Source organism: Trichosurus vulpecula, chromosome 7, assembly GCF_011100635.1.
Source record: "Trichosurus vulpecula isolate mTriVul1 chromosome 7, mTriVul1.pri, whole genome shotgun sequence".
In the NCBI taxonomy this organism is placed as follows: domain Eukaryota; kingdom Metazoa; phylum Chordata; class Mammalia; order Diprotodontia; family Phalangeridae; genus Trichosurus; species Trichosurus vulpecula.
The window spans coordinates 134,685,058-134,757,146 of NC_050579.1; the positions used below are offsets into that span (position 1 = coordinate 134,685,058).

At 36.6% G+C, this 72,089-nt stretch overlaps 1 protein-coding gene and 1 pseudogene across 1 annotated transcript; one reads left to right on the forward strand and one right to left on the reverse strand.

The window, feature by feature from the left end:
• Positions 1-10,376: 10,376 nt before the first annotated feature.
• On the forward strand, positions 10,377-28,367 carry LOC118857178 (protein LEG1 homolog). The gene is made up of 6 exons (XM_036767825.1): positions 10,377-10,695; positions 12,617-12,700; positions 21,220-21,404; positions 22,884-23,020; positions 25,834-26,072; positions 28,079-28,367. The coding sequence occupies exons 1-6, from the start codon at positions 10,383-10,385 to the stop codon at positions 28,198-28,200; spliced, it is 1,080 nt and encodes a 359-aa protein (XP_036623720.1). The 5' UTR covers positions 10,377-10,382; the 3' UTR covers positions 28,201-28,367.
• Positions 28,368-66,169: 37,802 nt separating this feature from the next.
• Positions 66,170-72,089, reverse strand: part of LOC118857656 — a 7,594-nt pseudogene continuing 1,674 nt past the window's right edge.

The following is a 72,089-nucleotide window of genomic DNA, read 5'->3' on the forward strand; positions in this document are numbered from 1 at the left end:
ATTTATGTGTATGTATATGTGTATATGAGTGTGTGTGTGTGTGTATATATATATATATATATACATATATATATCCACACAGGTACATATACACACATATATGTATGTGTCAGTATATATGTGTGTGTGTGTGTATGTGTGTGTATATATTATGAGTTATGTTTAATCAAATGAAACATAATCAGTAGACTCTAAGTTGTGCCCATTTCTCTCTTATGTCACCTTTGCACCTCAGTTAGGGGATAGTCTGCTACTGGTTTTGCATCTCCCATGAAAGACTGCCTTCCATGCATTTAGGTTATAACAATCTAAAGAAAGACTGGGGTCTTTCTGTGATCAAAGGGGAGGATGAGAAAATTGATTCCTTGAGTACTCCTACTCGAAATCTAATCTATATTAGTCAGTTCATTATGATTTCATAAGAGATAATGATTGTTAGAAATTATTTTAATATACTCATTCTTAATCCATGCTTTGTGTAAGTTACATAGGAACATAGATTCTAATAGGAAGGCCCTATAATAGGCCTCACAGTTTAATATAATGGTTATTACTTGTTTACCAGCTATGGAGCTTACCTGCATAATAGTAAGAATGATGACATTGAAAACTCCTTCTTTTTTCAAATTCCATGGCCCAACCAAGTGTGGATAGGGGCATGGTCCTCTCAAAATGTTCTTGGAGCATATGTATATCCTATACCATCTCTTCTTGCCCAACCTTAGGAGTAAGTCATCCATCTTGTGACCATCTAGTCAATGGAGATATTTCTTGCTTTGCCTGACCTGTGACCTTGCTGATATATTTTTTTGCTTATTTTGCCTATGTATCATATGACAACCAGTTGGACTATTCTTTGTTTGGTATAGCTGTTCTTGAATGTCTAGATATCTAGTCCTACAAAAATAAGGCCCTGGAAGGAGGAGGCATCCCAGATCATGAGGAAAATCTAAGGTCTACTTCATTAGAGGGACCCATGGACGCTTTAATAAAGTTCCATGGCTCAGATCTATGCCTCAATCTCTTTTGTTGTAAGATGGAAAATTTTGATCACCAAATTTTGTAACATCTCTGGTATACAACCCCTTCTCTCCTCTGTCACTGCCACCATCCAAGTTCAGGCCTTCATCACATCACGCCCGGACTATTGTAATAACCTTCTGGCTGGTCTCTCTGTCTCAAGTATCATCCTACTCCAGCCTACACTCGACCCAGTTGTAAAATTGATTTTCCCAAAGTGCAAGTCTGATCACATTCCTCCCCCTCAGGTGTCATTCTACCAACTTCAATGGCTCTCTATCACACCTAGAATAAAATATAAAATCCTCTGTTTGGTATTGAAAGTTCCCCACAATCTATCCCACTCCTATCTTCTTTCCAATCTGCTTACACTATTCTTTCTAGTGACACTGGTCTTCTTACTATTCATGCAGAGGAACACTTCACACAAAACATTCAATGTCCTAACTCACAGAATTTTTACTGGCTGTTTCTCATGCCTGGTATTCTTTTCCTCCTCCTCACCATCTACTTTCCATGACTTCCTTCAACTCATGGTTAAAATCCCACCATCTACAAGAAGCCTTTTCTGATCCTCTCCAACATAAATGCCTTACCTCCATTGATTATCTCTAATTTCTCCCATATATATCCCAAATATGTGCCTGCTGTCTCCTCTGCCTGCCCTCATTGGATTGTAAGCTCTTTAAGAGCAGAATTTCTATTTTACCTTTCCTTGTATCCCTAGAACTTAGCATAGTCAGTGACTGGCACACAGAAGGTGGTTGATGAGTGATTGTTGACTGACTGGCTAGTATTCTCATTTGTAAAAATAATAAATAAACATTCATAAAATAACTTCCTTACAATAAACCTACAAGATAATTAATGATCATAGTGTTTTACAGATGAAGCAAATGAAACTCAGTTAAAGTGGCTTGCCTAAAGATACTCAGCTAGGAAGTCGCAAGGTCTAGGGTCAAACACCAATATTTGAATCCAAACTCCTGGATCTTTTAAGAACATTGGGTCTAGCCATGATTATGCTGACATTGACTAAAATACTTTCCTGCTCTGACCTTTAGTATCCTCATCTTCAAAAAGAACATCTTGTGACTGTGATTTCACAATTTTCTCTAGGGACAACCTTGTTTACCAGGGTACATCAGTATGCCTTGAGATAGATTTTAATATCTTTAGCACTTAGACAAACATAAACGGCTATTACTTCTTTAACTTCCAAGCATGATTACATTTTCTTTCTGCCCCTGCCTTTTTGTCCAAGGTAGGGATAAGGAATGAATTTGTGGTTTCGTTGTATAAGAATTCTCAGGTGGAGAAACGCCTTCTACCAATGCAACTCACCACCTTCTCTGCAGTTTATAATCAGAGAGAGTTGTATAAAGCAGTGGGACGTTAAGTGACTGACCTTGGGTCACACAGTCAGTATGTTTGAAAGGTAAATATTGAACCCTGGTTTTCTTGGCTTTGAGTTTGGCTCTTTGTCTAGTATGTCATGCCATCTCTCCAAGGTAAAAGAAACAAAACCAAGCAAAATAATTTTTGATAACATGTTTTGTCAAAAATTATGAGGAAAATATTCAAAGTGACTTGAGCTGTACAATAGACTCCAACCTGTTCCAGAGTAGCCCAGAACACAGCAAATATAGGATAGGCATACAGAAAAAATGCTTTGGTCAGGAGGATAAAAAAGATGGATAATCTCAGGTATTGCTATGGTGTGGTGGAAAGAACACTATTCTTGGAGACAAATGATTTGAGTTCAAAACCTAATTAACTACATACTATACTCATGAGGGGTACCAGCTGTCATTTCATTTCTCTGTTCCCCAATTTCCTCATTTATAAAATAGCCATGACAGTTTTTTAATGTCTAACATGGAGTAGTTATAAGGAAAGCACTTTGCAAACTTTAAAGGTCTGTGGGTTTAGGTGCTGAATTATTCCCAAAAGAACAATGAAGTCATAGCAGTAAGACTACATATTACCTACTATGTGAAGCTTCTTTTTATAATGTTTTTTTATTTCTAAACCCTTCTCCCTCAAAATGACTCAACAGGCAAAAAAAAAACCAAAAATGTTCTTGCAGAAAATAATCACATTTAAGCAAAACAAATCCCAATATTTATAATATCCCCACAAAAGAATGTCTCATTCTGCATTTCTGGTCCTGTAACATTTTGTCAATAGATGAGCAAACATAATTCACCACCAGTACTCTGGAGTTGATCATTGTATAGATTAGAGTTCTTAAGTCTTTTAAAGTTTTTTTTTTTATAGTGGTCTTTTTACTGTATAAAGTGTTCTGATCATACTTACTGTGTTCTTCAGTAGTTCTGATGCATCACTTCAGATTTCTCTCAATGAATCCCTCTTATGATTTTTATAGACTACTAATATTCCATTTCATTCCTATACCATAATTTGTTTAGTAGTTCCCCAATTTAAAAAAACTCTCTTTGGTTAGGGTTTTTTTTTTTTTTTTTTTGCTACAACAAAAAGAGTTTCTATAAATGTTTTTATACACATTGTTTTTTCTTCTTTCTTTTCTCTCTTTGGGGGACAGGTCTTGTAATGGTATTTTTGAATCAAAGTTAAGTGGGTCTTTGGCTATAATTCCCAATTGCTTTCCAAAATGTCTGGACCAGTTCACAGCACAACCAACTATCCACCAATATATCTATATTTCTGCAGCACTTCCAAGAAGTCTCAATTTCCTCTTTTTGTCATTTTTACAATTCTCATAGCTCAGAGGTAGAATCTAAGAATTGTTTTAATTTAGATTTATGCAATTATTGTTTATTTGAAGCATTTTTTACGTATAATTATTTATAGGTTGATTTCCTTCCTTGAAAACCACAAGAATTCAGGATTTTATGAGCAACAAGATGGAAGACTAGTCATTTTTTTCTAATCTCCATGACTTCTCAAACCTCTCCAAAACAGAAATTATGAGCCAAAGGTAAAGCAACTTCCACTCTCTCCATGCGCTAGGACACCCAGAATTTTTTTTTTAAAAAGGCCAAAAAATAAAATTATAAATCCATGCCCTGATGCCAACCTTGAGATCATTCACCACCTGCTCCTTCCCCTCCCATGCTTCTGGCAGTGAGGCCATGCTAGCTGACCTAAGTACCAACATATGGGATTGTAACAAAAACAACCCTACATTCTTGTTCTTCCTCCCTCTTTCTAGTGCTGTGGAGACCCCAGATCTAGACTAAAGACATTTATTTGGGCTGCAACAGACAGCTAGCGGCAGCCAGTCAGGAGCAGAAACCTGCTGAGGGCTGCAAAAACCAGAAAGTGCTATGGCAGTCTGTAGCACCAGCACTGGAAAGCTCTTACTGGTGTTGGGCCAGAGGACTGAGGAACAGAGGAAATGGGACAGGTCACCAGAGAGGGAACCGTATGTATCTGTATGTGGAGGCGGTATGTGTGTTGTTATGCACTACATTAAGCCTGAAGAAAAAAACTCAGCATCTAGATGGGTCCAGTTCTGGGGATCCAAAAGTCACTTGGGGCAGAGGCCTGGGCTTTTGTTCTATGAATTACCCAGTGAGGGAGGAGGCTAAGACTTTGTAAACCAGCCCTGAAGGAATCCTCCAATAGATGTGAGTCAGAAAGTAAGCAATAGGGAACAATAAGGACAACAAAATACTGAAATTACCAAGGATCCCAGGGAGGAAAAAAGCTCAAAGACTTTGCACATAACCAGATCAGTGACAGAGAGAAATATGAACTCCAGGTCACACAAATGAGTTCAAGCGTCTATGAAAAAGTACTATAAAACACTTCTTCAGTGATAGGAGAGGGTTCTACTGATGGATGTTCCTATGGTCTGTGAAGGGTGTTTGGGACTGGGTATGATATGGGGTATTGGGTGATTTAAAAAGTCCACTCCTAGATGAGCATTGACCCAGGGAAGAGATTTTGAGACAAATGTTGGGGGAAAGGTAAGTGGGAGGGAATAGATCAGTGGCAAGTTGCATAATCATGGATGTGATGGGGAAGGGCTTCTACCACAGGGCAAAGTCCTCTCTGATAACTACAATAATTAGTACTGTTCTGTGAATGAGGCATAATGGAAATGGAGAATCTAAGGATCGAGCTCTAAAAGCCAGAGGCAGAAGCAGCCTAGAGGGGACAACCTAAAACGAGTATCTTGGGAGTTTTTGATGCATGAAGAATATATAGAATGCATAAACACTAGATAATTATAGGGATCATGAATCAGAGAGTGAGAGTCTAGAGTAGACAGAGAGGATGGATAATGAGGAGAGTGAGAGAAACTATTTTTGGAAAGGGGTACAAATGAAATTTATAAAAATAATGGACAGGATTAATTGAAGGGGAGGAATGGGAAGAGGAATGTATTTGACTAACTGAGAAGAAGAAAAAAGAGGGGGTAAAGCATTATATAATCAGCTAAAAGCAGGAGAGAAGGAATTAATAAGCAAAACTCCAAAAAGAAAGAGGTGACAAATAAGAGGAGTAGATCAGGGGTGATGGAAAGAGAGCCAGTGGAAGAAGGCCACATTAAAAAAAATTAAAGCAAAGTAACTGAAGGAATATCAAACTGTGATTATAGAAGAAGGGAGGAAGCATAACATGAAAAAAGTCAACATTAAAGACACAAAATATATGTTCTTTTTTTTCGGCTATGGTTTAGAACATTGGCATTGAACTCAAATAGAAACAATCCCTGTGGGTGTATATTGACTTGGAAAATCACAAATTAATATTATTTATGCTGTACTGCATTTTCATTTATTTTGTTAAATATTTCCCAATTAAATTTTAATCTGTTTTGAGTCATAATAGGGAATTTTGCTGGCATGTAGCAGGCATAGCATAAGGGCTGTGAGTCTGAGATCTCTGGTTTAGAGGGAAACCTGTGCTTCTTAAAAGAGCTCACATCCTGTTATCTGGAGGAGTTGTTTTTTGATAGTAAATACAATTGTTTCTCATTATTCATGAATTCCATATTTGCAAATTTGTCTACTAGCTAAAATTCATTTGTAACTTCCAAATGCATATTCACAGTAGTTCTTGAATATCTGCAAAGTGGTGAAACAATATATGAGTTGCCCTGGCTCCTGTTTTCCCAGCTGTAGTCAAAGTTATGCTCTGCCTTCTAGTCTCAGCTCTCATACTATAAACATGTATCATTTTTACAATCTAATTAGTACCTCCTTTTTAGCATTTTTATGTTTCTTGTTGGTGATTTCGCTGTTTAAAGTGGCCCCCAAGCATAGTGCTGAAGTGCTGTCTAGTGTTCTTAAGCACAAGAAGACTATGGTGTGCCTTATGAAGAAAATACATGTGTTAGATAAACTTTGTTTCAGGAATGAGTTGTAGTGCTGTTAGTTGTGAGTTCAATGTTAATAAATCAACAATATGGTAGCTCCAGAAAAAAGAAGAGGAAATTTGCCAATCTTTATGTGAGGCCAGTGCTCTCATCAGGATGCCAATATGAAAGTCTACCTCCACATGAGGAGCCCTTCAAACAAAGGACCACGTATTATAATTTCGTCATCTTAATTTACGGAACTCTTTGAATTGACCAATAGTTCCCTTGATCTCTCCTCCCCAGTGCCATATACACAAATGTAATTTTAAAGTGTCTTTTATATAAATAAGGGAATTTTGCTGACCAAAACATACTACATATGTAATGGAATATATGTCAATCTCCTCTCCATCCGGTGAAACATAAACCTATAATGCCAGAGGTGGCTCGCTGTGTGACCTTGGGCAAGTCACTTAAGCTCCTTTTGCCTCAATTTCCTCATCTATAAAATGGAGATAATAAAAGCAACTATCTCTCAGAGTTATTGTGAGAATTGAAAGAAATAATGTTTATGAAGTGTCTTTCATATAGTAGATATAATAAAAATGTTATTAACGATATTATGGCTGCTATTATTGTTACCAATAATTTCCTGAATGAAACTCCAAAATTAAATATCTAAAGACATCATACTAAAATCTAGAACTTGCAGATCAAAGAAAAAATACAGCAAGTGTCCAGAAAGAAAAAATTCAAATACCAGGTAGTCACAGTCAGGATCACATGTTTAATCAGTAACTAATATTATAAAGGATGGGAGATAGTGAAATGTGATGTTCCCAAAGGCAAAAATTAGAGGCTTACAACTCAGTGCTTTTTTTATGTTTTGATTATTTTAAAAGAAGAAAGAAAAGGAAGAAAGAAAGGAATATATTAAGACTATATTAAGGAATAAGGAGGTGGAATTCACTATCTCATGTAATTAGGGTACGCAAGAAGACAAACATGGAAGGAGGGATGGGGAAGTAAGCTGCATTTGTACCTGACTTGCATCTGAACTAGAAGAAAGGTACATACGCATAAAGAGTTTGGTGCATAACTCTATTCAAGTCAACAGAGAAATAGGAGAGAACTGGGAGTGGAGGAAATATGAATGGGGTAGATCTAGAGAAGAATTAGTCATAATATCATAACCAAAAATCTTTTTTCATGTTTTTAATTGTTTTAAATGATCAAGCATTTATTTTTCTCTTACCTACCTCTGTCCCTTCACTGAATAATAAAAGAAAAACAATACTTATAACAAACATACATAATTGAACAAAATAAATTCCCTTATTTGCCATGTTCAAAAAACATGTCTGTCATTCTGCTATTTGTTCCATTACCTTTCCATGGTCTTCTGGCATGATGGTTTATCATGTTTTGACCAAAGACTTTCAATTTTTTTAATGCACCAACAAGCATTTATTAAGCAAAACAAATGCCAACTTTATGAGATCGATTGTAAAGTGTGAATTATTAAAAGAAAATAAAAAGGATAAGAACCACTGATTAGGGCCCATGTAAGGGAGGAAGAAGGCAAGCAAAGGAGTAGAAGATGATTGATTCAAATCAGATCACTATTGTTAATCATACTTCTCTCTCACAACCCTCCTCTTCTTAGAAAGGAGGAAGGAAGTAAAGAGAGGGGGAAAGTATAATAGAAGGAGGAAAATGAACAATTAACATTTATAATGATGAATTATTATCATAGGAAGTCACTCATAAAACATAAGAGTACAGGAGACTAGATAAGAAAGCAGATCCAACAATAAATTGTTTGCAAGAAACACGCTTGAAGAGTAAAGATTTGCACAGTTAAATTAAAGGGATAAAACAAGATATATTATGCTTCAGGTGAACTTAAAAAAGTCACAGGTAGTAATCGTGATCTCAGACAAGACAAAAGTAAAAGCAGACATCAACAAATATGGATAATGAGGTCCCCAATTCCCATACATGTTCTAAATATACTAAATGCATATCAGCTATGAGACAGCCTCCCTACTCTAGAAAATTCGTAATATAGTAAAGGATCCCATGAACAAATACAAAATTCAGAAACATACAGCAAATACCCAATCAATTCCTCCCCAAAGGATACTGAACTTGAGGTTACCATGTAACCTTTTGTCAATTAAATGGGTCCTTTATCAGAAAATTCAATAGTCTTCCCAAGACTCATAGTACCACACTGTCATTCAGACTTGCTCATGGAGGAAAAAATACTTGGAGGAGGGAGGTCAATGATTTCTTTTTAGAAAAACCACCTTTTTGGTCCTATCCTGTCTGAATGATTGAGTGCCTCTGTTCTCCAAATCAAATGCTGTATCAGGAAAAATATGAACTCTACTTTTCTTTCTGCAAGAAGCATTAGGGAATTACCTTCTCTCTAGACATTCTAGTACTTGAACTTTTGAATTCAGGAAATGAATAGGAAAAAAGAATGAAAAGAAAAAAGTTGGGAAAAGGTAGGGCTGACGTAGCCGATAAAAGGACTAAGGCTACAGTGGAAATCTGTTCCAGCAAGAACTGTTTTAGAACTTTCCTTAGTGCTATGATTGTCTCTATTAGAGTCTCCCTAACCCATCTCTAATTTGTTTTAGTCAGAGAAAAACACAGTCTTAGAACTGGAAAGAGCCTATGAGATCATCTTGTCCAAGTCTTACTCTTTAAGATGAGAAAACTAGCTTCTCAAGCACTGTAATCAACACAGCCCCGCTCTGCTAATACAACTAGTGCTGACCTGAATGTCTGTAACTATCTCCCTGAGCCTGGACTCTGCCACAACCCATGCAAATTTGCTTCTACTCATGCTAAGAACAGGGACCAAGGCTACCTATTGCCTACCCTTGTATTCCTACTCCAAACCTCTCTGGCTGTAGCATAGTGAATTTCAATTCTGATAAAGTGTTTTTTCATCAGTTATACCTATAAATCAGCCCCATTCCAGTAAGGGCTTGTATGACACCCTGGTAGAGACATAATCTAATCGGACATGATCTACGTCCATTTTTCTCATCTGAAAAGCTTAAGATGATATAGCACTGCAAACTAGATAGGGTTGTCTTGTATAACTTCAGCTAAGGGTCTATTTTATTTCTTGGGCCACATAGATTAAAGATCTTTATAAGAGCTATCAAAAACCCAAGCTAAGCAGAGGGACTACACTCTTGAGGTAGAGATTGTGTTACCTTTTCATGTCATGGGAAGTATCAGAGCACTGGAATAGAATTCAAGAAACCTGAGTTCTAGTCTTATTCTTGTGACTAACTAGCTGTGTGACCTCAGGAACATCACTTCATCTCTCTCACTTTTAGTTTCTTCATGCATGGTTAAAGGATAAATTGTAATTCCAGTAGGGTTCTTAATCAGTGGCCCATAAACTTGTTTTTTTAAAATATTTTTTTATAATTATGTGCCAATATAATTGATTTCCTTTATGATGCTATGCGGTTTATTTTAGGCTTCAAAACTTTACTCTGTGATGGGGTTCATGAGTTTCATCAGATTGCCAAATGAATCCATGGCAAAAAAAAATGAGGAATAAGAACTCATAGAGTATCTCTAAAACTAAAAGTACTAAAATTCTGTGTATAATTTTTCTGCCTTCAAATAGAAAAGTTGACAATCTAAATGCAGAGCATATGCAACCATTTGTATATCAAACTCCATATGGCACACCAAAATTTATTATTGACATTATAAAAGATCCCTAAATCAAGAGAGTTTCCATAAACACAGTATTTTGTAATACCTAGTTTGTTGTTGTGCTTGACTCTACTGAATAAATGTTTCTCTTTGCCTCTCCTCTCTTTAAACCTCCTGTGATCATTTAATCTAAGCCTGCCAAGGTAAATATTCTTCTTTCCCTATTGTGATTGTGTAACTTCCTCCTTGGTTCAGAAACTCTGTTCCCAGATTTATCATCAACCAACTGACGAATAGGGATACGTATCAACAAAAGTGTTTCCTTTAGATCCTATAAAAACTCTCTGGTCTTGTGCAAAAATTAAAGAAAAGAAAAATGGGCAATCATAGTGTCTGGTCTTCTCTGATCATTTTACTTTCAGTATTTTTATGTTTCTTTTCTACCAGGTCAGCCACAGTGGAGAATTATGACTACCCCTACCTTTGGGACCAGGTACCTGGAAGCATAGAAGATCTCCCGGTCAAGGATGACCAAATCATCATGGATCCTTGGGACTATAGAGACAGATTAAGCATGTATAAATTGATGATAAACCATTCAGCAAAATATTTCACTCAATTTGGAATAAATAACACTGGGAATGTATTCTGGGCACTCGCCACATTTTATGGAAAACTTTATGTAACAGGTATGAACATTTTAACTATTTCAAAAAGTTCTCCCTCTTTTGTAGAAGTCATAGTAGTCATGACAGCACAATTATAGGAAATGCTCTTTGAGTGCTATGGTCTGAATGCCCTAGGATTATTCTGGGAGAATCTACCAACATTCACAGTGCAGTGAGTCTTTTTACAAATCAGTATTTTTTTTTAAAGGAAAAACAAATATAACATGGAATTTCTAAAAAATTATAACAACAAGAATAATGAGGATAAAATCACAGATGTTTGAGAATTGAAAAGGCTCTCAGTGGCAATTCAGGCCAATGCATATGTGTGTGTGTGTATGTGTGTGTGTGTGTGTGTATGGAAGCCAAGATTTTATATCTCTACACTACAATCAGATGTTCCTAATTTTCCTAATGTTTCCTAATGTTCCTAATTTTCCAGCATATTAATCATTCTTTTAAGCTAGCTATTCCTTCTTTACAAACAGCTCTGTGTATGTGTGTGTGTGTGTGTGTGTGTGTGTGTGTGTGTGTGTGTGTGTTGGTATGTGTACATGTCTGTATGAAGCTAGAAAGAGTACATTCCTCTGTACAGGTGGTCATGAGCTAATAAGCAGTTTTCTGGCAAAACTAAGTCAAAGTTGAAAAAATTTGGTTACCATCTCATTTTTTAGTTAAATCAATTCTCCAGTGTCTAAAACATAGTAGGTTCAGCAAATGAGTTAATATTCAAGAACTTCTTTTTTGAGTACTTCATATATTGTATCTATGTGATGGGCTAGCAGGTAATTACTAGAAGTTAAAAATTACCCACTGACACTTCAGCTTTAATCAGAAATAGATGGACTGGTGAACATTTTAGGATGATGCAATCTCATCTAAATGCTTGAGTTTTGTCCCTGGACTTTCTCTTTTCATTTTATCTATGAGTGGCTGCTGATTTACCACAAAATCATTTATTCAAAGAGGCATTTGCTACTCAATATAGGGTATACAAAGGAGAAGAGAATGATTAATTTTCTTTTTCATTTACAATTTTTAAAAATCCCATCTATTTCTATTAAGTGCCATTTATGTGCAAACCACCATGCTAGCTGCTGGGGATACAAAGACAAAGATGAAATAATCCCTGCCCTCAAGAAACTTATGCTCTACTTTTCTAATAAGATAGGTGTGTATATGATAACTTAAAGGAAGAGCAATATTAATGACTCAAATGATCAGAAATGGCTTCCCAGAAGAGATGATAAATGAGCTGAGTCATTAAAGAAGGTAGATGTTGTAAAAGGTGTAAGTGAGGAGGGAGTCTATTCCAGAGATGGGGAACATCCTATTCAAAGTTGCAGAGGTGGGATATGGAATGTAGTATGTGAAAAACAGCAAGTGGGTCAATCTGGTTAGAACATTAGAGTGAATAATGGGGAATCACATGAAATTAGCCTTGAAAGACAATTTGGAAGCAGACTGTTATGGGTATTAAATGCCAAATACTTTTTGTTTGGCTTTTTTTTTTATCCTAGGAATCATTGAATGTTCTTATACAGATGAGTGATATAGTCAGACATACTTTAGGAAACATCAATTTGGGTGTTGCACAGAGAATGGTTTGGAGAGAGGAGAGACTGGAGCCAGTTCTGAATTCTCTCCTAACCTTACTACTCCTTGCTTTGTGATTTTGAGAAAATCACTAGCCACTTCTAGATCTCCTCAATTTCCTTAGTCTTCCAAACTAAGGGTTAGATTAAGATATCTTAAGACCCCTGCTTCAGTAAAAATGTATGATAGGAAAGGAAACTTAAAAAAAGATAACCTCATTACCAACTGGACTATAAATCTCTGTTTCCTTCCACATTAGTTTTCTAACATAGTAGCCAATTTCTGTTGCCAACTTCTAAGCATTTGAAATCCTAAAGATCATTTTCCATCTCTTTATCCCTTGTAGGAAGATGTGACAATCCTTCAAACGATTTAGTTAATAACAGTCCAGAAAAAGAGAACTTCGTTTTAACCAAAAGTGGATGGAGTGGTGAGTATTTTACAATGACATGATCTCTGCTCCTGAACTGTCCTGTTCCTGTGAAGAGAGGTCCACAATGGACTATCTGCCCCTAAGAAATTTCAAGTCTTATTGTGGCTCTTTAGTTTCAGAGGATTGGAGAGTTTATGTGGGAAAAACAAATGACCCCTTTTTGCAAATATATGTTGATAAACATTGAATATATATTATATATGTACATGCATATGTTTAGTCAAAATGATTAAGGGAAACTATATCTTCAATAATTTCCAAATACTGCCCTTTAAACAAATCACTCAATCCTGCCAGTTCTCTTTTTGTCACCTCCAGCTGTTCAACAATCACATGAAGGTCTTAGCACTTCAAAGGGTCGGGAATTCTGCAGGACTCAGTCCTGCTGAATCCCCCTCTGTCACCTCCACCTGCTCAGCAGTCATCAGAAGGCCAAAGTCACCTTAGGATGTAATCATTTAGCCAAGCCAATTTGATTAACTCTCTTTTCAGAGATAGGGGTCAATTAGCAACTTTTCAACTGACCACACCTAGATTTAGCACTTAGCATATTTCCTGGCACATAGTTAAAAATACTTAATAAATGTTGGTCGATTTATTGATTGAATAAATCCATCCAGTCATACCAAAGGACAAATCAGCTGTCAAAAGGAAAGGATGGGTTGCATAACTACAAATTTTCCTTTGTGAAATAAATATATAAGAAAGTGGAGAGACTTAACTTTGAATCCCAATAATGCTGGGTAATTACCCAGTGAATTTTCCCTATATAAGTAGCCAATTGCGATAGTTCTAGATATATTTACTGAACAAAATGACCTATATTAAGATCAATAATAGTAGTAAAAATTAAGGTATCTTTTAGAATCGTAAGAACAAAAACTGGAATAAGATTTAGAAGTCATACAGTACAGTTCTTTCATTTTACAAATGAGGAATTTGAGACTCAAAGAAATTAAATGATTGGCCCAAGGTCAAGAGATAGCAAGTAGGGAAACAAGGATTCGTACCAAGGCCCACTGTCTCCAAATTCCATAGTTAGGATATCAACAACCACTAGTTCTTAATTCTTTTATTTAAAAAAAATTATATATTTTCTTTTTGTTTCACCTTCATTTCCCCAAACATTTCTCTCACACTCTTTGAGAGACACCCATTACAATAAAGATTTTTTTAAATAGAGATAAAATAGTTCATCAAAATTAACCAATGCAACAATTTAATTCATCATCATATGCTATTTTTCATACACATAGTTCCTCACCTCTGCAAAGAAAGGAGGGAAGTATGTTCTCATATCTCTTTGGGGGACTAATTTTGGCCATTATAATTATTCAGTATTCAGTTTTTATTTTTTTGTTTTTGTTTTTGTTTTTTCCAATTTGCATTGCCTGAGTCATTGTGTATATTGTTTTCCCAGTTCTGCATACTTCTTTTCTTCGGTTTTCATATATTTTCCCATAGACAGTGTAGTACAGTGGAAAGAGTCCTGGATTTGAACATTAGTTCAAATCATGTCTCAATTTATTTCTTACATGACTTTGGACAAAGTATCTAAATCCTCTGGGCCTCAGTTTGTACATAAGATAATAAAGAGTCAGACTGGACAGCTTCTAAAGTCTCTCTCAACTCTAAAAGCTGTAATTTATGATCCATATTTCTCTGCATTTTTAAATTTGTCATTTCTTACAACATGGTAATGTTCCATTATAAGCAATAACTAATAGCTATAATTAATATAATGCTTTATTAAAAATATTATCTCATTTTAGCCTCAAAACAACCCTGAGAGGCAGGTGCTGTTATTAACCTCATTTTACAGCTGAGAAAACTAAGATAATTAGAGGTTAAATGACATGCCTAGGGTCACACAGCTAGGAAGTGGCTGAAGCAGGATTTGAACTCAGGTCTTGCTGGCTCCAAGTCCAGCACCATAATTATTGTGTTACCTAGTTGCCTCCTAATATTTTTATCAGTTTCCCAATTCATGAGTTCCTTCTTAGCCTCCAGTCCTTTCTGCTAAAAAAAAAAGAGCATTGCTATAAATATGTTTTAGTGCATATGGAACCTTCCTTTTTTTCAACTTCCTGTGGATAATGCCTAACAGTGAGATCACTCAGTCAAAGAATATGTACAATTTATTTACTTTGATCCTATATTTACAAATTGTTTTTCAGAATGGTTGGAGTAATTCACAATTCTACTAACACTATTGCAGTATGTCTTTTTTCCCTACAACGTCCAACTTTGAGTATTCTAATATTTTTGTCATTTTTGACTATTTCATGGATATGATGTGAAACTTCACATTTGTTTTAAAATATATTTCTCTTGTTAACATTGATGGAGCAATTTTCATGTAGTTGTTAAGTTTCCATTATTATTTTGGATTTTGGTATTCAATAGTTGTTTAAATTTTCTGTGTATCTTGAGTCTCAGTCCCTCATCAGAGATATTTAATACAAAAGTTTTCCCTCACTGATCAACAGCTTCCCTTCTTATTCTAGTTACATTGATTTTGTTCATATAAAAGCTTTTCTATTCCAGGCAACTGACATTACCTATCTTATCTTCTGTGACAACCTTTATCCTTTTCTGGAGAAGAGTTTTCACTCCTTAGCTATGGCTTTAAAAGACCCCTCTTTATTTCATTATACTTTTATATGTTATAACTTTTATTAATCAGGTCTTGTTTCTATTTTAGTTCATTGTGTAATGTATTGTAAGATTTTCATATGATATAAATCTAATTTCTATTATCTTGCTTTATGGTTTTCTCAGCAGTTCTTAACAAATAAGGAGCTTTCCCAAAACAATTTCTGGTCTCAAGGTTATTGAACACTGTATTTTTAGTTACATAGTTACTGATTGTACCATATGCAGCCAGTTCCATTGAGCAACTTTTTCATTTTTTAGCCAATACTAAATGGTTTTGATGATTACTTTATATTACTATTTGAGCTCTGGAAGCATTATTCCCTCTTCATTTCTACTTTTTTCATTACTTACCTTGATATTCTAAACCCATTTCCCCCCAAATGAATGCTTCTTAAAAAGTTTGTTTTTCATAGTTTGAATGGCATAGCACTAAATGTTTAAATTAATTTAAGTAGCATTATGTTGTTATACTGCCACATCTCAGTAATGAGTATTGAACAATCTTCTGATTATTTAGGTGATTATTTCTTTCAAGAGTTTTTTATAATTGTATCTACATAAATCTTGAGTTTGCCTTGGTAGATTTGACACAAAGCTATTTCATGTATTCTGTCGTTGTTTTTAAATGTTTTCCTTTTGGATTTTGTTATTACTCTTCAAAACTTACAATGTGGTTGTTTTCTTGTTTTATTTTGTATCTTCTTGCTTTCCTCAAGTTATTCATTTTCTCAAATAATTTCTTTGATTCTACTAAAGAATTTCCTAAGAAAAACATATCAGCAAGTATGGATATTTCCATCTCTGTCCCTCTGTCTCTCTCTATCCATGTATGTGTATGTGTCTGTCTGTCTGTCTCTGTGTCTCTGTCTCTGGGTCTCTCTGGGTCTCTGTCTCTTTCTCTTTCTCTCTGTCTCTTTGTCTCTGTCTCTGTCTCTCTCTGTCTCTCTGTCTCTCTCTCTCTCTCTCTCTCTCTCTCTCTCTCTCTCTCTCTCTCTCATTCTCTCTCTCCCTCTCTCCCTCTCACTCTCTCTCTCCCACTCTCTCCTTCTCACTCTCTCTCCCTCTCTCCCTCCCTCCCTCTCCCAATGCCCATTATCTTTATTTATTTCTCTTCTCTTACCGTGATCACTATAATTTCTAGGATTATGTTAAATAATAGTAGTGGAAGAAATATCCTTAATATACTCTGTAATTAAGGCCAATCACATTGCTAGCTTTGTGAAGAATGGATTAGAAAAGAGAAATTCTTGAGGCAGGGAGATCAATGAGCAGACCTTTGTAATATTCTAGGTGATAGGTAGTAAGGACCTGAATTATTGTGGCAACTGTGTGAGTATTGAAAAGACCAGTTGTGAAAGATGTGGAGGAAAGAACAACAAGATTTGGAAGGTTCTTGGATATGTGGGTGAAGGACAGTATAATGCCAAAGTAATGAACCTGGAAGATGAGAAGAATTGTAGTTCTCTTGAACAAAATAGGAACATTTGGTGACAGAGTGTGTTTGGGGCAAAAGGTCTCTTTGGACATGTGGGTTTGAGATGTTTACAGAAAATTTAGTCTAAAATGTTACTAAGGCATTTGGTAGTTCATAACTGAAGCTAAGGAGAATGACTGAGGTTGGATATGTTGCTGTTGGAGTTATATGCAGAAAGATAATAATCCTGTTGGAGGTGATGAGATCAAATAGAGAATATACATATAGACAATAGGTCCAGGTAAAATTCTGAAACATACCTGCAGTTAAGGAGCAAGATGTTGAACCTGAAAAGTAGTCAGGCACATAGAAGAAACAAAAGACAGTAATGTCATGAAAATCCAGAGAAGAAGAAAGAAATCATCCAATAGAAGTTATCAACAATGTCAAATACAGCACAAATCTCAAGAAGGATAAGGAGTAAGAGAAAGTCATCATTTGGTAACTAAAATATGATGGAGAGAGCAGTTTCAGTTGAGTAATTAGATCAGAAGCAAGATTGCAAAGAGCTTAAAAGTGAATGAGAGAAGGGAAAATGTAGGCAGTAAATGAAGACATTTTTTTTCCAGGAGTTTGGCTGAGAAAAAGAGTAAGATATAAGCTGAGAGTTTAATGGAAGTTAAGACTAGTGAAAGTATTCTAAGGATGGAGAAAATGGGCAGGTTTGAAGGCAGTAAGGAAGTAACCAATAGATAGGAAGAGATGGAAGATTGACCAGCAAAATGATTGAGGGGACAATTTGCCGAAGAAAGCTTCATTATGACAAGGTGAATGACTGCCTCATTATCGGAGACTTAAGTAAAGGAGTAGAGAGTGGAGGGTGATTTTAGAGGGTTTTGAAAAGGAATAAAAATGGAAGATGATATGGAGTGCTTTACTGCATTAGAAGTGGGATGGAAGTATTTAGGCAGTCACTATAGCAAAGGTTCCCATTCTCATGTTAGGCTCAGACAAACACGTTTAAGTTTGCTTGGGTGGGTGTCTGGAGTTTGGTATGGAAAAAGCACTGAGTTAGATTTTTAGGTTTTAAAGTTCTCCAATTAATTCATGAATTTTTAAAGTTTTTTTTATTTTATTTTACCAAAACACAAATACAAAATAGAGAAAAGAAACAAAAACACATCATAAATTTAAATATTGAAACTTATATATAAAGAAAGAAAAAACAGCATGTCATGTGCAAGGCAAAACATAGGAGAGGATTCAAAATATGTAACAATAAATTTTCAAGAAAGCCTGTATGGTAAATAATATACCTTATGTTGAGAATTGTCCATCTTTTTTTTGTTTCCTTGTGTTTTCTTTTGTTCTCTGCTGTGCACTTTTTAACTTTGTTCTTTCCCCCACCCCCAGAAGGCTACAATATACTTTAGATATTTCTTGATATATACATATACATACAAATATATACATACACTTATATATATATAATGCATATATAGACATATACTTTCCCAACATAATCTATTCCTGATCTATGTTTTTTTTATGTTTGTACACATCTTTTGTTTCCTATCCTTCCTGCTTCCTCAACTTTACTTCTACCTGCTACAGCACCTTCCTATTACTTGCCTACCCCTCCCCCTCCACCAACCACCCTGCACTCCTATTGCTTGCCTTCCCCCCTCCAAGGATCCCTCCTCAATCCTCCCATCCCCATTAATCTAAATACCCTTTACCTATTCTCTCATCCTCCCCTCTAAAATCCTTCTTTGTCCTAATCCCTCACTTGTCCTCTCCCCCCTCACTATATTCCTATCACTTTATTTCTTCTAAATTTTGAAAACTTTTATACTCTTCTAAATGTATATGTATTGTTCCCTCTTAAACCCATTCCCAATGAAAGTGGGTTACCAGAACTACCAGCCCTCCACCCCATCTAAATCCTCTGTATCCTTTCTTCTTCTTGCAGCTCTTTTGTATAAAATAGTTACTGTTTTTTGTTGTTTCTAAATGGTTTTACTTTTTAAATTCATATCATAGTCAGGTTTATCCCCCTCTTTCTTATGAGCTCGACAATTATTAATAGAATGTTAGACATACATTTTACATTTTATCGTATATAAAAGGTAAGCAGTCTGTTCTTATGAATCCCTTAGAGTCAGTCTTTGGTGTGTACCTTATGTTTCTCTTGGTTCTTGTATGTTGAATGTTCTATTAAGTTGAGGATTTTTTTAAACAAAGTCTTGAAAGTCTGAGGGTTCGTCAAATGTCCATTTTTTCCATTCAAGATAATACTGAAATTTGAAAGGTATGATATTATTGGCTGGAGCCCCAGGTCTTTTGCTCTTTGATATACTGTGTTCCAAGACCTGTGGTCCTTTAATGTTTCTGCAGCTACGTCTTGTGTAATTCTAATTGTGGCACCAACATATTTAAATTGTTTTAATCTTGATGCTTTTAATATTTTATCCTTCAGGTGGGGATTCCAAAATTTGACTGTTATTCCTATGAGTTTTCCTCATAGGATTTCTTTTAAGTGGTGTTCAGTGGATTTTCTCTATTTCTACTTCCCTGCCTTGTTCTAATGCTTCAGGACAATTTTCTTTAATTATTTCTTGTATTATTGTATCAAGATTCTTTTTTTGATCATGACTTGCAGTTACTCTAATTATTTTTATATTTTCTCTTCTTGATCTATTCTCCAAATCTGTTGTTTTTCTTATAAGATGTTTCAGAATTTATAGAAGATCTTAAAAAAGACTTTAAAAATCAAATGACAGAGATGGACGAAAAACTAAAAAAAAAATAATCCAAGAAAAACAAGAAGGTTATGAAAGGAAAATCAACCAATTAGAATAAGAGATCCAGAATCTCAAGGAGGAAAATAACACCTTGAAAATTAGAATTGGGCAAATTGAAGCCAGTGAAATTATAAGAGATCAAGAAATAATTAAACAAAACATGAATAATGAAAATAGAAAAGAAAGTAAAACATGAATTTTTATCTTATTATTTTTTTCTTCATTCTCCTGTGGCTTTATTTGTAATCACTTTGTATCTGGACCATAATTTGCCTCTCCAAGAGCACCAATAAATTAATTCTTAATTGCCAAATCCATTAGCTTATTCACAGACCTTTTTATTTCTATAACATGTGATATTTTGCCATCTTCTCCTTAATATTCTTCACTCCCTTACCTGTTATGGTGCTTTGTCCCTAGTTCTTTTACTTACATAATTATGCTTTTCTTGGCCTCTCTTACTGGTTAATCTGCATCTTTCTATAACCAAAGGATGGTTTTCCCCCAAGACTATGCCATTGGCCATTTTTCTCTTGTTTTTCTATACAGTCTCCCTTGGTGATCTTATCCATTCCTATGGCTTTGATTATCATCTCTGAGAATGGTTCCAAAATCTCTGCATTGATATCTATATCCCAATCTATCCTCGAGCCTCTAGTCTCATCCTTCCTACTGTTTACAGGACATATTTGCCTACAAATCCTAGTAAAACATCAAACTCAATATGTCTCAAAATGAAAACAGTCAGCACTTGGCACAGTGACCAGCATAGAGTGGGTGCTTAATAAATGCTGCTTCATCTTGCCTTGTATATTTTCTTCTTCTCCCTCTACGCTAAAATTACCTTCCCTCTAATCTCTCCTTATGTCTATTGAGCCCACCACCATCCATCCTGCCAATCATCTTTAACTCTTCCTTCTCCTTTCCTCCTCATTTCCAATCAGTTGCCATGTCTACTACCACAAGATCTCTTAAAATCTCTCACCTTTCTAACAAAACCAGCACTATAATTGAATCATCTACTATTTGATAACTTCACTATTGTAGGAGTCTCATAAGCTTTCTGTGTTTGACTACAGAGCTCTGCACAATCTAGAACTACTTAATGCTTAGGTTTCTAACTTTTCTTGGCTGCCTTTCCCTGTCTTTTCACTTCTTGGTTCCTAGAAATATGCCTATATCAGATTGCTTGCCATGTTGGAGAGGGAGAAGGGGAGGATGGGAAAAAAAAATTTGGAACTCGAAATCTTATAAAAATGAATGTGGAAAACTATCTTTACATGTAATTTAAAAACAAAATATTATTAAGTGGAAAAAATAAAAATATTAAATATAAAAAAATGAAAGCATATCCTGATGCTGACCTACTATTCATTCAAGTATCTAGACCTTTCACCATTTGCCTGGTTTTTGAATCACCACACCTATTCTAGACACATTGGGCATATTCCCTACTTGGCTTGGTTAATCTCCATTCTACCCATGGTCCTAGAACCAACACATGGGATTGAAAGACTGAGGAACTAATTTGCCTCAATTAGCTATGTGGACACAGTCTTCCTCGTTTTGATTTTTCTTTCTCATTTGTACACGGATTTGTCCAAATGATTCACTGTCATGCTTTTTATTTTGCTTCACAGGTATTAGTTACTATGTGGCCATCCCATTTTTCCTTTCTGCCTTGAAATTGAACTTCTTTGGGCCTTTGCCATATCAGATTGAGTTATTACCACAAGAAGAACGCAGATCTGATTTCTGTTATTCCTTTGATGAATGCAATGCATCCTACCCACAGATGATGGCAATCGACTTAAAGATTTTTGAGGTACTACAAACATTCTTATACTAAACTTTCCCTCCAAAATCTCTTCTAATGCATTCAAAGGTTTTGTCTTCAAAATCATCTCTGCAGGTCCTTGAAGGATGAAAAGTTTCAATTTGGACTAAAAGGTACTACGTATCAGTCCATGGCTTCTGGTAACACATTGAAACATTGGCTGTAGAAAAAAAAATATTAACTTTGAAACACCACCTCTAAAAGATCTGATTGAGAAAAGTCATGGGAAACTAAAAGCTGCGGAGTTAGTGTGTTTCTATGATGGTGTACCATGATGGTGAATGGGTAGTACATAGATGTTGAAGTACCATTCTTTGGGAAGATACCACTTTATTTTCCTGGAGTTGGAGAATAGCACCAAACTATGTCTCTATGTCTATCCCATCAACTGGAAGGCCAAGAGTATCAAGATGATAAGTTATGAAAGTTAGTTAGGCTGATCCAGTCATTTGGGAGAGCAATTTGACACTATGCCAAAAGGGCTATAAGAATGTGCATACACTTTGACCCAGCAATACCACTTCTAGGGCTGTATCCCAAAGAGATCACACTAGTGGGAAATGGACCTACACGTACAAAAATATTTATAGCAGCTCTTTTTGTAGTGGCAAAGAATTGGAGATCAAAGGTATTCCCATCAATTGGGGAATGGCTAAACAAGTTGTGGTATATGAATGTAATGGAATGCTATTATTGGGCTATAAGAAATGAGGAGCAGACAGAGTTCATGGTAACTGGAAAGACTTACATGATCTGATGCTGAGTGAAGGGAGCAGAACCAGAAGAACATTATACATGATTACAAACACACAGTATCTCTGATGACTAATTTTGATAGACTTGGCTCTTCTCAGCAATACAAGGTTCAAAGACAGCTCCAAAAGACTCATGATGGAAAAAACTATCCACATCCAGAGAAAGAATTACAGATTCTGCATGCAGTTTGAGGCAAACTATTTGCTGTTCTTTTCCTTCTTTTTTGGTTTTGTTTCTTCTTTGTCATGATTCATTCCATTGATTATAATTCTTCTTTACAACTTGACTATTGTATAAATAAGTTTAATGTGAAGGTATATGTAGAACCTATATTGGATTACATACTGTCTTGGGGGGAGGGGAGAAGAGAGGGAGAAGGAGAAAATTTGGAACTCAAAAACTTGTGGAACTGTGTGTTTTAAACTAAAACTAAAAAATAAATTTAAAAAAGAGAGTAAATTAGGATAGTAAATTAGTAAGATAGTAAGTTAGGCCAGTAAGGTAAGATAGTAAGCTACTACACAAAGACCACTTCCAAATTCATCCTTACAGTGTGAAGTATTGCTTTTTTTGGAAAGAAAATAATCCCATATGCTTCTAAAATGTAATGTAATCTCAATTATCTAAATAAAAGAGATGATTCTTGATTAGAAATTTTAAGGCAGAAATATCTTGATTTTTAATTCAAAATTAGCTATTTTTATGCTTTAGTATTTACAGTCCCGGGAGAAAACATCAAACAATGCAGAAAACCCTACCTACAACACAGATATGGAGACAATAATTCATTATACGTGGTCTGGACATCAGGCTGGAGTAGATGTTGGAAAGCCACTATTCTACGACAAGTAAGCTATTCGCTATATTTTCTTCTTTTCTATGATTTTAACAATGCAGCAAATAAGGACCCATTTTCCATTTGCTCACTGACTGTTTTCCAGAGATTTTCACAATTAGTAAAAAATGTCTGATCAATGATTAACAAACGATTTATTAAAAGTGGATATTTTAAAAACTCCAGGACCACATTTCATGTCAGTGTAATTGTTAGGAAAGAAATTCATTTTTCTGAAGAATGATAATTATGGACTTACCTACACATAGGTATACAAAGATATACACAAAGTGTTTTCTGATGAATGACCCTGGGAAGTAGGGGGTACAAATAAGATTATCATTCTTCTGCTGATGAGGAAGTAAGATCCAGGGAGGTGAGTGAAGTGTCCTGTGCAAGGTTATAGGATTGTTAAATGCTGGAGTAATTACTACAATCTAAGTCTTTGTGACTCTGAAAACAATGCTCTCTCACAAAAAAAAGAATGTCCCTCAAGCATATTATCTACCAACTCCTGCTATCAGCTTCCCTAGCTAAGGAGCTTTTGCTCTAACTTTTTTTAACTTCATTTCCCTTCTCAGACATTTTGTCCCATTTGTGTAATTTATGAACTTAAAAAAGTAATGGTTTTTAATAAATCTCTCTGTTTAGCTTACAAACAATTGTCCTAATTTGCCCACACCTAATGCTGTGCTAAGAAATGTTTTAACAAGTAGAGCTCAGGCAAGATATACTTTAAAGTTTAATCTGAATTACTAACATTTTCCCCTTCTACTAAGTATAGACAATCAACAAAACAATAAACTGAACCCTGATTTTCAGCATTTGCTGATTTCTGAAGTGTCAGTACTTATGATCAAAATTAAACAATTAACCCTCTAGAGCCTTCCAAATTGGTTTCCTGCCTGGATCTCTTCTCACTTTTGTCTCCATCCCCTTTCTTTCTGTTTATATTTTTCTCTGCATCTCTTAGCATAGATAGGGAGCACCATGAGGCTCAAAAGGACTTGCAAGTATCTGACACAGCCTCTTGCTCTATGTCAGTAAATGAATAAACTCCCTGAGACAAAGAGTTGTGTTGTTTTCTATAACCTTGCCAGGGATATGAATTCCACATTATCTTTTGCTAATATTTGGTCACCTTTATAACCAAGAAGCTCTTCTTTGTGGCTACCCAATCTCCCTCTCACCACAATTCAATTCATTTTCTTTTACTTTTTCCTTTCCTGTTTATATAGAGCTGTTGAATCATTGAGGAATGGACTCTTCCTCACTTCCTTAACTGAGACCACGCCTTCCCAGCATCATTACTAGATCTACTTAGGGAATTCTAGTGATAAATTTTGGTAGGAGATTTGGATTGAAGAACCAAAATAAAAGTGATATGGTTGAAAAAATATTATAATTAATGAATTACATGTTATTGTGTACCATATTCCTTGAGACAAAAAGCGATCTTATTACATAGTAAGGGAAATAATAATCAGAAAATCTTTTCAAACAGGAGAGACAGTGAAATCTGCTGTTTGAATGTTTAAAAGAAAACCAAAAAACCAATTTCCCCATTTTCCTAAGATTTCATTCTTCATGCATTGGCTTATGGCATGGCCACTATAGCACTGACTGTGAAGGTATATGCTTAAAGAAGCAATTTATGGTTTATAATCTACAGGATGCAAATTAGGTAAAAGTCCATGGAGCATGCTCTCAGAGTTCACTCATCTAGGCACACATACCAGTTTTGGGCAGTGAGTGAAGACAGGTTTTAAAAATTGACTTAGAAAACTGGAGGTGAACTGTGACCACTGGGCTTGCTCCAAGCCATCCTTTTCTCTATTTATTCATCCCCTTCAATTAAAAGTAGGCTAAGAATACAGCCAGCGGTGAAGCAACAATTGAAATAATTTTCAGGGAAAGATATCTAAGAGCTTATGTGAGCAAAGCCTACTTTGATAGTCCCAATGACTTTGTCTCACTTCATTGAACCCTATAAAGAGCTTAGTGCTGTTTCATTATGTCCTATTACAAAAAGGAACTTGCAGAAGCTAGCCAAAGGAAAAGTATTAGAGGAGAGAGAAAGATAAATGAAGATGAAAATATTCAAAGATTCTAAGGGAGCAGGTGAATCAGAAGAAGTGGTCCAGAATGAAGCTGACTCTGAAGTTACTGAAGAAATGATGTAGGGATCTGTCTAGGAGACTGAGAGATTTCAACCTATGCCACCCTAAAATTGTGATTATTACTGTCTGGTATGTTCTACATGTTAGACTCTAAGCATGGGTTCATGGGCTCATAGGATCATAAATCCAGTACTGGGAGGGAGTTCAAAAGTCAAGCTCTTTACTTTATAGATGAGGATATTGTAATTATTGTTCAGTTGTTTTCTGTTGTGTTCAACTCTTCATGACCCCATTGGGGGTTTTCTTGGCATCTAAAAGATACTGGGGTAGTTTGCCATTATTTTCTCCAGCTTGTTTTACAGATGAGGAAACCGAGACAAACAGGGTTAAATGACTTATTCAGGGTCACATAGCTAGTAAGTTGTCTAAGGCCATATTTGAATTCAGGAAGAGAAGTCTTTCTGCCTCTAGGCCTGACACTCAATCTACTGTGCCACCTAGCCATTGTAGATGAGGACACTGAGGACGATAATAGACCTACCTAAGATAACAGAGGTGGTAAGCCTCAAACAGAATTTGAACCATATATGAGGCTTTGCACATAAAATACTTCCCGCAAAATTACATTTCCGGGAAGGTTGGGAAGGGATAGGGAAAGTTTTGTCTAAGTCCTGTGAACTTACTAATTCCAAGTCTTTCTTTTTAGAAGCCAATTTTATTCTGCAGGTGAAAAAGATTTTGCTGAATCCTTTCTAACCACTATTGAGTTCCTTGAAGCAGCAAATTACCCCTCTGACTTTAAGAATGCATCAGACATCTTGCTGGGATTCCCTCACAGACGACTCACCACTGGAGACTGGCTCATTCCTGGCTGGGACTTTGATAAATATGAAAAAGTGTTATTGACTGCAGTAAAATTAATTTCTGGAATAAATAGTATTTCAGGTATAAACCTTAAACATATGAAAATCACCTAAGCTGGATAAACAAAATGAGAAAATGATAATATTGAGCATAACTGGATAAATAAGGTTAATTGTGCATTTGGAACCCTTTGTTCTTTGAAAAGGTTAGCAATATCATTTAATATGATATAACCAAAGGGCTACTAATAGAAAGGATCTTAAGACATCATCTGGTACAACTCCCTCATTTTACAGTGAAAAAATTGACACCCAAACAGGTCAAGTGTCTAGCCCAAGGTCACACAGGGAGTTAAGTAGACCAATGAGATTCAAATTCTAGGTTTTTAGTCTCTAAATTTATGGCTATTCATACCAATTAGTTGTTGAAGTATTTCTTAATCATTCTTAATCCTATATCAGGTATTGTACTAAGTATTGAGGATGCAAAAAAGAGCAAAAATGGCTTTAAAAAAACCAGTGCTGGCCGTTAAGGACCTTATATTTGAATAATGTAAACAGTATATATATTACACAAGTAAACACAAAATACACACAGACTAGATGGAAGGTAAACAGGGGAAATCTAGCAACTTGAGAGTGGGAGAGGTAGAAAGGAGGCAGGCAGAAAAGATCTTCTGTAGAAAGTGGTGCTTGAGCTGAATCTTGATGAAAATCTGGAATTCTTAGAGGCAAAGTGATCTCAAACACAGGGTACAACCAGTACAAAGGCCTGAAAGAAAGGGGTGGAACAAAAGGTGTGAGGAATAGCAAGTAGACCAACGTGGCTGGACTGTGGGGATAAGAGTTGGGTGACAAATACATGCGTAAGCCTAGTCCTTGTCCTCAGGGATTCTTTGCTATGACTCCCCAAAATTATAAACCCATGTGACCTCACCATGATGTAATCAATATTCTCCAGCCTTCAATATAGCTTCAGATAAAGCACATGTACTGACCTTTAGGAACTGAATCTTAGCCTGACCTCCTTCCTTGTCTCTGATTCAGGTGCCACTGGCATGTCACATCCTGGGGCTTGTGAGGATCACAAGCCCAGCCTTGGCTTCTGTTTCTGGCTCTTGTCTTCCAAACCTAGTGGCCACATACAGCATTTCACCTTGCTGTAAGGGGACTAGTTAGCACCTACACCAGGGTCAACCTTGCTAAAGTATTGATCATGCATTGGTATTGCATTGATAATGTAAAATTTTAGTTTATTTAAATAAGCTAGTCAATGAACTTTTTTTTAGGCATTGCAAAAAATGTGCAAATATACAGAATGAGGGCCATTTTTGGATGTTGCCCGGGTGGGAGTTGGTTTTCCTTGATTATGCACATGAGATATGAGATTCTTTCCTTCTTTCCTTTCTTTCTTTCTTCCCTCCTTTCTTCCTTTCTTCCTTCCTCTCTCTCTCTCTCTCTCTCTCTCTCTCTCTCTCTCTCTCTCTCTCTTTCTTTCTCTCTCTCTCTCTCCCTCTTCCTTCCTTCCTCCCTCCCTCCCTCTCTTTCTTTTCTTGTCTTTTCTTTTTTCTTTCTTTTCTTTTTTCTTCCTTTTCTTTTTTCTTTCTTTTCTTTCTTTCTTTCTTTCTTTCTTTCTTTCTTTCTTTCTTTCTTTCTTTCTTTCTTTCTTTCTTTCTTTGTTCCCTTCTTTCTTTCTTTCTTTCCCAGCTTGAGGACTGTTAAAGAAAAAAGTATTTAAAAGCAAACTTCATTCAGAGCTGGCCAATTGGCCACTAATGTTGAATTAAATGAGTATGTTTTCCCCATAGTTTTTCAAAGATCTTATTGATCTTAGATTTAGAATTCGAAGGGGTCTTGAAGTTTATCTTGTCTAAATCCTTCATTTTACATGAAAACTGAAGTCTGAAGAATGGAGATTATTTATGCAAGGTCACAAAGGTAGCAGGACTGAAATTTAGTTCTAGGTCCTCTGAGTTCACAACTGTTTCTCCTTCACTGCACTGGCAGGTTTTGGTTAGGGTCAATCTTTATATGAAAGTTCCTATTTTTCCATTTTTAGAAATTAACATATTTCTTGTTCTTTGACAGGAGGTGCATTTTTGAATATTTGGAAGACGATCATGATGTCTGAGACTGCAAGAAAAGATGCCCCAGTTCTCATTAAGATTATGTTTGATTTCCCAGAATTTATCCCTCTAGATATAAACTAATATGATCTCCTATTCATCATTGAATTTTAGTGAACAACTATTTCAATTGTCTTTACCTCCTTAATCAGAAGAAACATTATTAAAGGTACATCTATTGATCTAGCATAGTAGACTCTCAGTAAATATGTGTGATTATCAAACTAAATAAAACAGCACATCTTCCTGCAGCAGGGCTATCTATAATTTGATTTTTTTCTTCATTTTGGGGTTATTTTTCTAAATATTCTGATGCATGGGTTAAAAATAGATGGAGAGGCAGATTAAAAAAATTCATTATCACCAATTTAGTGTTTTCCCAGGGATGCAGGATGGTTCATCATTAGGAAAATAGCACAATTAATCATATAACAATAAAAACCATGTGAAAAAATGGACAATTTGACAAAATAGAGAACTCTTACAAAATTAAAGTCTGAAAATCACAAGCATGAAATACCAGTCTCTAATAGGATTAAAAGTATATACCTCAAACCTAACAAAAGCATTATTTGTCAGAGAAGAAAGGAAAGGGGGATGGGAGGGGAGTGGGGTGACAGTTGGGAGGGCTGACTGGGGAATGGGGCAACAAGAATATAGGCCATCTTGGAGTGGGGAAAGGGTAGAAATGGGGAAAAAATTTGTAATTCAAACTTTTGTGAAAATCAATGCTGAAAACTAGATATATTAAATAATTTTTTTAAAAAAAGCATTGTTTGTCATACAAAAACACTAGAAGCTTTCCAAAAATAAGAGGGGTAATGCAAGTATTTAGACGCTCTCCACTATTATTTAATATAGTCCTAGAAATGTTAGCTGCACCAATAAGACAAGAAGTTAAAGGTATAAACATTGGCCAAAATGCAACAAAATTACTCTATTTGAAGATCATAACATAATATATTTGGAAATATTAAGAAATGAATTATGAAATAAATAAAAAAGGATTAATTAGGGGCAGCTGGGTGGCACAGTGAGTAGAGCACTGGCCCTGAAGTCAGGAGGACCTGAGTTCAAATTTGGCCTCAGACACTTCACACACTTACTAGCTCTGTGACTTTGGGAAAGTTACTTTACCCCAATTGCCCTGGCTTCCCCCCTGCAAAAAAAGGATCAATTACTTTAGTGAAGTAACAGATAAAATAAATCCACAAAATAATAAGAATTTCTATACAGTAATAAAAAAGAGTGAAATAGAAAAATTCCATTCAAAATATCTTCAAAAGTGAACAAAATATTTGTATATTGACCCAAGGACACATAGGAACCATATAAACAGAACTACTAAATACTCTTTACAAACAAGGAAAATGAATAATTGGAGGAATGTTCATTGTTCATGAGAAGAGTATAACAATATGATTAAAATTATGATGATCAATAAATGTGGAAATTTAATATCATACCAATCAAGCTTCTAAAGGACTGCTACTTTACAGAATTAGAGACAATAATAACAATTAATTTGGAGGAACAAAAAGTTTTGACTCAATGAAAATAATGAAAAAAGTAGGAATGAAGAAAGAATAGAACTCTAAGATCTAAAATCATGTAATAAAATAGTATTCAACAAAATATTTGGTAATAGTTAAAAAAATAGGAAAGTAGGTCAGTAGTTCCAAATAGATAAGAAAGAATCAGAAACTCATAAACCCAGTGTTTATTGAATCCCAGAACATAAGGAAGAACTGCTTATTTGACAAGAATGCTGGAAAACTGACATTTGGTTAGGAAGAAATTAAGCTTAGGTCAAATCTGACCAACCCTATGACACAATAAGCTCAAAATGTACATTAAAGGCAACACTATAAAATGTATATTAAAGATCTCACCATATAAATAATAATTGAGGAGAACCAGAGCAGCTACCTGTCACAACTTTGGCTGGTGGGAGATCACCGAACAAGGCCTAGAGATGATCACAAAAGATAAAATAGATCAATGCCTGCCACGTATGTGAACCCAAAAGTGTTGGGGGAAATAGTCACTAAAAACCATTTAGAGCCACCCAGGTCAACAGCATAAATTTAGACTAAGGGACTATATTTGTACTGGTTACCCTAGAAAAATCATACTAAAAATCCAGAAGGATCTTAGGGTTTCTTTAGTTCAACCCACTCATTTGACAAATAATAAAACTGAGCTTCAGACTAATTAAGTGAATTGCTCAAGGTCGTTTAGGTAAAAAATAAAAGAACTGATATTTGAGTCCAAGTCGTCTGGCTTGAAATCCAGCCCTCTTTCCCTTACACTATACTAGTAAGTATGCATACCTTTTTCTCAGGGTAGCAGAAACAAACCTAGGAAACTATCTGTGTCATTTCTGTTAAGGAGTTTTAAGAATTCAGATGCCTCAAAGCTTCTGACAGCTCAGAATCTTCACTTTCTTGTTTAAATCTGTGGGTCTTAGGCCTCAAAGCTGTGGAAGTGGGAACTAGTATGCAATGAGACTGTCCAGAGCTTCAGAAGCTTCATGGGAAGTTCCCCATGGCTCCCTCTAATCATAAGACTTGTACTTTTCCCCACTCTACTAGTTATCTCTCATATCAAGTCCCCATGGTCACACTGACCACAAGTACAAAGGCAAGAGAAATATTATAAAGTATCCAGTCCTGGGCCTTTGTCCTCAGCTTCCTGGGGCATGAGCTGCTTTCCATGGAACCTTCTGCCAATAATAATAAGACTGTTTACCTTTCATTACTTTCTAAATATTCTGGTTACTGATTGAACCTCATGTCAAGGAACTGAGTTTTGATTTAAAATTAGAAGGGGCCATGAAGCTTATCTAATACAAACCTCTTATTTTAGAGATGGGAAAACAGAAACCAGAGGAGGGAATTGACTTAGCCAAAGTCACAAAGACAATTAAGACTATCTTGTATGGAAAATACATGCTTTTGTTCACATCATTCTCAAAATCAAAGTTCAGATGACCAATTTTTATAAATATTGACAGGATGTACCTTCTTTTAGTTTTGGGACAAAACTTTGTTGTCTGAGACTGGAATGGGAGCATGTCAATTTCTCATTAAGGCTAAACTTCTCCCAAGAGAAGATATTCCACCAGATATACAAATGAAAATAATCTTTTCATCATTAAATTTTAGTCATCAACTGTTTCAATATAGTCTTTAATTGCTTTTCTGATTAGAAAAAACACCTTTTCATGAGTAAGCACAGTCAAGAAAAACAAATCCATACCCTGACAATGTATGTCAAAACTGTATGTCTCTTTTAGGACCCTGACTCTATCTCCTATCTCTCTGTAAGGAGGTGGGTTCATCATAGATCTTTTGGGGACATGGTTGGTCTTTGCTTTTATTAAAGTTCTTATTTTTTTAGAGTTTTTCTTCACACTGTTTTTGCCATTGTATATCTTACTCTTCAGGCTCTGCTTACTTCACTCTATATCAGTTCATATTTCTTAGATTTCCTGAAATCAGTTCTGTCATAATTTTTTACTGCTCACCAATGTTACATTATATTATTATGCCACAATTTTTTGAGTCATTCTCAAATTGATAGGCATTCTTTTAGATTCCAGTTTTTGTTCTATTTTTTTAATTAATTTTAGTCTTCTTTTCAGGATCTTAATTATTTTTTCTGCTTGAGTTTACTCCTTCCCTAGTATTATTGTTCCTTTCTCTTCTCCCTGTACTCACTTGTTTCCCTGTTAATTTTTCTAAGTAAATTATTTTGATATTAAATATCTTGCATTTTCTTCTTTTCAATTAAAAATTTTGTTCTAATATTTCTTTTCTATCTCATACAATCATTAATTCCTCCTTGGTCTATTCTAATTTTCAAGGAGCCTGCTGTTTGAGCAACAGTTACTATTTTTCTAAGGTATTTATTCTCCTTTCTATTAAGCATTTACAAAAACATTGGAACAAAAGAAAGAGAAATTTCCACTTAAAATAGTTATAAAATACTGTAATGTATTGACCTTCAAAGACCCACAAGAATTTTACAAATACAACTATAACAGTTTTTTCTCCAGTTAACCAAACATTTGCTAAATGCCTACTATGTGCCAGATGCTATGCTAGGTACTAAGGGAGGAAAAACATAGTTCTTGTTCTTGAGGAGCTCACATCTTATGGGGGAGACAAAATGAAAACAACTATACAGAAACAAGTTATACACAGGTTAAATTATTAGTTATCCAAAAAGCATTAATGAAAAACCTACTATGTGCCAGTCACTATGCTAAGCCCTGGGGATACAAAAAAGGTAATAGACAGCCATGAGAGACCAAGAGATAGATAGATACATACCTAGAATCAGAAAGAAATGAAGGAGACATTGAGATGCAGACCAAGACTGAGATGGTATATTGTGAGGAAATACACAGGGGTATTATAAAACCTTCTTAAGAAATAATGGTAGGGCAGAGCCAAGATGGCCACATGAAAACAGCATTTTACCAGAGCTCTCTCACAAGTTCTGTCAGATTCCTACAAAAAAGTGAATTTGAGCAGATCTGAGAGAGTTAGAAACCATGAGGAGAAGTCTGAGTGGGGCAAATTTACCAGCCAGGAGAGTCTGAAAGGTTGAAGGAACGAATCTGTGGGCTAGGAGAGGGCTCGGCATTTGGAGCTGCTCCAGACGGGACCAAAGCAGAAGCGGCTGGCTGGGAAACCCACATGGGAGACAGGCTGGGAGAAAGCCAGGCACCCAAAACCAGTGGAGATCCCCAGGCCTCCCAACACAGGACGGCACTCTGTGGAAGTGATGAGAGGCAGCACAATGCCACCGACCATGAGATACCAACTCCTGAGGCTTGCAGCCCAAAGGTTTGAAGTGCTTCTTGAACTTCCAGGAGACATAATGGCCAGATAAAAGGCTCTAATCCCTCCCCTGCCCACCCAGAGAATTCCTTGGGGGAAAAGAAAAACAAAAATGGTGGAATAGAGGAGACAGAAGTGGGGCTTCAGTGGCCGAGTAGTGGGTCAACACCAGGAGCCGAGACGTCCTCTTGCTCCCCCAGGGGAAGTGCCAGACACCCAGCTTGAACAACAAAGAGCTGAGACCATTGCTGAAGAGCAACAGTGCTGGAGAACAACCCCAGGGGAAGAGGAGATTTTGGGCAGCCAGACCCCTCCCCCACACCTCAGGAAACTGAAGGCTATAATTCACAAAGCCAACAATGAGAATCACAATCCCCAGAATAAGAAAGCTGGGACAGAGAGCCCTGAGCCCCAAAAGTAGAAATTTATTGTAAAGCCAGGAAAAGGCTAACCAACATGAAGAACACAAAAAAACCGAGGACCATTGATTCTTTTTATGGAGACAGGCATGATCAAAATACCAATTTGGAAGAGGATAACAATGACACTATATCCACATCTGATACCTCAAAAGGTAATGTGAACTGGTCTCCAGCCCAAAAAGCATTACTGGAAGAGCTAAAGGAGGATTTTAAAAAGCAAATTAGGGAGGTAAAAGAAAAAATGGAAAAAATGGAAAAAAATCCACTGACAAAATCAAGTCCCTAAAGAATAAGGTTGGCAAAATAGCTACGGAGATTCAGAATCTAAATGGAGAAAATGACACCCTGAGAGGTAAAATCAACCAATTGGAAAAGGAGACTCAAAAGCAAAATGAAGACAGTAACTCATTAAAAATCAGAGTTGAGCAAGTGGAAGCTAATGACTCTATGAGGCATCAAGAAGTAGTAAAACAAAATGTAAAGAATGAAAAAACAGAAAAAAATGTGAAATATCTGATTGGGAAAACAACTGACCTGGAAAATAGATCCAGGAGAGACAATTTAAGAGTTATTGGCCTACTGGAAATCCACGATGAAAAAAAGAGCCTTGATAGTATCTTCGAAGAAATTAACAAAGACAACTGCCCAGAGGTCCTAGAACCAGAGGGCAAAATAGTCATTGAAAGAATTCACCGATCACCCCCTGAAAGAGATCCCAAAGTGAAAACTCCAAGAAATATTATAGCCAAATTTCAGAATTACAAAATTAAGGAGAAAATACTGCAAGCAGCCTAAAAGAAACAATTCAAATATCATGGAACTACAGTCTCGATCACACAGGATCTTTCAGCTTCCACTTTAAAAGACAGGAGAAACTGGAATATGATATTCTGAAAGGCAAAGGAGCTGGGACTACAACCAAGGATCAACTACCCTGCAAAATTAAGCATAATTTTTCAGGGAAGGAGATCGACATTCAACAAAATAAGGGAATTCCAGACCTTCCTGATGAAAAGGCCAGAACTCAATGGAAAATTTGATTTCCAAATACAAAACTCAAGAGAGACATAAAAAGGTAAACAGGGGGGAAATCCCCCACAAACCTTATTAATCAATAAGGGCAAATTATTTGCATCTTTATATAGAATTATGTCATCTTATGTATGTTTTATATGTATACATATATATGTCAATCTTGAGAATAGTACAGCTATTATGACAATTGAAGGGGATACACATAGACTGTGAATGTCTGTGTAAAATAGCTGATATAAGGATAAAAAACATAATTAAGAGATGTAAAGGGAGGGCTTCAAGAGAGGAGGTAAGGAAGTAGTAGAAAAGGGTAAATTACACCAAATGAAAAGGCACAAAAACACATTTTAGTAGAGGGAAAGAAGGGAGGGAGAAGAGCAGTATTTGATCTTTACTGTCATCTGATCTGGTTCAAGAAGGGAATAACATACCCTGATAAGTACAGAAATTTAACTTGTCCTAAAGGAAGTAGGAGGGGAAAGGGGGAAAAAAAGGGAGGCGGGTGGTAAGAAGGGAGGGGAGAAGTAACAAGTGGGAAACAGTAAGATAAGGGAGGGGAATAAAGAGGGAGGGTAAACTGAGGAAGGCCGTGGTCAAAAGCAAAACTTTGTTGAGGAGGGGAAGGGGAAAGGGAGAAATAAAAGCATAAACAGGGGGAATTAGGATGGAGAAAAAGACACAGATAGAAATCATAACCCTGAACGTGCAGGGGATGAACATTCTCACAAAACAGAAGCAGATAGAAGAATGGATTAAAAACCACAATCCTACAATATGTTGTTTACAAGAAACACATTTGAAACAGGGGGATACACACAGGGTAAAGGTAAAAGGCTGGAATAAAATATATTGCGCCTCAGCTAAAGTAAAAAAAGTAGGTGTAGCAATTCTAATCTCACACAAAGCAAAAGTAAAGATAGATTTAATTAAAAGAGATAAGGAAGGACACTACTTCCTGCTAAAAGACACCATAAACAATGAAGCAATATCAGTTTAACGTTTATGCACCAAGTGGTATGGTGTGCAAATTCTTGGAGGAGAGGTTAAGAGAGTTACAGGAAGAAATAGACAGCAAAACTATAATGTTGGGAGACCTCAACCTCCCCCTTTCTGAACTTGATAAATCTAACCTCAAAATAAATAAGAAAGAAGTTAAGAAAGTGAACAGAATTTTAGAAAAGGCAGATATGATAGACCTCTGGAGAAAACTAAATGAGGATAAAAAGGAATATACTTTCTTCTCAGTGGTACATGGCACATACTCAAAAATTGACCATATAGTAGGGCATAAAAACCTCACAATCCAGTGCAGAAAGACAGAAGTAGTCAAACCATACTTTTCAGATCGCGATGCAATAAGAATTATTTGTAACAAAGAACCATGGAAAAATAACCTAAAAATTAATTGGAAACTAAATAACCTAATTCTAAAGAATGAGTGGGCCAAAGAACAAATCAGAGAAACAATTAATAACTTCATTCAAGAGAATGACAATAACGAGACAACATACGAAAACTTATGGGATGCAGCAAAAGCAGTTCTTAGGCGAAGTTTTATATCTCTAAATGCTTACATGAATAAAATAGGGAAAAAGGAGATCAATGATTTGGGCATACAACTGAAAAAGCTAGAAAAAGAACAAATTGAAAATCCCCAATTAAATACCAAATTAGAAATACTGAAAATCAAAGGAAAGATTAATAAAATTGAAATCAAGAAAATGAGCTGGCTTTATGAAAAACCAATACAATTGATAAACCTTTGGTCAATTTGATTTAAAAAAAGAAAGAAGAAAATCAATTACCAGTATCAAAAATGAAAAGGGTGAGTTCACCTCTGATGAAGAGGAAATCAAAACAATAATTTGGAATTATTTTGCCCAATTGTATGCACATAAATTTGACAACCTTAGAGATATGGATGAATATCTACAAAAACATAAATTGCCCAGGTTAACAGAAAAGGAAGTAAAATTTCTAAATAACCCCATCTCAGAAAAAGAAATTGAGCAAGCCATCAATGAACTCCCTAGGAAAAAATCTCCAGGGCCAGATGGTTTTACATGTGAATTCTATCAAACATTTACAGAACAATTAATTCCTATACTTTGTAGACTATTTGGGAAAATAGGTGAAGAAGGAGTCCTACCAAATTCTTTTTGTGACACAAATATGGTACTAATACCCAAACCAGGTAGAGTCAAAACAGAGGAAGAAAATTATAGACCAATTTCCCTAATGAATATTGATGCAAAAATTTTAAATAAAATATTAGCAAAAAGATTGCAGCAACTTATCACCAGAATAATACACTATGACCAGGTAGGATTTATTCCAGGAATGCAAGGCTGGTTCAATATTAGGAAAACTATTAGCATAATTGACCATATCAACAACAAAACTAGCAGAAACCATATGATCATCTCAATAGATGCAGAAAAAGCCTTTGACAAAATACAACACCCATTTCTATTAAAAACACTACAAAGCATAGAAATAAATGGAGCCTTCCTTAAAATTGTAAACAGCTTCTACCTAAAACCATCAACAAGCATTATTTGTAATGGGGATAAGCTAGATGCATTCCCAATAAGATCAGGGGTGAAACAATGATGTCCATTATCACCCCTACTATTCAATTTGGTACTAGAAATGTTAGCTGTAGCAATAAGAGAAGAAAAAGAAATTGAAGGAATTAGAATAGGCAAAGAAGAAGCTAAATTATCACTTTTTGCAGATGATATGATGATTTACTTAGAAAATCCTACAGAATCAAGTAAAAAACTACTTGAAATAATAAACAACTTTAGCAAAGTTGCAGGATATAAAATAAACCCACATAAATCCTCAGCATTCCTATACATTACTAACAAAGCCCAACAGCAAGAGATAGAAAGAGAAATTCCATTCAAAGTTACTGTAGACACTATAAAATATTTGGGAGTTTATCTGCCAAGACAAACCCAGGGCCTATATGAACATAATTATGAAACACTCTCCACACGAATAAAGTCAGATCTAAATAAATGGAAAAAATATCAGTTGCTCATGGTTAGGCCAAGCTAATATAATAAAAATGACAATTTTACCTAAATTAATCTATCTATTCAGTGCCATGCCAATTGAGCTACCAAAAAATTATTGTACATAGCTAGATAAAATAATAACAAAATTCATCTGGAAGAGCAAGAGGTCTAGAATATCTAGGGTATTAATGAAAAATGCTAGAGAAGGTGGCCTAGTCATACCAGATATTAAACTGTACTATAGAGCAGCAATCATCAAAACTACCTGGTACTGGCTAAGGAACAGAGTTGTGGATCAGTGGAATAGGATAGGTACACAAGATGGAGAAGTCAACAACTATAGCAATCTACTCTTTTATAAACCCAAAGAATCTAGCTTCTGGGCTAAGAATTCACTATTTCACAAAAACTGCTGGGAAAATTGGAAAATGGTAGGGCAGAAACTGGGCATAGACCAATATCTTACACCATATACCAAAATAAAGTCAAAATGGATTCATGATTTAGGAATAAAGTCTGAAACTATACGCAATTTGGGAGAGCAAGGAATAGTTTACTTATCAGATTTATGGAAAAGAAAAGAATTCATGACACAACAAGACATAGAGAGCATTATAAAATGTAAAATGGATAATTTTGATTATGTTAAATTGAAATACTTTTGTACAAAAAAAGCCAATGCAAGAAAGATTAGGAGGGAGACAGAAAATTGGGAGAAAATCTTTACAACTAGTGTCACTGATAAAGCCCTCATTTCCAAAATATACAGGGAACTGAACCAAATATATAGGAATACAAGTCATTCCCCAATTGAGAAGTGGTCAAAGGATATGAACAGACAGTTTTCAGAGGAAGAAATTAGATATCTATAGACATATGACAAAATGCTCGAAATCACTACTGATTAGAGAAATGCAAATCAAAACAACTCTTAGATACCATCTCTCTCCTGTCAAAGTGGCTAAAATAACAAAACAGGAAAACGATAAATGCTGGAGAGGATGTTGGAAAATTGGAACCTTGTCACATTGCTGGTGGAGTTGTGAACTGATCCAGCCATTTTGGAGAGCAGTTTGGAACTATGCCCAAAGGGCTATAAAAATGTTCATACCCTTTGACCCAGCAATACCACTTTTAGGGTTGTATCCCAAAGAAATCACACAAGTGGGAAAAGGACCCATATGTACAAAAATATTTATAGCAGCTCTTTTGGTAGTAGCTAAGAATTGGAAATCAAAGGGATGCCCATCAATTGGGGAATGGCTGAACAAGCTGTGGTATATGAAGGTGATGGAATACTATTGTGCTATAAGAAATGGAGATGATACGGACTTCATAACAACCTGGAAGAACCTACACGACATAATGCTGAGTGAGTGGAGCAGAACCAGGAGAACATTATACACAACCACAGATATAAGGATTCTGTGATGACTAACCCTGACAGACTTTGCTCTTCTCAGCAGCACAATAAGCAGAGACAGCTCCAAAGGACTCACAATGGAGAGTGCTATCTACATCCAGAGAAAGAACTATGAAGTGTGAATGCAGATTGAGGCACACTTCATGCTCGCCTTTTTCTCCCCCCCCCCCCTTTTTTTTCCTCTCTTTTGTATTTGTTATTGGGTTGTGGTTTTTTTTTTTTGGTTCTGTTTCTTCTTTCTCATAATTCATTCCATTAGTCGTGCTTCTTCTCCACAACTTGACTGGTGCATAAATTAATTCAATGCCAAGTTATATGTGGATTTTATATGGGATTCCATGCCATCTTGGGGAGGGAGGGGGGGAAAGGAGGGGGGAAGGGAGGGAAGAAAATCTGGAACTCAAAATTATGTAGAACCCTGTGCTGCAAACTAAAAATAAAAAAAAGTTTTTAAAAAAAGAAATAATGGTAGACAAGTAATTATAGTGATATTAATTCCTGATGCTGTTGATATGACATTAAAAATAACAATGTTTTTTGGGGGGGACAGCAAGGAATAGTTTACTTATCAGATTTATGGAAAAGAAAAGAATTCATGACACAACAAGAGATAGAGAGCATTACAAAATGCAAAATGGATAATTTTGATTATGTCAAATTGAAATGTTTTTGTACAAAAAAAAAGCCAATGCAACAAAAATTAGGAGGGAAGCAGAAAATTGGGAGAAAATCTTTGCAACTAGTGTCTCTGATAAAGGCCTAATTTCTAAAATATACAGGGAACTGAGCCAAACATATAGGAATACAAGCCATTCCCCAATTGAGAAATGGTCAAAGGATATGAACAGGCAGTTTTCAGAGGATGAAATTAAGGCTATCTATAGGCATATGAAAAAATGCTCTGGATCACTACTGATTAGAGAAATGCAAATCAAAACAACTCTTAGATACCACACCTCTCCTGTCAGACTGGCTAAAATAACAAAACAGGAAAATGATAAATGCTGGAAAGGCTGTGGGGAAATTGGAACATTGTTGCATTGCTGGTGGAGTTGTGAGCTGATCCAGCCATTTTGGAGAGCAGTTTGGAACTATGCCCAAAGGGCTATAGAAATGTTCATACCCTTTGACCCAGCAATACCACTTTTAGGGTTGTATCCCAAAGAAATCACACAAGTGGGAAAAGGACCCATATGTACAAGGATATTTATAGTGGCTCTTTTTGTGGTAGCCAAGAATTGGAAAGCAAAGGGATGCCCATCAATTGGGGAATGGCTGAACAAGCTGTGGTATATGAAGGTGATAGAATACTATTGTGCCATAAGAAATGGAGATGATACGGACTTCATAACAACCTGGAAGAACCTACACGACATAATGCTGAGTGAGCGGAGCAGAGCCAGGAGAACGTTGTGCACAGCCACAGATATATGGATTCTGTGAGGACCAACCCTGACATACTTTGCTCTTTTCAGCAGCCTAAGGTGCAAGGACAACTCCAGGGGACTCACGATGGAGAATGCTATCTTCATCCAAAGAAAGAATTGTGAAGTTTGAATACAGATTGAGGCGCACTACATGCTCGCCTTTTTTGCTTCTCTTTTGTTTTTGTTTTTGGGTTTTTTTTTTGGTTCTGTTTCTTCTTTCTCATGACTCATTCCATTGGTCATAATTCTTCTTCACAACTTGACTAGTGTATAAATTAATTCAATGCGAAGTTATATATGGTAGTTATATGAGATTCCATGCTGTCTTGGGGAAGGAGGGGGGAGGGAGGGGAGAAAATCTGGAACTCAAATTTATGTATAACCGTGCATGGTAAACTAAAAATAAATACATAAATTAAAAAAAATAACAATGTTACATATTTTAATTCACAGACTTAGTGCAATATCAATTAAACTACAAAAAGCATACTTTATAGAATTATGCAAAGTATCCCAATTCATTTTGAAGAACAAAAGATTTTAAATCTTAAGGAAAATGAATTCAAAAAGCACTGATTAAGGGAAAAGAACATTTCAAGAACTCAAATAATTTTATAAGGCAATATTCATCAAAACTATTTGGTGCTTTTTTCCTTAGTAAAGATTAGTAGAATAAATTAGAAAAGGGAAAATCAAAAAGATTTCAACTAAACACAGAGTTTGATAAACCCATGAACATAAATGACTCGAAGGACTCCTTCCTGACAAGAACTTCTCAGGAAATTGGAATTCAGTTTAGCAGAAATTGGGTTTAGACCAAAAACTGATACATCACAATAAATTCACCACTCAGAATAAATGCATTGTGTTTGTTGTTCAGTCATAGCTGTTTTTCATCACCCCATGGACCATGGCCTGCCAGGCCTATCTTCCATTATCTCTCAAATTCTGTCCAAGTTCATGTTCGTTGTCTCCATGACACTATTTACCCATTTTATCCTCTGCTATCCCATTCTCCTTTTGTCTCAAATCTCAGTATCAGGGTCTTTTCTCTTGAGTCCTGTTTTCTCCACTAATTTGATTTCACTGTCTATTTCCCTTAAGAATTTAAATGTCATACCATTTGGTGCATATATGCTTGGTATTGAAATAGCTTCATTTCTATGGCTCCTTTATCTCTTTTAACTAATTAATAATCTCTTTTGCTTTACTTGAAATCATGATTACTATTCCCACTTTTCTAACTTCAGCTGAAGCATAATAAATTATGTTTTAGTCTCCTATTTTAACTCTCAGCATGCCTTTCCTTTTCAATTGTCACTCCAGTGCCACAGACCTCTACTTCTGCTCTCCTAATTTGTCCTGGGCTAGAAGAAAAGTTTCACACCAACCTTTTATAGGTTATGGCACATTAGAATTAAATTTGGTGCAATATTTAAAGTTGTTTGGAGGAAATGTTGGGAGAGCCCAGCTACAATGATCCCAGAATTTCTGTCAAATAACTTTAAAATATAATAACCAGGCAACAACAGGTACAACTAAGTTGGGCCATCCCAGCACAGTAAGCAAGCTGCCAGCACCAAGGCCCCAGCACACAAAACCTGTGATGAAGCCCCTGGTCCCCATCACAAGAAATTTGGGACAGTGCCCCCTGTGGCCCAGGAGCTGAATTCAATTATCAAAACCACAAAATAGGCAAAAATGTGAGCAAGAAGCAAAAGAAAACATTGATCATAGAGAACTTCTGTGGTGATGGGGAAGATCAAAAAATGAACTCAGAAGAGGACAACAAGGTAATAGTGCCTACACATGAAACCTCAAAGGGGAATATGAATTGGTCCCAAGTCCAAAAAGCCTTCTTGGAAGACCTCAAAAAGTTTTTTAAGCATCAAACAAAAGACATAGAAGAAAAATTGGAGAAAAAATGAGAGGTATGCAAGAGAGAGTCAACAGCATGGAAAAGGAAGGACAAAAAAATGACCTAAAAAACAACTCTTTAAAAAGTAGAAATGGCCAAATGAAAAAGGAGCTCCAAAAGTTAACTGAAAAAAAAATAATTCCTTCGAAATTAGAATTGAGAAAATGGAAGCTAATGACTCTGTGAGACATCAAGAATCAGTCAAACAAATTAAAAGAATGAAAGAATAGAAAAAAATGTAAAATATCTTCTTGGAAAAACAACTGACTTGGAAAATAGATCCAGAAAATATAATTTAAGAATTATTGGATTACCTGAACATCATGATCAAAAAAAAAAACTTGTATAGAATCCTTCAAGAAATTATCAAGGAAAACTGCCCTGACATCCTACAAACAGAGGGTGAAATAGTCATTGAAAGAATCCACCAATCACCTCCTGAAAGAGATCTAAAATGAAAATTCCAAGGAATATTGTAGCCAAATTCCAGAATTAACAGGTTGTGGAGAAAATACTGCAAGTAGCCAGAAAGAAACAATTCAAATGTTGTGGTTCCACAGTCAGGATTACAATGGATTTAACAGTTTCTACAGTACTCTGGAAGGCAAAAGAGCTTAGATTGCAACCAAGAATCAACTACCCAGAAAAAGCAAACATAATTTTTAGGGGAAAAGATGAATATTCAATGAAATAGGGGACTTTCAATCATTCCTGATGAAAAGACCAGAGCTGAATGGAAAATTTGAACTTCAAATAAAAGACTTAAGAGTAGCATAATTAGGAAAACAGGAAAGAAAAAAACAAACAAAACATATTATTCAATAAGGTTAAGCTGTTTACATCCCCATACAGGAGGGTGATAATTGTAAATCTTGAGAACTGTATATTTATTAAGGCAGTTAGAAGGGGTATTTGTAGAGAGAAGGTACAAGTATAAGTTGATTTTGATGTGACGATATAAGAAAAAAGTAAGGGGTGAAAAAAAGGACTGTACTGGAAGAGGAAAGAGGAGGCAAAAAATAGGGTAAATTACATTGCAGGGTGAGGCAGAAAAAACCTATTACAGTAGAGGGAAAGAAGTGCAGGGTGAGCATTGTTTGAACCTTACTATCACTGGATTTGGCTCAAAGACGGAATAATATACACATTCAGTTGGATACAGAAATTTATATTACCCAATGGGGAAGTAGGAGGAGAAAGAAGAAAGAAAAGGGAGGGGATCTGATAGAAGGGAGGGCAGATTGAGGGAGGCAGTCAGAAGCAAAACACTGGTGAGGAGGGAAAGGGTAAAAGGAGAGAGAAAAGTATAAACAAGGTGGGGGGGAATAGGATGAAGAGAAAGACACAGTGAGTGATCATCACTGTGAATGTAAATGGGATGAAATCTCCCATAAAACAGAAGCAGGTAGCAGAGTGGATTAAAAGCCATAATCCTACAATATGTTGTTTACAAGAAACACATTTGAAGCAGAGAGATTTGAGGCAGAGATATACACATAGAGTGAAGGTAAAAGGCTGGAGCAGAATATAATATGCTTCAGCTAAAGCAAAAAAAAAAAAAAGCAGGGGTAGCAATCCAGATCTCAGAAAAAGCAAAAGCAAAAATAGATCTAAATAAAAGAGATAAGGAAGGAAACTATGTCTTGCTAAAAGGTACCACAGACAATGAAGTAGTATCAATACTAAACATATATGCACCAAGTGGTATAGCATCCACATTCTTAGAGGAGAAGTTAAGTGAGTTACAGGGAGAAACAGATAGCAAAATTATGTTAGTAGGGGATCTCAATCTCCCCCTCTCAGAACTAGATAAATCTAATCACAAAATAAACAAGAAAGAAGTTAAGGAAGTGAATAGAATTTTAGAAAAATTAGATATGGTAGGCCTCTGGAGAAAATTGACTGGGGATAGAAAGGAATATAGCTTTTTATCAGTGATACATGACACATACACAAAAATTGACCATGTACTAGGGCATAAAAACCTTACAATTCAGTGTTTAAAGGAAGAAATAGTCAATGCATGCTTTTTAGATCATGATGAATAAAACTTACATGTAATAAAGTGCCATGGAAAGACAGATTAAAAATAAATTGGAAACTAAATGATCCAGTCCAAAGAATAAGTGGATCAAGCAACAAATCATAGAAATAATCAATAATTTCAGGAAAGAGAATGACAATAATGAAACAACATATCAGAACTTATGGGCAAAGCAGTTCATTGGGGAAATTTTATATATCTTAATGTTTACATGAATAAAACAGAGAAAGAGGAGATCAATGAATTGTGAATAAAACTAAAAAAGCTTTAAAAAAGAGTAAATTTAAAATCCCCACTTAAATACCAAATTAGAAATTCTGAAAATCAAAATAGAGATTAATAAACCTGAAATTAAGAAAACTATTGAACCAATAAATAAAACTAAGAGCTGGTTGTATAAAAAAAAACCCAATAAAATAGATAACCCTTTGGTTAATTTGATTTTAAAAAAGAAAAAAAAAAAACAAATTACTGGTATCAAATATGAAAAGGGAGAATTTACCACCAATGAAGAAGAAATTAAAACCATAATTAGGAGCCATTTTGCCCAACTGTATGCCAATACATCTGATAATCTAAGTGAAAGGGATGAATATTTACAAAACTATAAGTTGCCCAGATTAACAGAAAAGGAAAAAGAATACTTTAATAATCCCATTTCAGAAAAAGAAATTAAACAAGCCATCAATGAACTCCCTAATGAAAAATCACCAGGGCCAGATGGATTTACAAGTGAATTCTATCAAACATTTAAAGCACAATTAATTCCAGTACTATATAAACCATTTGGAAAAATAGATGAAGAATGAGTCCCACCAAATTCTTCTTATGATACAAATATGGTGCTGATACCTAACCAGGAAGAGCCAAAACAGTGAAAGAAAATTATAGACCAATTTTTCTTTCTTTCTTTATTTCATTCATTCTTTCTTTATTTATTTATTTATTTTTAATTTAAATTTATTTATTTAACATATTTAGTTTTCAGCATGGATTTTCACAAGAGTTTGAATTACAAATTTTCTCCCCATTTCTACCCTCCCCCCCACTCCAAGATGGCATATAATCTGGTAGCCCTGTTCCCCAGTCAGCCCTCCCCTCTGTCACCCCACTCCCCTCCCATCCCCTTTTCCCTTCCTTTCTTGTAGGGCAAGATAAATTTCTATGCCCCATTGCCTGTGTATCTTATTTTCTAGTTGCATGCAAAAACTTTTTTTTTTGTTTTTGAACATCTGTTTTTAAAACTTTGAGTTCCAAATTCTTTCCCCTCTTCCCTTCCCACCCACCCTCCCTAAGAAGTCAAGCAATTCAACATAGGCCACATGTGTATCATTATGTATAACCCTTCCACAATACTCATGTTGTGAAAGACTAACCATATTTTGCTCCTTCCCAACTCATCCCCCTGTTTTAACAACCCAGCTAGCAGCTTCAGTGGGGGCTTAAGATCCCTCCCCCACAGCCGGCACCCAGGGGGCTGCCGGGACCCAGGAGGCTGCCGGGAAAGCACAGGTTCTTTTTATCTGCTTAAACAAGGAAAGCACGGTGAAGGGGTTGACCAGCTTACTTTAATTCAGCATTCAGTTAGCATACAGACAACATTCATTTAGTTCAGGGGAAAACGCCAGCATTCAGTTAGCATTCAGTTAGTTCAGGGGAGCATACAGACAAGCATCAAGAGACAGACCAAATGCAGATTCGTTGACTTACTTCAGGGGAAAAAACCAGCACCCTGAGGTTCAAAACATTCATTTAGTTTGGGGGAAAAACAAACCAGCACCCCAAACCTCAAAACCAAAACACAAACAAATTACAAATATCAACAGACAGACCCAATACAACTCATAGTTACCAACATCTGGGCTCGGCCCGAGAGCAAGGGCTGGCCCAGAGTCACGCTTGCTTGCTGCTGCTTCCCACACCAACTGAAATAGGAAAGAGAGAGCTTCAAGCTGTCCTCTCCCCTCTTATAGAGTTTTTGACATCATCAAGTGCCGCCTGAATGACCAGGGCCGATTGGTTCTTGACTTGGCACCTCCCCCTAGCGTAGACCAGGTTCTGGAGCTAACACCTCCCCTCAGCCAGCCCCATGACTCATCACACAGGAAGTTGTCTGCTTCCTGGAATGCTCTTTGGGCTTCCAGCCCCGGAAGAGCAAGCCACAGTGTCCAGAGGCTCAATGAGGTAAGCTGAGTCATTCAAAGAAAACAAAGGCCATTCTGGTTACACCCCCTTTAATGAATTTTCTCCCTTGACCCTGTCCCCTTTCTAAAGTGTTTCTTTTTTGATTACTTCCACCCCCATCTGACTTCCCCTCCATCAACACCCCCCTTTATATCTTCTTCCCTTTTCTTTCCTGTGGGGTAAGATACCCAACAGAGTATGTATGGTATTCCCTCCTCAGGCCAAATCTGATGAGAGCAAGGTTCACTCATTCCCCCCTCACCTGCCCTTTCCCCTTCTCCCCCAGAACTGCTTCCTCTTGCCCCCTTTATGTGAGATAATTAACCCCATTCCATCTCTCCCTATCTCCCTCTCTCAGTATGTTCCTCTCTCATCCCTTAATTTGATTTTATTTCTTTTAGATATCTTCCCTTCATCTTCAGCTCACCCTGTGTCCACTCTCTCTCTCTCTCTCTCTGTCTCTCTCTCTCTCTCTATGTATGTATATATATATATATATATATACACACATACACACACACAAACACATATATATATATACACACATACACATAGATATATACATACATAAACATTCACTTATATATATATAAATAAACATATACATACATATATATGTATATATATATATATATATATGCATATTCCCTTCAGCTACCCTAATACTGAGGACTCATATGTCATACCTGTCATCTTTCCATGTAGGAATGTAAACAAAACAGTTCCACTTTAGTAAGTCCCTTGCAATTTCTTTTTCTTGTTCTTTTTCTTGATTACCTTTTCATGCGTCTCTTGATTCTTGTGTTTGAAAGTCAGATTTTCTATTCAGCTCCGGTCTTTTCACTGAGAAAGCTTGAAAGTCCTCTATTTTATTGAAAATCCATATTTTTCCTTGGAGCATGATACTCAGTTTTGCTGGGTAGGTGATTCTAGGTTTTAATTCTAGCTCCATTGAGCTCCAGAATATCGTATTCCAAGCCCTTCGATCTCTTAACATAGAAGCTGCCAGATCTTGGGTTATTTTGATTATGTTTCCACAATGCTCAAATTGTTTCTTTCTGGCTGCTTGCAGTATTTTCTCCTTGATCTGGGAGCTCTGGAATTTGGCTACAATATTCCTAGGAGATTTCTTTTTGGGATCTATTTGAGGAGGTGATTGGTGGTTTCTTTCAATTTCTATTTTGCCCTGTGGCTCTAGAATATCAGGGCAGTTCTCCTTGATAATTTCTTGAAAGATGATATCTAGGCTCTTTTTTTGATCATGGCTTTCAGGTAGTCCAATAATTTTTAAATTATCTCTCCTGGATCTATTTTCCAGGTCACTGGTTTTTCCAATGAGATATATCACATTGTCTTCCATTTTTTCATTCCTTTGGTTCTGTTTTATAATATCTTGATTTCTCATAAAGTCACTAGCTTCCACTTACTCCAATCTCATTTTTAAGGTAGTATTTTCTTCAGTGGTCTTTTGGACCTCCTTTTCCATTTGTCTAATTCTGCCTTTCAAGGCATTCTTCTCCTCATTGGCTTTTTGGAGCTCTTTTGCCATTTGAGTTAGTCTATTTTTAAGGTGTTGTTTTCTTCAGTGTATTTTTCAGTATTTTTTGGGTCTCCTTTAGCAAGTCATTGACTTGTTTTTCATGGTTTTCTTGCATCCTTCTCATTTCTCTTCCCAATTTTTCCTCTACTTCTCTAACTTGCTTTTCCAACTCCTTTTTGAGCTCTTCCATGGCCTGGAACAAGTTCATGTTTTTCTTGGAGGTTTCTGTTGTAGGCTCTTTGACTTTGTTAACTTCTTCTGTCTGTATGTTTTGGTCTTCTTTGTCACCAAAGAAAGAATCCAAAGTCTGAGACTGAATATGGGTGTGTTTTCGCTGCCTGGCCATATTCCCAACCAACTAACTTGATCCTTGAGTTTTTCAGTGGGGTATGACTGCTTGTAGACTAAAAAGTTCTATGTTTCACATTTGGCAGGATGTGCCAGCTCTGCCACACCAGCACTGCTCCTTCCCCAAGAACCCCCAACCTGGACTGGGCTTAGATCTTCAGCAGGCTGTGCACTCCTGCTCTGATCCGCCACTTAATTCCTCCCACCAGGTGGGCCTGGGGCCAGAAGCAACTGCAGCTGTAGCTGCCCCACCTCCTCCACCCCCAGGGCTGGTAGCTGAACCATGAACTCCTTCCACTCCCACAGCTTTTCCCACTAACCTTCTCCGCTGTCTTTGGTATTTGTGGGTTGAGAAGTCTGGTAACTGCCGTGGCTCACTGATTCAGGGTGGGAGGGCACTTTCCACCCAGCTCCTGGTCTGGTTGGTCTGCGCTGCTCACACTGGGCTCTGCTCTGCTCCCAGCTCCACGTGGGATAGACCTCACCCAAACACCATCCAGGCTGTCCTGGGCTGGAGCCCTGCTTCCCTCTGCTGTTTTGTGGGTTCTGCCATTCTAGAATTGGTTCAGAGCCATTTTTATAGGTTTTTGGAGGGACTCGGCAGGGAGCTCATGCTAGTCCCTGCTTTCCAGCTACCATCTTGGCTCCGCCCCAAGGAAAAATTTTTTAATAAAATATTAGCAAAGAGAGTACAGCAACTTCTCAAGAGGATAATACACTATGACTAGGTGGTATTTATACCAGCAATGCAGGGATGGTTCAATATTAGGAAAACTATGAACATAACTGACCATATGAATGACCAAACTAAGCAGAAATCATATTATCTCAATAGATGCAGAAAAAGCTTTTGATGAAATATAGCACTCATTCCTACTAAAAACACTAGAAAGCATAGGAATTAATGGAACTTTCCTTAGAATGATAAGTAGCATCTATTTAAAGCCATCAGCAAACATTACATATAATGAGGAGAAGCTAGAAGCATTTCCAGTAAGATCATTATGAGCACTGTTATTCAATATTGTACTAGAAATGTTAGCTTTAGCAATAAGAGAATAAAAAGAAACTAAAGGAATAAGAATAGACAATGAAGGCAATGAAGAAACAAAGCTATCATTACTTGAAATAATTAACAAATTTAGCAAAGTTTCAGGATATAAAATAAACCCACATAAACCATTGGCATTTCTATGTACTACCAACAAAGCCCAGCAGCAAGAGATAGAAGGAGAAATTCCATTTAAAATATCTGTAAACAATATAAAAATATGTGGTAGTCTCTGCCAAGACAAATCCAGGAACTATATGAACACAATTACAAACACTTTTCACAGAAATAAAGTCAGATCTAAATAATTGAAAAAATATCAGTTTCTCATGGGTAGGCCTATTTAATATAATCAAAAAGACAATTCTTCCTAAATTAATTTACTTATTCAGTGCCATACCAATCAAATTAACAAAAACTTATTTTATAGAGCTAGAAAAAAGAATAACAAAATTCATCTGGAAGAACAAATGGTCAAGAATTTCAAGGGAATTGATGAAAAAAAATGCAAAGGAAGGTGATCTAACCATACATAGATTTAAAACTATGTCATAAAGCAGAAATCACCAAAACTACTTGGCCCTGGCTGAGAAATAGAGTGGTGATCATTGGAATAACCTATGTACACAAGACATAGTAGTCAATGACTATAGTAATCTATTGTTTGATAACCCCAAAGACTCCAGTTTTGGGGATAAGAACTCACTATTTGACAAAAACTGCTGGGCAAATCGGAAAATAGTATGGCAGAAACTAGACATAGACCAACGTCTTACACAGTATACCAATATAAGGTCAAAATAAAGGGTGATACTATAAGAAATTAGGACAGCAAGAAATAGTTTAACTGTTAGCTCTGTGGAGAAGGGAAGAATTTATGACCAAACAAGAGATAGAGAACATTACAAAATGCAAAATGGATAATTTTGATTACATTAAATTAAAAAAAGTTTTTGCACAAACAAAGCCAATGCAAACAAGATTAGAAGGGAAGTAGAAAGCCAGGAAACAATTTTTATAGAAAGTGTCTCTGATAAAGGCCTCATTTCTAAAATACATAGAGAACTGAGTCAAATTTATAGGAATACAAGTCATTCCACAACTGACAAATGGTAAAGATTACTTAGCTTTTAAGAAGTGTTAGTCTTCCCAGGAAAGATGCAAAAAGTATGGCAGGCATGTGATGGAGCCAACTGAAACCTATCTGATAGCTTGTTGTTAAACTTTCAGTTTAAGCATTTATACCACAGATATCAGTAAATGCTACAAATCAGAGCCTGACTTCTTAATTTGTTGATTGTAGAGCAAAAGGTAGGAACAGGAGAAAGAAAGGGAAATATTGCCACTGCCAGCTGCCTCCTTTTTTGTCCTCTGTGGGTAGAAATATCAGGAAGCTAGGTGATGCAATAGAGAGCTGGATTGCAGTCAGGAAGATTTGAGTTCAAATCTGACCTCAGACACTTACTAGCTGTGTGACGCTGGGCATATCAGTTAACCTCTGTTTGCCTCAGTTTCCTCATCTGTAAACTGGGGACAATAATAACACATACCTCCCAGGGTTGTTATGAGGATCTAATGAGATAATATCTGTAAAGCACTTTACAAAGAGTTACATGAATGCCAAACAAGCCAGTTTTGCATAGCACTTGGTTTATTCAAATCTTCTTCACTTTATCTGATTGATTTTGTATTAAGCTATGTGTATATGTATTATATACTTCTGCCAAATTATAATTCCACAATGGAAGGGTGAATTAATGGTATTTTACTGTGTCCTTGGGCTGTTTACCTTTAAAACAAAAAGAACCAATCAAGTTCCCCTATCTCATTTAAACCCTACATTAAGTGGCAAATGGCTCTCCAAATGAGTGATTTTGTGACAAATCAGCAGCCACCCCAGGAAAGAAAAGAAGAAAGCCCTATCACAAAACCCCCATATTTAAAGGAGATTTGTTGAAGGATGTCCTTAAAAACTGACAAGGGTTTCAGGAGACCAGAAGATGAGGGATGCCACAAATCTTCAAGTCTCCCTGTGATCAGTTTAATGAGCCTGGGGAAACAGGATTGGGGAGGGGAGGAGAAGAAAATAATGGCTTAGCAGCTTTCCTCTCTTTGTATAGGAAAAATCTCATCTTCCAGGTATGTAATTGATGATTCACTAGTTTTTCCTCCCTTTCCACACAGGTGTTGGCTGTGTTTAGAGGAGAAACAAGGTATTTTCTATTACCTCTATTTTGCAATCTATGCTTTGGGATCTTTGAACATTATCATTTCAGTTGGAAGGAGGATTGGGGGGAAAAGAGGCTATGAGTTATCTGGCTCACTCCCATGGCTAATTTGGCAGATTTATTGAATATGTTCTTGTATAGAGTGGGGATTTCTCTCAAGTCCTTGGCTGACCTTTAAGAAACCTTCCCCCCAGGGGCAGAGCAAAGATGGTGGCTGGAAAGTAGGGACTTGTTTAAGCTCTCCCCCAAATGCTTCCAAACAATGGCTCTGAACAAATTCTAGAGCTGCAGAACCCATGAAATAGCAGAAGGAAGCAGGTTTCCAAGTCAGGATGGCCTGGATGGTCGCTGGGAAGGGTCTACCACTCAGTGCTGGGAGTGGAGTTCAGCTCAGCATGGGCTGTGCCAGGACGGACCAGATGGGGAGTCACCTGGAGCAGTCCTTAGGGCCATGAATTATTGAACTGTGGCAGTTACCAGACTTCTCAATCCAAAAAATGCCAAAGACCACGGAGCAGGTTAGTGGTTAAACTGCTAGATCAGGTTAGAGAGCAGTCCGGCCACCAGCCCTGGGGGTGGCAGAAGTGGTGCAGTGGTGGAACTCCAGTGTCAGCTGCTTCCAGAGTCCCTGGCTCACACAGCAGGAGGAATCAAGGGCAGACGAGAGCAGGAGAGCAGTGTTTGCTTTGCCCTGCTTAGATCTGGGTTCCAATCCTGGTTGGCAGTTCAGGGGGAGGAGGAGCACTCATGTGGCAGACCTCATGATGACAGTGGAGTAGAAGTAGCTCTGAAAACAGCAGCACATCCCCTAAAGCTTGGGACAAAGCACTCTCTATTCTACAAGCAGTCATACCCTGACAAGAAGCTCAAAGGTCAAGTAGTTGCCTGGGAACATGACCAGGCAGTGAAAAAGGATGCAGACTCAGACTCAGACTCAGACTCTAGAATCTCTTTTTGGTGACAAAGAAGATCAAAACAAACAGCCAGAAGAAGTCAACAAAGTCAAAGAGCCTACATCAAAAGCCTCCAAGAAAAATATGAATTGGTCTTAGGCCATGGGAGAGCTCAAAAAGGAGTTGGAAAAACAAGTAGGAGAAGTAGAGGAAAAATTGGTAAGAGAAATGAGAGTGATGCAAGAAAACCATGAAAAACAAGTCGACAACTTGCTAAAGGAGACCCAAAAAATACTGAAAAATACACTGAAGAAAATAACACCTTAAAAAATAGACTAACCCAAATGGTAAAAGAGCTCCAAAAAGCCAATGAGGAGAAGAATGCCTTAAAAGGTAGAATTATCCAAATGGAAAAGGAAGTCCAAAAGACCACTGAAGAAAATGCCACCTTAAAAATTACATTGGAGCAAGTAGAAGCCAGTGACTTTATGAGAAATCAAGATAGTATAAAACAGAACCAAAGGAATGAAAAAATGGAAGACAGACAAGATCGGTTGCATTTTTTTCTCTCTTTTGTGTTTGTTGTTGGGTTGTGTTGTTTTTTTTGGTTCTGTTTCTTCTTTCTCATGATTCATTCCATTGGTCACAATTCTTCTCCACAACTTCAATAGTGTGTAAATTAATTCAATGTGAAGTTGTACATGGAAGTTATATGGAATCCCATGCTGTCTTGGGGAGGGAGGGGGGGGGATGGAAGAAAATCTGGAACTCAAAATTATGTAGAACCATGTGTTGCAAACTAAAAATAAAAAGAAAAATATTATAAAAAAGGAAAGAAAGGGGGCAGAGCCAAGATGGCGGCTGGAAAGTAGGGACTAGCATTAGCTCCCCTCTGAGTCCCTCCAAAAACTTTAAAAAAAATGGCTCTGAACTAATTCTAGAGCTGCAGAACACAAAAGAGCAGAGGGAAGCAGGGCTCCATCCCAGGACAGCCTGGATGGTCTTTGGGTGAGGTCTATCCCACACGGAGTGGGGAGTTGGGAGCTGGGAACTAGGAGAGGAGCAGAGCAGAGCCCAGCATGAGCGGCTCGGACCAAGCAGACCAGGAGCCGGGCAGAGTGGGCCCTAGCACCCTGAATCAGTGAGCTGCAGCAGTTACCAGACTTCTCAACCCACAAACACCAAAGACAGCAGAGAAGGTTAGTGGGAAAAGCTGCACCAGTGGAAGGAGTTCACGGTTCGGCTACCGCCCTGGGGGCAGTGGAGGTGGGGCAGCTATAGCTGCAGTTGCTTCCCACCCTGGGCCCACCTGGTGGGAGGAATTAAGTGGCAGATCAGAGCAGGAGTGCACAGCCTGCTGAAGATCTAAGCCCAGTCTGGGTTGGGGGTTCTTGGGGAAGGAGAAGTGCTGTTGTGGCAGAGCTGGCGCATCCCCCCCAAACGTGGAACATAGAACGCTTTAGTCTACAAGCAGTCATACCCTGCTGAAAAACTCAAGGATCAAGTTAGTTGGTTGGGAATATGGCCAGGCAGGATTCTTTCTTTGGTGACAAAGAAGACCAAAAGAGGAAAAATTGGGAAGAGAAATGAGAAGGATGCAAGAAAACCATGAAAAACACATTAAGAGATCAAAGGGCTTGGAATACAATATTCCGGAGGTCAATGGAGCTAGAATTAAAACCTAGAATCACCTACCCAGCAAAACTGAGTATCCTGCTCCAAGGAAAAATATGGATTTTCAATAAAATAGAGGACTTTCAAGCTTTCTCAGTGAGAAGACCAGAGCTGAATAGAAAATTTGACTTTCAAACACAAGAATCAAGAGGAGCATGAAAAGGTAAACAAGAAAGAGAAATCATATTGAACTGTTTTGTTTACATTCCTACATGGAAAGATGATGTGTATGATTCATGAGACCTCAATATCATAGTAGCTGAAAGGAATATGCATATATATATGTTTATGTACATATATATATATACATATATACATATATATAAGTGAATGTGCATAGAGAGAGAGAGAGAGAGAGAGAGGACACAGGGTAAGGTGAAGATGAAGGGAAGCAGTTCTGTGGGAGGAGGGGAGAGGGCAGGTGAGGGGGGGATGAGTGAATCTTGCTCTCATCAAATTTGGCCTGAGGAGGGAATACCATACATACTCAATTGGGTATCTTACCCCACAGGAAAGAAGAGGGAAGAAGATAAAAAAGGGGGGGGGATGATGGAGGGGAGGGCAGATGGGGGTGGAGGTAATCTAAAACAAACACTTTGGAAAGGGGACAGGGTCAAGGGAGAAAATTCAATAAAGGAGGATGGATTGGGAATGAGCAAAATATAGTTAGTCTTTCACAACATGAGTATTGTGGAAGGGTTATACATAATGATACACATGTGGCCTATGTTGAATTGCTTGACTTCTTAGGGAGGGTGGGTAGGAAGGGAAGAGGGGAGAGAATTTGGAGCTTGAAGTTTTAAAAACAGATGTTCAAAAACAAAAAAAAAAGTTTTTGCATGCAACTAGAAAATAAGATACACAGGCAATGGGGCATAGAAATTTATCATGCCCTACAAGAAAGGAAGGGAAAAGGGGATGGGAGGGGAGTGGGGTGACAGAAGGGAGGGCTGAATGGGGAACAGGGAAACCAGAATATACATCATCTTGGAGTGGGGGGGAGGGTAGAAATGGGGAGAAAATTTGTAATTCAAACTCTTGTGAAAATCAATGCTGAAAACTAAATATGTTAAATAAATAAATTTTTAAAAAAAGAATCCCTAACTACCATTCAAAAAAAAAACAAATGTTAAAAGTTGTTTTTACATGTAACTGGGGAAAAATAAAATACTAAATAAATGTAATACAATAAAATAAAATAAAAAAGAAAAGAAAAAATGGAAGACAATATGAAATATCTATTGGAAAAACCACTGACCTGGAGAATAGATCCAGGAGAGATAATTTAAAAATTATTGGAGTAACTGAAAGCCATGATCAAAAAAAGAGCCTAGACATCATCTTTCAAGAAATTATCAAAAAAACTGCCCTGATATTCTAGAGCCACAGGGCAAAATAGAAATTGAAAGAATCCACTGAACACCTCTTGAAAAAGAACCCCAAAAGAAAACTCCTACGAATATTGTAGCCAAATTCCAGAGTTCCCAGGTCAAGGAGAAAATACTGCAAGCAGCCAGAAAGAAACAATTTGAGCATTGTGGAAACTCAATCAGGATAACACAAGATCTAGCAGCTTCCACATTAAGGGATCCAAGGTCTTGGAATATGATATTCTGGAGGTCAATGGAGCTACAATTAAAACCTAGAATCACCTACCCAGCAAAACTGAGTATCATGCTCCAAGGAAAAATATGGATTTTCAATAAAATAGAGGACTTTCAAGCTTTCTCAGTGAAAAGACCAGAGCTGAATAGAAAATTTGAATTTCAAACACAAGAATCAAGAGAAGCATGAAAAGGTAAACAGGAAAGAGAAATCATAAGGGACTTACTAAAGTGGAACTGTTTTGTTTACATTCCTACATGGAAAGATGATGTGTATAATTCATGAGACCTTTCTCAGTATTAGGGCAGTTGAAGGGAATCTATGTATATATAGACAGAGGGCACAGGGTGAATTGAATATGAAGGGATGACATAAAAAAATTAAATTAAATTAACGGATGAGAGAGGAATATATTGAGAGAGGGGGAAAGGAAGAGATAGAATGGGGTAAATTATCTCACCTAAAAGTGGCAAGACAAAGCAGTTCTGTTGGAAGGGGAGAGGGGACATATGAGAGGGAATGAGTGAATCTTGCTCTCATTGGATTTGACCTGAGGAGGTAATATGATACACACTCAATTGGGTATCTTACCCCACAGGAAAGAAGGAGGAAGGAGATAAAAAGGGGGAACAATAGAAGGGAGGGAAGATAGGGGGAGGAAGTAATCAAAAGCAAGCACTTTTGGAAAGGGACAGGGTCAGGGGAGAAAATTGAATAAAGGGGGACAGGAAAGGATGGAGGGAAATAAAGTTAGTCTTTCACAATGTGAGTGTTGTGGAAGTGTTTTACATAATGTTACATGTGTGGCCCATGTTGAATTGCTTACCTTTTTAGGGAGGGTAGGTGGGAAGGGAAAAGGGGAGAGAATGTGGAACTCAAAGCTTTAAAAGCAGATGTTCAAAAATAGTTATTTTTACATGCAACTGAGAAATAAGATATATAGGGAATGGGGCATAGAGAACTATCCTACCCAACAAGAATGTAAGGGCAAAGGGGAATGATGGGGAGTGGGGTGGCAGAAGGGAGGGCTGATAGGGGAATGGGGCAATCAGAATATATGCCATCTTGGAGTGGGAGGGAGGCTAGAAATATGGAGAAAATTTGTAACTCAAAATCTTGTGGAAATCAATGTTGAAAACTAAAATATTGGGGGGCGGAGCCAAGGTGGCAGCTAGAAAGCAGGGACTAGTGTGAGCTCCTTGCCGAGTCCCTTCAAAAACCTATAAAAAATGACTCTGAACCAATTCTAGAACTGCAGAACCCACAAAATAGCAGAGGGAAGCAGAGCTCAAGCCCAGGACAGCCTGGATGGTCTCTGGGTGAGGTCTATCCCACATGGAGCTGGGAGCACAGTGGAGCAGAGCAGAGCCCAGTATGGGCGGCATGGACCAACCAGACCAGGAGCCGGGTGGAGTGTCCCCTAGCACCCTGAATTAGTGAGCTGCAGCAGTTACCAGACTTCTCAACCTACAAACACCAAAGACAACAGAGAAGGTTAGTGGGAAAAGCTGTGGGAGTAAGAGTTCCCGGTTTGGCTACCTCCCCGAGGGCAGCAGAGGTGGTGCAGCTACAGAACTACAGCTGCAGTTGCTTCTGGCCCCAGGCCCACCTGGTGGGAGGAATTAAGTGGCAGATCAGAGCAAGAGTGAAGAGCCTACTGAAGATCTAAGCCCAGTCCAGGTTGGGGGTTCTTGGGAAAGGAGGAGTGCTGGTGTGGCAGAGCTGGCACATCCTCCCAGGCTTGGAACACAGTTCTCTTAACTCAACTAGCAGTCATACCCCACTGAAAAACTCAAGGGTCAAGTTAGTTGGTTGGGAATATGGCCAGGCAGCAAAAACGCACCCAGATTCAGTCTCAAACTTGGATTCTTTCTTTGGTGACAAAGAAGACCAAAACATACAGGCAGAAGAAGTCAACAAAGTCAAAGAGCCTACAACAAAAGCCTCCAAGAAAAACATGAACTGGTCCCAGGCCATGGAAGAGCTCAAAAAGGATTTGGAAAAGCAAGTTAGAGAAGTAGAGGAAAAATTGGGAAGAGAAATTAGAGTAATGTGAGAAAACCATGAAAAACAAGTAAATGACTGGCTAAAGGAGACCCAAAAAAATACGGAAAAATACACTGAAGAAAACAACACCTTAAAAAACAGACTAACTCAAATGGCAAAAGAGCTCCAAAAAGCCAATGAGGAGAAGAATGCCTTGAAAGGCAGAATTAGACAAATGGAAAAGGAGGTCCAAAAGACCACTGAAGAAAATACTACCTTAAAAATGAGATTGGAGCAAGTGGAAGCTAGTGACTTTATGAGAAATCAAGATATTATAAAACAGAACCAAAGGAATGAAAAAATGGAAGACAATGTGAGATATCTCATTGGAAAAACTAGTGACCTGGAAAATAGATCCAGGAGAGATAATTTAAAAATTATTGGACTACCTGAAAGCCATGATCAAAAAAAGAGCCTACATATCATCTTTCAAGAAATTATCAAGGAGAACTGCCCTGAGATTCTAGAGCCACAGGGCAAAATAGAAATTGAAAGAATCCACCAATCACCTCCTCAAATAGATTCCAAAAAGAAATCTCCTAGGAATATTGTCGCCAAATTCCAGAGCTCCCAGGTCAAGGAGAAAATACTGCAAGCAGCCAGAAAGAAACAACTTGAGTATTGTGGAAAGACAATTAGAATAACCCAGGATCTAGCAGCTTCTACATTAAGAGATAAAAGGGCTTGGAATATGATATTCCGGAGGTAAATGGAGCTAGAATTAAAACCAAGAATCACCTACCCAACAAAACTGAGTATCGTGCTCCAAGGAAAAATATGGACTTTCAATAAAATAGAGGACTTTCAAGCTTTCTCAGTGAAAAGACCAGAGCTGAATAGAAAATTTGACTTTCAAACACAAGAATCAAGAGAAGCATGAAAAGGTAATCAAGTAAAAGTACAAGAAAAAGAAATTGCAAGGGACTTACTAAAGTTGAACGGTTTTGTTTACATTCCTACATGGAAAGATGATGTGTATGATTCACGAGACCTCAGTATTAGGGTAGCTGAAGGGAATATTCATATACATATATATATTATATATATGTGTGTGTGTGTGTGTTTATGTATATATATATATATATGTATATGTGAGTGTGTATGTATGTATATATGTATGTATATATATATACATATATATATATATATATAGAGAGAGAGAGAGAGAGAGAGAGAGAGAGAGAGAGAGAGAGAGCACAGGGTGAGTTGAAGATGAGGGGAAGATATCTAAAAGAAATAAAATCAAATTAAGGGATGAGAGAGGAATATATTGAGAAAGGGAGATTGTGAGAGATAGAATGGGGTAAATTATCTCACATAAAAGCATCAAGAAAAAGCAGTTCTGTAGGAAGAGAAAAGAAGGCAAGTGAAGGAGGAATGAGTGAATCTTGCTCTCATCAGATTTGACCTGAGGAGGGAATACCATACATACTCAATTGCGTATCTTACCCCACAGGAAAGAAGAAGGAAGAAGATAAAAACAAGGCGGGGATGATAGAAGGGAGGGCAGATGGGGGTGGAGGTAATCAAAAACAAACACTTTGGAAAGGGGACAGGGTCAAGGGAGAAAATTCAATAAAGGGGGATAGGTTAGGAAGGAGCAAAATATAGTTAGTCTGTCACAATATGAGTATTGAGGAAGAGTTATATATATAACGATACGCATGTGGCCTATGTTGAATTACTTGACTTCTTAGGGAGGATGGGTGGGAAGGGAAGAGGGGAGAGAATTTGGAACTCAAAGTTTTAAAAACAGATGTTCAAAAACAAAAAAAAAAGTTTTTGCATGCAACTAGAAAATAAGATACACAGGCAACGAGGCATAGAAATTTATCTTGCCCTACAAGAAAGTAAGGGAAAAGGGGATGGGAGGGGAGTGGGGTGACAGAAGGGAGGGCTGACTGGGGACAGGGCAACCAGAATATATGCCATCTTGGAGTGGGGGGGAGGGTAGAAATGGGGAGAAAATTTGCAATTCAAACTCTTGTGAAAATCAATGCTGAAAACTAAATATATTAAATAAAAAAGCAAAAAAATGGTAATGTAAGAATGATAATAATTACAACCTCATGTGAGTTTAATGTATAATAAATGTTTATTCACTATATGAGTATTTTACTTTTTAATTTCAAAATAAAACTAAAATATTAAACAATAAAATAATCAAGAGAAAAAAATTTAAAGAAATTACATCCTTTCTCTGTTTACAAAAATTGGTCATCTAAACTTTCATTATGAGAATGATGCCAACAAAAATCATGTATTTTCCAAGAAAGACAGTCTTGATAGTCTTGGTGACTGCATAAGTCACTTACCTTCTCTGAACTCTGCTTTTCCATCATTAAAAATAAGAGGTTTGTACTAGATAAGCTTCAAGGCCCCTTCCAATTCTAAATCTAGGATCAATATGATCTTTTAAAACCTTTAGGGAAATCGAGTTAATTTAATTCAAAATTAGTCTTTAGGTGACCACCTCTGGATGATACTTTAAAAAAAATTTTCCTTATTCATTTTAAATTATCAAACATTTAGCTTTTTCCTCCCATCATCCACTGGAAAAGAGAGAAACAAAGAAATACAGAATCCTGGTATCATATTTGCTAGTCAAGGACAACAAATCCCCACACTGGCCACATCCAAAAATATGTTTCTCATTCTTTTACAATACCCAGGAAAATGCTTGTTGAGCAACCTACTTAAATAAACTAAACACCTACATTATTATGCTACTGATGCATAACCAGTATTTTAATATTGTCATGTTAGCAATACTGATCTGGGTCAACTGATCCTAGCACCCATAAGAGTCATTTTGTAGCAGAGGTGAAATGCAAGTGGCCAATGGGAGAAAGGAAAGTGACAGAAGCAGATGCTAGAGTGCTGCTTGTTACCTCCGTAAGTCTCTATTAGGGTTGAGAATGCCAGTGGCAACTGAGAGTGAGCCAAGGTATGATTTCAGATTCAGTTCCAATAGGCCAAAGGACAAATATGTGAGTATATGTGAAGGCTAGAGTACATAATGAAAACTGGAGAATATGTGTTGCATCATGATCAAGTTACATGTGTCAATAAAATAGAGGGATAAAGAAAGTAACCTCCTGAAAAGCAAGGATTGTCTCACTTTTGTGTATGTGTGTATATATGTATATACCCTACATATATCTATATGTATAGATATATGTATATATATACATGCATACACATACATACACACAAATATGTATAGCTTCAGCTCCTAGAACAGTGTCTGGCACACAGTAAGCATTTAGTAAATGCTTGTTGATAGAGATCCTAAGAATAAATGAACTTTTTCCAAAGTTATAAAAGGAGCAAGTAACAGAGTCAAGATTCAAATCTAGGCTTCCAGACTCCAAAGCTAGTGATGTATTAATCAGTGCCGACATCCATGACTTCAATCTATGACATAATAGGTAGAAGATGGATGTAAAAGATTGAATCTAATAACACATACCTAGCTTTAGGTCTTTAGAAAGACCTGTTTACTAAAACCTATACTAAGGGTGCCTGAATCCTACTCCTCATGGGTTAAGTTACATCAATTAAAAGCTGGTGCCAAGTTTTTTCTATCCAACCTTTCTTAGACACAAGGCAAATAACATAATCTGTCTGAGTTTTCCATATCATTCAAGACCTGATGGAATCATAAGAACCTAAGTTGAAAAACCTAACTCTATTCTGCTGTATTTCAGAATTTAAATATACTTCTTCCCCTTTTAAGAAAACTTTAGAAAATGCTTTCTTGGGTAAAGGGGAAATACCATTCTGCTTGTCTAAAGTTGCTCATGATCTGATGTTGATCACATAAACTCTTTAACAGTCTTACCATGTCTTGTTATATTTATGAATCTGTAGAACTTGCCTTTTCTTTTGTTTTTCTTCTACAGTAAGTGAACTATAGAAAATATTTTCATATTTTCTGAAACATGTGAAGACAGGTGGTAGAAGGGAACAGAAAGAGAGGCAAGGCCTGAAATTGAGAAAGTTGACATAGGTCTCTAAGCCAAGTTGGCTCAGAAACTTAGAGAGGCCAAAACTCAGTTCCTTGACATGAGGTTCAGTCAGTAACCAGGATATTTAGAAAGTAATGAAAGGTAAACAGTCTTATTAGTATTGGCAGAAGGTTCCTTGGAAAGTAGCTCATGCCCCAGGAAGCTGAGGACAAAGGCCCAGGACTGGATACTTTATAATGTTGCTCCTGCCCTTGTACTTGTGGTCAGTGTGACCATGGGGACTTGATATGAGAGATAACTAGTAGAGTGGGGAAAAGTACAAGTCTTATAATTAGAGGGAGCCATGGGGAACTTCCCATGAAGCTTCTGCAGCTCTGGACAGTCTCATTGCATACTAGTTCCCACTTCCACAGCTTTGATTCCTAAGACCCACAGATTTAAACAAGAAAGTGAAGATTCTTGACTGTGTCAGGAGCTTTGAGTTATCAGTATTCTTAAAGCTAGATAGTTCTCTGGTTTTGTTTCTGCTACCCTGAGAAAAAGGTATGCATACTTACTAGCATAGTGTAAGGGAAAGAATGCTGGATTTCAAGCCAGATGACTTGGATTCAAATATCAGTTCTCTTATTTCCTACCTAAATGACCTTGATCAATTCACTTCATTAGTCTGAAGCTCAGTTTTATTATTTGTCAAATGAGTAGGTTGAACTAAAGAAACCCTAAGATCCTTCTGGATTTTTAGTATGATTTTGCTAGGGTAACTAACACAGATCTAATCCCTTAGTCTAAATTTATGCTGTTGACATGGCTCAGTCCTAAATTATTTTTAGTGACTATTTCCCCCAACATTTTTGGGTTCGCATATGTGATAGGCATTGAAATGATCTATTTTATCTTTTATGATCATCTCCAGGCCTTGTTCGGTGATCTTCCACCAGCCAAAATTATGACAGGTAGTTGTTCTGGTTCTCTTCAATTATTATTTTTCTGTGAGATCTTTAATATGCATTTATAGTGTTACGTTTAATATACATTTTGAGCTTATTGTGGCATAGGATTGGTCAGATTACACCTAAGCCTAATTTCTTCCTAATCAGTTTTCCAGCATTCTTGTCAAATAAGTTCTTACCTCCTAGTCATTGGTGTTCTTAGATTCATCAAACACTGAGTTTATGAGTTTAGTAGTTTCAAATTCTTCGTTTTATAGTTGGAACCACTGACCTACTTATTTATTTTCAACTATTACCAAATATTTGGGTGAGTACTGCTTTATTACATGATTTTAGATCTTAGAGTTCTATTCTTTCCTCATTCCTACATTTTTCATTATTTCCATTGAGTTAAAACTTTTCATTCCTCCAAATTAATTTTTATTGTTTTCTCTAGTTCTATAAAGTAGCAGTCCTTTAGAAGCTTGATTGATATAATATTAAATTTCTAAATTAATTTATTTAGCATTGTCATTTTAGTCATATTACCATAGGCTTATCATGAGCAATAAACATCCCTCCAATTATTGTCTGTAAAGAGTGTTAGGTAGTTTTGTTTATATGGCTCCTGTGTGTCAATACACAAATATTTTATTCATTTTTTAAAATTAGATTTACTATTTTTAGTTTACAGCACTCAGTTCCACAAGTTTTACAGTACCAAATTTTCTTCCACTCTCTTCCCTCCGCATCCCCTGCAAGATGGTATGGAATCCAATATATGTTCTACATATACCTTCATGTTAAACTTATTTACATAGTAGTCAAAGAAGAATTATAACCAATGGAATGAATCATGAGAAAGAAGAAACAAAACTAAAAAAAAGAGAGAGAAAAGAAAAAAATTGAGAGCAAATAGTTTGCCTCAATCTGCATTCAGACTGTAATTCTTTCTATAGATGTAGATAGCTCTTTCCATCATCAGTCCTTTGGAGCTGTCTTTGAACCTTGTATTTTTGAGGAGAGCCAGATCTATCAAAGTTAGTCATCACAGAAGCAATGACTGTGGTTGTGCACAATGTATTTTATTCATTTTATTATACTTTGAATGGAATTTTTCTTTCTATTTCACTTAAGTTTTTGTTAACACTGTATAAAAGTTCGTATCATATTGTGGATTTATGTTATCTGTTACTTCACTAAAGCAATTAATCCTTTTTTATTAGTTGCTTAGTTGATTTCTGAATTTTCCAAATAAACTACGTTGTGATCTTCAAATGATTGAACAAGTGATCAAACACATTTTGTTGCATTTTGGCAAATGTTTATACCTTTAATTTCTTATCTTTTTGGTGCAGTTAACATTTCTAGGACTGTGTCAAATAATAATGGAGAGAAGCTAAATATTTACTTTACCCGCTTCCTTTTTGGAAACCTTCTAGTGTTTCTCCATGACAAATAATGCTTTGGTAGGTTTGAGGCATATACTCTTACTCCTATTAGAGACTGATATTTCATGCCTGTGTTTTTCAGCCTTTCAGCCTATTTTGTCAATTTGTCCATTTTGTCATGTAGTTTTTATTCTTTATATGATTAAATGTGCTATTTTCCGCCTCTCCATCTCTTTTCAACCCATGCATCAGAATATTCAGAAAAATTACCAAAAAATGAAGAAAAATCAAATAACAGCCAGGGTTCAGGAAGATTTATTGCTCCTATTTACTTAGATAAGTACTATCCACATATATTTACTGAGAGACTAGATCAACAGATATACCTTTGAAATTTCCTCTGGTTAAGGAAATAAAGACCCATAACTGAAAGAGTTGTTGACTAAAACTCAATGAAGAACAGGAGATCATATGAATTGATTATCTAGAGATATCTTTTGGGAAAATAAATAGTCTTAATGAAAATTTGGGCATCTCTCCTTGCAGTCTGAGACATCAGGGTCTTTTTCCAAATATTCAAAAAGGCACCTCCTGTAAAAGAACAAGAAATGTGTTCTTTTATAAAAATGAAGAAAAATAGGAACTTTCACACTCACATTGACATTAACAAAAAACAGCCAGTGCAGTAAAAGAAAAACACTGAACTTAGAGGAGCTAGAGCTAAATTTCAATCCTGCTGCCTTTGTTACCTTGGGTAAATAATTTCCCTTCTCTGGACCTCAGTTTTCATGTAAAATGAAGGCTCTGGAAAAGATATACTTTAAGGCCCCTTCAAATTCTAAATCTAAGATAAATATGATCTTTGAAAAACTACAGGGAAAAATGCTAATATAATTCAACATTAGTGACCAATTGGCCAGCTCTGAATGTTTATCCAGATTACATAATTTTCATATGCTTAAGGTTTACACCTGAACTACTATTTATTCCAGAAATTATTTTTACTCCATTCAAGAGAACTTTTTCATATTTGCTGAAGCCCCAGCCAGAAATGAACCAGTCTTTAGTGGTGAGTTTTCTGTGAAGGAAACCCAAAAAGATTTCTGATGAACTGTTATAGTCAGAGGGGTAATTTGCTGCCTTGATGAACTCAGTGGTGGCTAGAAAGACTTAAGTAATCTTTTTCACCTGTAGAATAAAATTGGCTTCTAAAAGAAAGACTTGGAAGTGGCAAGTTCACAGGGGTTAAACAAAACTCTCCCTGTCCCTTCCCCATCTTCTTGGAAATGTAATTTTCCAGGCAGTATTTTATGTGCAAAGCCACATATGGTTCAAATTCTGTCTCTGATGGCTAACTGACTCTGTAACCTTAGGTAGGTCTATTATAGTCCTCAGTGTCCTCATCTCCTACAGCTGGGTGGCATAGTGAATTGCGTGCCAGGCCTAGAGTCAGAAAGACTTCTCTTCCTGAATTCAAATCTGTCCTTAGACGACATAATAGCTGCGTGACCCTGGACAAGTCACTTAACCCAGTTTGTCTCAGTTTCCTCATGTGTAAAATGAGCTGGAGAAGGTAATAACAAATCACCCCAGTATCTTTGCCAAGAAAACCTCAAATGGGGTCATGGAGAGTTGTACATGACTAAAAACAACCGAACAACCGAACAACAACAACAACAATATCCACATCTATAAAATAAAGAGCTTGACTTTTGAAATCCCTTCCAGCTCTAGATTAATGATCCTATGAGCCCATGAACCCATGCTTAGAGTCTAACATGCAGAAGACACCAGACAGTGATGATCACAATTTTAGAGTAGCACAGGTTGAAATCTCTCAGTCTTCTAGACACATCTCTACATAATTTCATTAGTCATTTCAGAGCCAGCTTCCTTCTGGACCACTTCTTCTGATTTATACACTCCCTTGGTATCTTTGAATATTTTCATCTTCATTCATCTTTCTCTCTCCTCTAGTGCTTTTCCTTTTTCTAGCTTATGCAAGTTTCTTTTTCTAATAGGACATAATGAAACAGCAGCTATGCTCTTTATAAGGCTAAATGAAGTGAGACAAGGCCATTAGGACTATCAAAGCAGGAATAACAGAAATCAGATCTATATTCTTCTTGTGGTAATAACTCAATTTGATGTGGCAAAGGCCCAAAGAAGTTCATTTCGAGGCAGCGAGGAAAAATGGAATAATTATCTAGTAATTAATACCAGTGATGTAAAATAAAAAGTATGACAGTGAATCACTTGGATAAATCCCTGTACAAATGAGAAAGAGAAATCAAAACAAGGAAGATTATGTCCACAAAGCTAATTCAGGCAAATTAGTTCCTCAATCATTCCATTCCATGTGTTTGTTCTAAGATCATGGACAGAATGGAGATGAACCAAGCCAAGTAGAAAATATGCCCAATGTATCTAGACTAGGTGTGGTGATTCAACAACCACTTGAATGAATAGTAGGTCAGCATCAGGATACACTCTCATTCTGCTTGTTCATTCTAAATGTATGTATTTAATTTTACTGTATTTGCTTTCTAAAACCTGGAGTTGATTTATATCCTAAGTAAAAGCACATAAAACAAGAATTAACAACAAAAACTTGTGGGCTAAGGAGAAATTAGTCTCAGTGTTAAGCTGTCCTTATCATTGGTATCTAAAGTCTGTTGCCCCTACTGGTTTGTTTTTGTTTTGTTTTGTCTTGATTCTAAAATCTCTGAAGTCTGTATGTTTTACTTGGGTTTTGCTTCACTATCCTGGTGTAGCCTAAAGAACACTGGTTCTGGAGTCACAAGATTTGGGTTTAAATACTTCCTCCAATGCTTTAAGTACTTGTGAAGTTGGGCAAGTTACTTAAACCATCTTGGACTCAATTTCCTAATTTAAAAAATGAGGTCATTGGACTATATCACCTCAATTGTCCCTTCCCATTTGAGATCTACAGTCCCATGATCCTTTTGGCTCTCATGAATTTCTTCATTCCTGGGCTTTGATAAACTCCCTGTAGCACTTGTGTCCTTCTGGTCATTAACTACCTGATTTTGACTCACTGCCTTGATATAACCAATGTTATCTTTGCATGTTTAGATTCTGAAATGTATATGTGGTCCTTGATCATTATTTCCATCTGGTTTCTGTGTACTGATCAGGCATGACTTGATTGCATATCTACCCTCCATTCTTTCTCTCTTAGAAGTATTTTCTGAAGTTCCAATCTGTGTCCTATACCTGTAACAACACTGTGTGTCTCATAGCCCTAATAATGACAGGGTGAAACTAAGTCTAATATCAAACAAGCAGAAGTCCAAACTCACAGACAGAATGGGAGACAAGGCAAATAATTGGTTCAAAATCAGGAAACATATGAGATCCTGGAAGATTCCAACACTGAAGGGCAAGGCAAAAGGCAGATTAGTCAAAAAGCAGATTTCTAGGAACCAAGCAATGAAAAGACAGGGTAAATCAGCCAAGACAACTTAAAAACAACAGTATTAAGTAGCCCTAGATTTTGAAGAGCTCTGTAGCCAAAGACAGAAAGTTTATGAGACTATTACAATGGTGAAGGTATCAAATAGTAGATAATTCAATTATAGCGCTGGTTTTGTTATAAAGGTGAGATGGATCTTAAGAGATATTGTGGTAGTAGACTCAATGGGATATGGCAGCTGATTGGAAATGAGGAAGAAAGAAGGAAGAGTTAAAGATGATTGGGAGGATGGATGGTGGTGCACTCAACAGAAATAAGGAGAGATTAGAGGGAAGGTAATTTTAGTGTAGTGGGAGAAGGAGAAAATATACAATGCAAGATGAAGCAGCATTTATTAAGCACCTCCTCTGTGCTGGTCACTGTGCTAAGTGCTAACTGTTTTCATTTTGAGACATATCGAGTTTGATGTTTTACTAGGCAAATATGTCCTGTAAATAGTAGGAAGCCTGGGACTGGAGCTTCAAGAATAGATTGGGATATATATATATCAATGCAGGGATTTTGGAACCATTCTGAGAGATGATAATCAAAGCCACAGGAATGGATGAGATCATCAAGGGAGGCTGTATGGAAAAACAAGAGAAAAATGGCCAAAGGCATAGCCTTGCGGCAAAGCCATCCTTTGGTTATAGAAGAATGCAGATTAACCAGTAAGAGAGGCCAAGAAAAGTCTAATTATATAAGTAAAAGAACTAGAGACTAAGAACCATAACAGGTAAGGGAGTGAAGAATATTAAGGAGAAGATGGCAAAATATCACATACTATAGAAATAAAAAGGTCTGTGAATAAGCTAATGGATTTGGCAATTAAGAATTAATTTATTGGTGCCCTTGGAGGGGCAAATTATGTTTCCAATATAGAGTGATTCCAGATAAAGTCACAGGAGAATGAGAAAAAAAATAAGATTAAAAAGCTCATGAATTAACTATTAAAAACCTAAAATTCTTATTCACTGCATCTTCCTCACCAACCTCCACACACCTACAGCAGTGAGCATAAGCAAACTTGAAGGTGTGTATCTGAGACTAACATGGGACTTGGTCTGCACACTTCCACCCCCATTTCTAATGCAGTGAAGCACTCCATGTCCACTTCCATTTTTTTTATTTCAAAATCCCCTAAAATTAACCTCCACTCTCTACACCTTTACTTAAGTCTCTGATAATGAGGCAGTCATTCACCTTATCATGAGGAAGCCTTCTTCAGCAAATTATCCCCTCAGTCATTTTACTGGTCAATCTCCAATCTCTTCCTATCTATTCATTACTTCCTTACTGCCTTCAAACCTGCCCATTCTCTCCACCCTTAGAATACTTAAACTACTCCTAACTTCCGTTAAACTCCCAGTTTATATCTTGCTCTTTTTCTCAGCCAAACTCCTAGAGAAAATGTCTTCATTTACTGCCTACATTTTTCCTCCTTTCACTCCCTTCTAAGCATTTTGAGATCTTGCTTCTGATCTAATCACTCAACTGAAACTGCTCTCCTGAAAGTTCCTGATTATCTCTTAGTTGCCAAATGATGATTTTCTCTTAGTCCTTTGTCCTTCTTGACATTTCTGCTGCATTTGACATTGTTTATACCTTCTACTGAATGATTTCTTTCTTCTTTAAAAATTTGTTATAATGGAGGTCCCTCAAAGAGTGCAAGAGGAATGTTTGGAGAAATGAAGGTGATACAAAAACAAAATATGTAAGTTTTTTTTAAATAAAAGAATCAAGAACTAGTATACGATAATGTGCTAAGTATAGGATTTAGAGACAGTGTGCCTAGTTACAAATCCTTGTTTTCCTACTTGCTATCTCTTTGTCCTTGAGCCAATCATTTAATGTCTTTAGGTCTCAAATCCCTCATTTATAAAATGACAGGATTGAATTGTGTTGTATGAATTCTAAATGTTGTTCCAGCTTTTGTTATTCTGATTCTAAAGGATATCTTCATTTTTACTAATGCGGTTGGTCTTAATATGGGTCATTTTGTTCAGTAAATTTATCTGAAACTCTTACAATGGGCTATCTATGTAGACAAAATTCACTGGGTAATTGCCTGGCATTGTTGGGATTCAAAATTAATTGTCTCCAGTTTCTTTTATGTTTCTCTTACATTGGAAAATTTGTAGTTATATAATCCATCCCTTCCTTTTGACAGCTGATTTGTCCTTTTGCATGACTGGATGGATTTATTCACATGTCAATACATATCAATCAATAAACCAAGAAACATTCATTAAGTTCTTATTATGTTCTAGGCAATATGCTAAATCTAGATGTGGTCAGTTGAAAAGATGCTGCTTGACCCCTATCTCTGAAAAGGGAGTCAATTAGATTGGCTAGGGCCCAGCTGCTGGGCTAAATCATTAAATCCTAAAGTGGCCTTCTGATGACTGCTGAGCAGGTGGAGATGACAGAGGGGTTCAGCAGGACTGAGTCCTGCAGAATTTCTGGCCCTTTGAAGTGCTAAGACCTTCAGGTGATTGTTGAACAGCTGGGAGTGACAGAAAGAAATGTGGCAGGATTGAATTATTTGTTTAAAGGGCAGGATTAGGGGAATTATTAAAGATATAGTTTCACTTAATAATTTTAACTAAACTTATGTACATATACAATGTTTATCAACATATATGCCTTACAATAAGGGGTCACTTGTTTTTTTCCATATAAACTCACCAGCCCTCTGAAACAAAAGAGCTACAATAAGACTTGAAATTTTATAGGGACAGACAGATAGTCCATTGTGGACCTCTCTTCACAGGAAAAAGACAGTTTAGGAACAGAGGCGATGGCATTATAATACACTCACCACTCAATCCATTTTTGGTTGAGATGGAATTCTTTTTCCTGGATTGTCATCAACTAAATAATTTGAAGGATAATTATATCTTCCTACAATGGATAAAGAAATGGAAAATGATCTTTAGGATTTCAAATGCTTAAGATGTTGGCAACAGAAACTGGCTGCTATGTTAGAAAAATAATGTGGAATAAAACAGAGATTTACAGTCTAGTTGGTAATGAGATTATCTTTTTTTAAGTTTCTTTTCTATCACACATTTTTACAGAAGCAGGGATCTTAGGATTTCTTAATCTAACCCTTAATTTGGAAGACTAAGGAAAATGAGGAGATCTAGAAGTAGCTAGTGATTTTCTCGAAATCATGAAGCAAGGAGAAGTGAGGTTAGAAGAGAATTCAGGACTGGCTCCAGTCTCTCCTCTCTAATCCATCCTCTGTACAACACCCAAATTAATGCTCCTAAAGTATGTCTGACTATGTCACTCCTCAGTGGAAGAAAATTCAATGATTCCCAGGATTAAAAAAAATTCAAACAAAAAGTATTTGGCATTTAATACCCACAACAGTCTAGTTTCAAGTTGTCTTTCCAGACTAATTTCACATGATTCACCATTATTCACTCTTATAGTCTAACCAAATTGACCCACTTGCTGTTTTCCACATACTACATTCCATATGTCACCTCTGTACCTTTGAATAGGATGTTCCCCATGTCTGAAATAGACTTCCTCCTCACTTATGCTTCTTACAATTTCTACTTTAGTGCCTCAGCTCATTTATCATCTCTTCTGGGAAGTCTTCCTTTGACACTTGAGTCATTAATACTTGCTCTTCCTTCAAGTTATCATATACACACCTATCTTATTTGAAAAGTAGAACATAAGTTTCTTGAGGGCAGGGATTATTTCATCTTTATCTATGTATCCCCAGGAGCTAGCATGATGGTTTGCATATAAATGGCACTTAAAAGAAACATCTGAGATTTTTAAAAAAATCATAAATGAAAAGAAAATTAATAAAATTCTTTTCTTCATATTCCCTATATTGACTAGCAAATGCCCCTTTCAACAAATGATTTTGTGTCAAATCAGCAGGTACCTTTAGATTTTTAAAAAAGAGAGAGAGGAAGTCTAAGCACAAAACTCAAACATTTACATGAGTCCATTATCATCCTAAAATACTCAACAGTCCATCCATTTTTGATTTAGTCCGAAGTGTCAGGGGTAATTTCTATTTTCTAGTAATTTCCTGTTGGCCCATCTCATAGACACAAAATATGAAGTACTGAGGAAAAAATTCATTCTGGAATATTAAACTATTCACTGAACCTAGCATGCTTTAGACTCTGGAGCCTGGCTTAGGAGAATTGACTTAAATAGAAAATGAGAACATCACCAAATTTTTTCAGCTTTGGGTCTGCCAGACAACTCCTTGTTAGCTCATGACCACTTGTGCAGAGGAATGTATCATTGATCACTAGGAAGTTCCTTAAAGCTCGGCCACTCTTGAACAATCTAACTACCAAGATGGTCCTACTGACAAGATTAGGGCATAGTGGAAATTGGATGCTGTAAGTAAATGCAAAGTTTTAGAAAACTTTGGATGTCTCTGATAACACTCCATAGAATATCCTTTGTTCAATCAACAGAGCCATCTAGGCACCAGAGTACACAGAGAGCTA

Bases quoted from the DNA above. Each gene is read 5' to 3' on its own strand.
- LOC118857178 (XM_036767825.1), top strand. From the start codon at position 10,383: ATGGGCAATCATAGTGTCTGGTCTTCTCTGATCATTTTACTTTCAGTA. The intron at 10,696-12,616 runs GTATGAACATTT...TATCCCTTGTAG, and splicing joins TGGAAAACTTTATGTAACAG to GAAGATGTGACAATCCTTCA. The intron at 26,073-28,078 runs GTATAAACCTTA...GTTCTTTGACAG, and splicing joins TGGAATAAATAGTATTTCAG to GAGGTGCATTTTTGAATATT.